The 72,089-nt window shown below is 53.1% G+C and overlaps 1 protein-coding gene across 1 annotated transcript; it reads left to right on the top strand.

The window, feature by feature from the left end:
• The first annotated feature begins 32,207 nt into the window (after positions 1-32,207).
• Positions 32,208-71,886, top strand: LOC144723121 (synaptotagmin-9-like). The gene is given in 13 exon segments (XM_078601710.1): positions 32,208-32,257; positions 32,259-32,559; positions 32,562-32,601; positions 32,604-32,671; positions 32,674-32,881; positions 60,567-60,809; positions 61,431-61,529; positions 62,951-63,176; positions 64,106-64,697; positions 65,534-65,654; positions 68,457-68,628; positions 69,476-69,605; positions 71,603-71,886. Coding segments are annotated over 13 exon segments (2,340 nt in total). The 3' UTR covers positions 71,693-71,886.
• Positions 71,887-72,089: the final 203 nt, after the last annotated feature.

Below are 72,089 nucleotides of genomic sequence, written 5' to 3'. Positions count from 1 at the left end.
ATGCATTCAACTCAACGAGACGCCACCCGAATTACATTGAAGGTGTTTAAGTTACCGGCTTCTGTCCGGGCACTGTGACTCGTGTGCATCTGATTTCAGTACGAACCAAAGTTGACTCGGAGTTTGAGGAATTTTACCCGATTCAAAACCGGTCACGTTGATCAAAGGGTCGCCCAAAACCATGGGAGGTACAATCCCGAGGACGGAGGTGCTAAGAATTTGCAAACGCGTTTTTGTTGTCCGTACGGGTGTGTGCACGTGTCGAACTTCTTTCGCGCCGTGCGTCGGCATCCGTGCGAATCGTTCTGGCGGGTGGCCCCATCGGCTTCCATAGCGCCGAGGACGCGTGCAGCAGCTGGAGGGTCTGACGGGGAGGGAGGGGGGGGTCCGTGCGTGCACGCGGTTTTTCTTCCTCGGCTTCGTTAAATTCTGAATGCATTCGCCGCTTTCAATTTGTCAGGCCGGAAATGAAATAAAAAAGCGGACATCGATTCGGCTCAGTGGATTCATCAACTCCCCTCCCCCACTACCCCCCCCGGTCAATCCAGACCTCGTCCCCCCCCTTCCACCCCCACCTCTTCACCCCACCACCTCTTCACCCCCCCCCACACCCAATTCCCTTCTCGCCTGCTACCCCTAACCCCCTCCACACACAATCCCCCACGGTGTTAAATCATTCTCTTTGTCGTTCCCGTGGAGCAGAGTGACGCGTCTTGTGAGCCTCATTTCCATGCTAACCCCTGCCGTGCGGTAATGGTCAGTCGGCAACACTGGACTTGCATTGTCGAGGTCACCGGTGACGATTCAGTCTCCGGGTGCGGTGCTTTATTATACAATGCGAAATTTCCTTCCACATCCCAGCCCCGCACCCCTCGCCGGCTCTGTGGTGTCCAAGCAGCAGTCCTGTAACGGGCTCACCGCCGTTCGCGACACGTGGTGGGGTAAAGTGTGGGTACTCCTACCTCGTCCAAGACGGAGCGGCTAGCGTGGGGAGTGTGGACCAACGCCTTTGTTCCGCCAGCAGTGGCGTGAGCAGGCATTGCAGGGCTGTACCTTTTACCTATCACACATAATGCGCCCGACCTGGTCATATCGCGCACGCTAAGCAGATGTTGAACCTGGTTGGTTGATACATGTGTAGTGACATTGAATGGGTCACGACGGCACCTAGCGCCAGTTACTGATGAGAGGGGCACTGGGAGTGTAGTAGCCCTCTCTGCCAGCAGGGCATGCAATGTCACGGAGCGGGTCCCTAGGGGGCGTAGTTCTGGTGGCTGGCAGAGAGGGGGCATCTGAGGACGTAGCAGCCCGGTTGGCTGGCAAGGGCACGTGATAGGCCAGGGTAAGGATGTGGGCCAACGGTGACATAAGCGACACGTGGGGTATGGCCCAGAACCTTCTGGTAGGTTCCAGAAGGGGGCGTGGCCGAGGGCGGAGCCAGGCCACGCTGGGGGCATAAAAGGTAGGACCCGAGGCTGGGTCGGGGCTGTCTGCTGGAATGGAGTTACTCCGTGCTGCGTCGTCCCCTGGGTCTTCGGTCTTCGTGCTCGGCAGAGTGGGCCAGGCAGTGCGCTGACTGTCCTGGCCCAGTTTGTGTCGTTATCCCGTTGTGGTTCATAGAATAAACGTGTTGCCCTCCTGAGTTAGTGTGTTCCTCTCAGTGAATCCACTGCACATGGATGAGACATTTGACTGTCTGGGAAGAGCGGTTGTTGTAGGATCGGGCTGGAATATGGCCAGAGGATTACAGCTATGGATTTTTAAGTCTATCTGCATTGATGTATATGTTACCTGCTGCATATGTTTGTGTTATAATCAACTCCACGTATTGTCAGTCAATGGGCTGTGTTTGGCCATACACCTTGTACATACAGAGATCCAGAGACTCTCACAGAGACCCGCAGACGCTCACAGATACCCGCAGACTTACATAGCGAACTAGATACTTACATCGAGACCCACAGACTGACATAAAGAACAATACACTATACTCGCACACGAATCCATAGACTCATAGAGACTCAGACTCGCGGAGAAACATACCAACGACTCATTTAGAGGCTGCGGTAAACAATCACGGAGCATTGTAACCCTCCCTCCCCCATGCACGTTCACCGGTCTCTGCAGTCGAACTGTGACTTTGACAGACGTCAAACGTGGCCTGCGGGAAACGTCACCTCGAGCCCTCGCCATCAACACTCTTGACACGTGGGTCCCCGCGTGTCGTAGCAAGTCCATGGGGGGTGAAAATGCCGGGGGCGGAGGGCGGAAGAGGGGGGGGGTTGAATTCAGGCCCTTTCACTGCTGCTCCAGGACGCGACACTCGAGATAGCAACCGCGGCATAAATGATCACAATCAGAGACTATCCGGATTAAAAGACGCACTGAAAATTAAGACTCACCCCAAAGGTATGCCCGGTGTCAATCACGTTGTAAGATATGGCGCCTTGCCATGTCTGACCGTCCAATAAATTTTTAAAGTATTTTTTTTTACACATCCCATCAGCCAGAAGGTCTTCTGGGAGTGCACAGTTTCAACCGCATCGGCTCAACACAAAGCAACACTGCACACCGGTTTCGACATCCAAGTTGATGAGACGTGTGACACAAATACTTGTGTTTATGGACCTAGTCTTTCACGACCAACGCGCGCTATATCATTCAAATTGGATCAGCTCGGCTCACCGCTGAACTTTTAGGGAGCACTCGGAGGCACGGAAAGGTCTCTAAGTGCCGTGAAGAAGGATCATTGCCCGAAATGTCGCCGATTATAGCCATTGTTAAGGTCACGGTGTCATTGAGGAATAAGGGTTTTAAGTAAATATATGATCAGCAGAATGCGGTCATTTGCTGGCCGAGCGCTCGACCCACCTCATCTCGCCACCTGGCTGTGAGTAACGTTTTGGACGCGCGCGGATAACTAAATCGTTAATTAAATAATGATTACACATTCACGCGTTAATCTGTAATTAGGAGCGTCGGGGCAAAGACGCGATGTCAGCGGTGCCCACGGGAACCGTCTCCCCCCAATTAGCTGGCTTCTATATCGGCGATTACAACTTTAATTAGCTATTGATATGAACAAACAGCAAGCTGGTCAAGGCAGTCTGTTAAGGGAGCCTCCGCGTTGTTCGTCAATTAGACCGCCTCGAGTATGGAACGCACGCGCGGAAATATTGACCGACTCAGAATTACACGGCGATCCAGAGACTAGCATAGCAGACCAGTAGACTTACAAGGCTATCAGACCTGCATACGGACCAATCGGTTTATAGAGAGATGCACCAAAATACGAACATACCCTTAGACTTGTATAATGCTACAATATCAGCCGTTTGGCCGGGTCACGATTAATACAGAGCTTCTAAGATCACTGGGTCTTACCTGAAATAAATGAGTGGTAGTGCCTTACGCCGATATTCCCTGCTTCAAGCCAGCCTCGGCAGCGTTCCGGAGAATATCGGCGAAATATATTACTGGACATGTGCGAAACCTCCTGAGTATTCGGCTGCTATAATTGTTCACGTGATAAGCCGCTCCGCTGAGCCATCGTTTGTGGCAATGTCGCTTCTGATAAAGCTCTACAGAGCTCGGCGTGCCTTAACTGGTAAAGTTCATAGTTCAGCGCTGCATATTAGTGAGAAAGATCTTAATAGCTCATGGTGTCCATCCAGTCTAAGTAAAGATTCTGATTCTGCAATATGGAGCGAGAAATGTAATGCCTCTCGTGTCTGGCGAGAGGGTGGCGAGGGGGTGGGGGGTGGGGGTGGCTTCATTCGCGGGGAGAAGAGGCAGCGTGAAGGGGCGCGGTGCCGCGTCGCGGCCAGCAGATGGCGAGTGGCTCATCGCGCTCGGCACCATCACCACCATCATCACCACCACTGCCGCAACACCATCGCGAGCGTCGTGGTGGGGACTGTCGCAAGCGACAACGTTGAGTTCAACACAAGCACAACCTTGGGACCGGTTTCGACAATCGAGTTGATGGGATGTAAAAAAAAAAACACTTGATGTGTGTTTCTTCATACGCAGGCTTTCGCGACCAATATTATGATTTAACGATTCGTTTATTTAACACGTAGGCTTTCGCTAACGATATAATTCATCATAAAGGTTTTTGGGTTAGATCGCGTAAATATATAAGTGTGTCGTTAAAACCCGCCACCACCCGACACAGCCAACTAGTAAGGGTTGTCACGTGAACAGAAGGTGCCAATTCGTCACTAGCACAGCACGCCGGTGTGTTGGAGAGCCAAGCCACAACATTTACAATCTGAGTACGACCTTTCGCCAGTAATTACAACCAGCTTCATCAGGCAACAGCCAGATTTGTGGAGAAGTCCACCTGGTGCGTTCCTTATGTAGAGACGTCGATGTGGTGACCACGCAGCCTTGAATCTCTGCATCTGTTGAACGCCAGTGACGACAACAGCTTCATCCGCAGACAAACCTCACAAATTGGCTGTGTCGGGTGGTAGCGGGTTTTAACGACACATTTATATATTTACGCGATCTAACCCAAACACCTCTCTTATGGATTAGTTTATTGTTAGATCGTCTCGGTATAATATCAATGATTTCGCCATAACCCTCCACCACCCGACAGAGCCAATCAAATCCAGTTGTGACGTGCTCAAATACGCCCCTATTTACTCGGTGTATCAGCAATACCGGAGGAACGTTGCAAATGCATCAACGTTGTATCATGTACACGGCGTTTCGTGTGTACTTAAACTACCCACGGCCACGGGTGTTATTGTTCCGTGTTGTGTAGCATAGAGATGTCGCGTCGAATTAGGATTCGGGCAAGGAAGGCTTCGTGACCAACCCTCCAATCTGGCTTTGCACCAGAGCCCTCTTTCCCAGCTCTCTCCGACAAATCGTTCTGCGAGTACAACCGATGTTGGGCACAAGCTGACAAGGAGTGGGTGATTTGGGCTGCATTACCACATTACGACACCGACACGGGATGGCCGTGGCATTACCCCCGAAGGCCAGACAACCCCGTTCAACTACGGGTCTATGCACGTGTCCGTCGGTCTCTATTGAAATCCATTGATCTCGGAGTAAGTCTCTGTGTAAGTCCATGGGGTCCCTATGTAAGTTGATGGGCCCGCCTCTATGTAGCAGCTCTATTGGTCTCTACGATAAAGCATTGCTCAACAAGCAGAGACCGTCAGCTCTCGACACTTGAGAATCGAGTTCAATCTCAGGCGGCGCGGGGGCTGATAACACAGATTTTGAGCCCAGCATCTCAGCGGTGACGGACTACTCTGAGTTTCTGACATGGCCATTACAAACCCAACCCCTGCCCCCCCCCCCCCACCTGCCCCCCCCCACCTGCCCCCCCCCACCGTACATCGTTACTCTCTGATCTGGGATGGATGAGACCAGGAGGTTTTGCAGCCGCACACACCTCAGCAGGAATGTGTTACCGTGGCAACCCGAACGCTTGGAACCCGTTGCCAAGGCTCTACATAAAACACACACACTCACACGTCTCTCGTGATGCATTCTACTTACGTATTTATTTATTTACTCCCATGGGTTAAAAAAAAACCCTCTTAAAACAGCCACCGCCACGTATGGGCGTTCTCGACAGAAGACACGCACGGTCTGAAGAGCACGGGATTTGGGCGGCACTCCCCACGGTGTTTAGCCGTTGTGTGTTGTCCGATGTTTCGCTCCACGTGCTGGGAGCTTCCTGAGCCCATGGCCCTCTGCGTGAGTCTATAGGTCTCGGCGTGAGTCTGTGGGTCTATGTGTGAGTCTGTGGACCTCGGTGTGAGTCTATGGGTCTCTGTGTGAGTCTATAGGTCTCGGTGTGAGTCTGTGGGCCTCGGTGTGAGTCTATGGGTCTCTGTGTGAGTCTATAGGTCTCTGTGTGAGTTTATAGGTATCGGCGTGTGTCTGTGGGCCTCGGTGTGGGTCTATGGATCTTTTTCATGAGTCTATGGGCCTCAATTAGGGCCTTTGGGAGCACATGGGTCCCGGTGTGAGTTTATGAATCTCTATGTGACGCTCTAAGCAATGATTAGAGCGGATTGAAATTAAGCTTGTGATCTCAGTGTGCGTGTGCATACACGTTTTCCACGTGCACACCAGTGTGTACACGTGGAACACTTGCGCGCACGAGTGTGTACACGTGGAACACGTGACACAGACTGCGTTCATTGCTTAGCGCGACACGTGGAACGTGTGTATCAACCATCGGGCGCGTGCAGCGTGGAACGAGTGGATGTGTTTGGTAGAAGAGGGATGAGTAACTTGGAAAGACGGAGCGGGTTGGTGGTGGAGCCGTGATAACTGAAGTGTGAGAACTCTGTACTAACCTCAACACCGTAATTCTGAACTCTAACCCTAAATCATGGACCCCAACCCCTGACCCCAACCCCTGACCCCAACCCCTGACCCCAACCCCTGACCCCAACCCCTGACCCCAACCCCTGACCCCAACCCCTGACCCCAACCCCTGACCCCAACCCCTGACCCCAACCCCTGACCTCTCCCGAACTCCTAAAACTAAACTCAATCCTGAACGCCGACCTCTACATCCTCACCTCAATCCCATACCCTAACCCATGAACCATAACCCAACATTCTATAATTGCTCTAACCCCTGGACCTAAAGTCCTGAACCCTAAAAGCAACCCAAAACTTTAACCTTTTATTATTATTACACATATATGCCTAGATAACCCTCGACTGATTAGCACAGTTGGCTATATACGGTGCAGAGGAAGTTCAACACACAAGACTCTTTTTCAGAAGCGTGCTGGAAATATGTTGCAGTTGGGGCGATGTTAGTACAGTGTGTATTTCCAGTTCAGTAACTTTCAGCCACAGTAATTTATTTTTAACTTTGGGATGTTTGGCCAATACTATGGACATTTTGTGTGTGTGTGTCAGGTATGTGAGGTAAAACCAGGGAATCCGGATGAAACCAATCCAGAACATGGGGAGAACATACAAATGTCTGCACACTCACACTCAGGAGCACACTCACACTCAGGCACACACTCACACTCAGACTCACACTCACACTCAGGAACACACTCACACTCAGACACACACTCACACTCAGGAGCACACTCAGGTACACACTCACATTCAGACACACACTCACACTCAGGAACACACTCACACTCAGACACACACTCACACTCAGGAACACACTCACACTCAGGAACACACACTTAGTAACCCACTCATACTCACACTCAGGTACACACTCACACTCAGACTCACACTCAGACACACACTCACACTCAGACTCACACTCACACTCAGGAGTACACTCACACTCAGGCACACACTCACACTCAGACACACACTCACACTCAGACTCACACTCACACTCAGGAGTACACTCACACTACAACGTCCGCAGAGAGAGGCGTCATAGTCGGGAATCGAACCCAGACCATTGTTGTTGTTGTCACCGCTGCACCAGCGAAGGGTGGCACCTTGCCCAGGGCGCCAACCTATCTTCCTCGGGCCCTGGTGTGGGAGTCAGTGGCGTAGCTATCAAGTGCGTAGGCGGTGAAACTGCGCCGCCCGCAGGGCCCATGACGCGGCCAGGCGCCCCATTCCGTTCACTGCGCCATGCGGGCCCTTGGCGACCACGCGGGGCCACTGGGGGGCTCCAGAAGAGAGGCAGACGGCCACTCTGTGGGCAGGAGGGGAGGGAGGTTGAGGGAGGAGGAGGTTGAGGGGTGGAAGGGAGGGGTTGGGGTGTGGAGGGAGGAGGAGGGGGGTGGAATGAGGGAAATGGAGGAGGAGGGCGATGGAGGGAGGAGGAGGAGGTTGGTGGGGGGAGGAATAAGGAACGAGGTGGAGGGAGAGAGGTGAGGGTGGTTGAGACGCAGACTTTAGACGTCAGCGCCGTGATTGGTTGGCAAGGCAGAGGCGCGGGATCGTGGAATAATCCCACGAGAGGGGCGAGCAAATCACGCCAGGGGCCACGATGTCCTGGCTTCACTTCCCGCGTGTCGACAGTGACGGATGGCACACGCTCCACGTGCCAGATGATTGGCAAACCACATGTAATTCGATAACAGCTCTTGTAGTATTGACATCACCACCACCACGTCGCTTCAGATCTTCCCGTGGTCACCGGCTCCTCTGAGTGCGACTCCGATGTCCATCTCGGTCACCGGCCCTCTTCCACCATGCACACCACGCGTCCCGCTCATCACTACCTCCTCCTGATGACATCTGCCGTACTTTCCTGCCACGTTACATTCACAACTCCCAGGCTGTTCACAGCACTCTTCGGTTGTGATTTAAACTTGACTTGGATGACATGTTTCGAGTAAAAACAATGAACCCTTGTGTGTGTCGGCGCGTGAACGCGCGGCGCTACGAACCCGGCGACTCGAGTTCGATGCCCGCTCACGGCCGCCAACACCGGTGACGATTATCTGAACCGATCCTGGTCCCTCCCCTAGGTCGACGCAGCCTCAAATGAGCACCTGGTGCGGTGTGTAAACATCGCCACCCCCTTGTGTCCGTTGCCGGCCTTAATAGGTGCTCGCTAACAGCACTTGTCCCCAACAGTCTGTGAAGGCGACACGGAGGGGTCTTTATTCGTCTTGAATGCCGCATTGATGGGAGTGGTGGCGCAGTAGTTAGCGCACTGCTCGACGAATCCGGCGACTTGAGGTCGATTCACGTCAACGGCGAATATCGAACTGGTCCACTCTGCCTTAAGTGAGTACCTGGCGCGGTGTGTAAACGTCTGTTCGGGGCGCAATAGGTGACGGCACTTTCCCCAACAGTCCATATATATAGTGTGCTCGGGTTTATTTAATGTTTAATTTGAGTGTGCATGTAAATGTGTGTATGTGAAAGTGAGTGCGTACGTAAGTGATTTCGTACTTGTGTGGGGGAGCGGTGGGGCTGTGGTTAGCGCACTGCGCTACGAACCCAGTTACCCCAGATCGATTCGGGCTCACGGCCAACATCAGTGACGACAACTACACGCTTCCGGGCAGCGTTGGCGTTCTTAATTAATGACGGCGCTTGCCCCAAACAGTATGTTAGAAGCTATAGGGGGATATTTGTCTTTGGTAGCTCGTTGTGCTTTGAACTCGGCTAAGCGAGTTGGATTCCCTCTCACGGCCAACACCAGTGGCAATGATATTATCAGAACCGGTCCTGGCACTCCTCTATGTCGACTCAACGTCAAACGAGTACCTGGTGCGATGTGTAAACATCATCACTGGGGAGACAAAGGTGGCCGGGCGTGGTGCCAGCCACCCACCGGCCCCCTCGTGTGCCGTGCCGACCTTCATTGGTGCTTACTCGCTAATAGCACTTGCCCGAAAACGTCCGTTCAGGCTACACGGGGGATCTTTGCCTTTGTGGACACACGGTTGATGCAGGAGCACGCGCGCAGGCTGCGTGGAGACGGAGCGAGCCAGGGGCTGAGGCGGAGAGGATTTATCTGTTTAATATCGCGACAGCCGCAGGCCGAACTTCGCCTGGTCACACGTCGCATCAATATTCGCTCTCCCGGCGCGCGTTCTCGCAGCGGCGGCGGCGGCTGGAAACAACGAGTGGAGCGCAGGAATTCGAATCGTAATTGCTCCCACGCCTTCCGCTCGGGGGTTTATTTCATTATATAAACACATCCGAGCGCACGTGCGGAATTAAGAGGAGGGGGAGGAGGAGGGGGAGGGGATCTCGTCGAATGGATCAGAGGTTAGAGGCGTTCCGAGCCGGCATCGCCGGAGGGCCCTGGGTTCGATTCCAAGTTTCAGTCGTCCCCGGCGTGGCCGAGTCAGGCGGTGGAGTGGCCTGCGTTCGTGGTCTCAGCTCGCTCACCAATGACTGCACATGAAATGAAAACAAACACCACACGCGTCAAGTTAAAATTGCTTCTGCACTTAATCGTTTTGAATCGTAGCTTGAACAATTAAAATACCGTTAGTATACCATGTGGCTCAGCGCGCGTTGAGGACACGGTCTAGCAGACTGACCGATTTGTCTCAACCACGATGCGTTCAACTTGCACCATACTGCGGGTCACAACAACACACTCACAAACTCACCTACCCACCCTCCCCTCTCATCCACTCACCCACTCACCTACCCACCCCCCTCTCATCCACTCACCTACCCACCCCCTCACTTACCCACTCAGCCACTCACCTACCCACCCCCTCTCTCTCTCACCCACTCACCTACCTACTAACCCACTCACCTACCCACCCCCTCTCTCTCACCCACTCACCTACCTACTAACCCACTCACCTACCCACCCCCTCTCTCTCACCCACTCACCTACCTACTAACCCACTCACCTACCCACCCCCCCTCTCTCACCCACTCACCTACCCACCCCCTCTCTCTCACCCACTCACCTACCTACTAACCCACTCACCTACCCACCCCCTCTCTCTCACCCACTCACCTACCTACTAACCCACTCACCTACCCACCCCCTCTCTCTCACCCACTCACCTACCTACTAACCCACTCACCTACCCACCCCCTCTCTCTCACCCACTCACCTACCTACTAACCCACTCACCTACCCACCCCCTCTCTCTCACCCACTCACCTACCTACTAACCCACTCACCTACCCACCCCCTCTCTCTCACCCACTCACCTACCCACCCCCTCTCTCTCACCCACTCACCTACCTACTAACCCACTCACCTACCCACCCCCTCTCTCTCACCCACTCACCTACCTACTAACCCACTCACCTAACCACCCCCTCTCTCTCACCCACTCACCTACCTACTAACCCACTCACCTACCCACCCCCTCTCTCTCACCCACTCACCTACCTACTAACCCACTCACCTACCCACCCCCTCTCTCTCACCCACTCACCTACCTACTAACCCACTCACCTACCCACCCCCTCTCTCTCACCCACTCACCTACCCACCCCCTCTCTCTCACCCACTCACCTACCTACTAACCCACTCACCTACCCACCCCCTCTCTCTCACCCACTCACCTACCTACTAACCCACTCACCTACCCACCCCCTCTCTCTCACCCACTCACCTACCTACTAACCCACTCACCTACCCACCCCCTCTCTCTCACCCACTCACCTACCCACCCCCTCACTCACCGAGCCACCCACTCTCTCACCCACTCACCTACCCACCCCCTCTCTCTCACCCACTCACTTACCTCCTCACCCACTCACCTACCCACCCCCTCACTCACCGAGCCACCCACTCTCTCACCCACTCACCTGCCCACCCCCTCTCTCTCACCCACTCACCTACCTCCTCACCCACTCACCTACCCACCCCCTCTCTCTCACCCACTCACCTACCTCCTCACCCACTCACCTACCCACCCCCTCACTCCCCACGCTGCAGGTCGCCATGCTTCTCGTCCCCCTTCTTCCCTCACTCTGCTCCAGCCATTTACAATTCCCTCCTCCTCCCATCGCTATCATTGTCTCTCATCCCCAACTTCTAACAACGCTGCTTATAGTCAACGAACATTCACTCTGTATTATTCGCAAAGACTTTAAGGGTGCTGTTGGTTGCTGCCCGCTTGGGCTTGTGCTCAGCAGCCGTGATATATTCAATTGTTAAAGAAGCGTCTCGTCTGTGTCCATGCGTGCGTGTGTGATCGTTGAAAGATCTGGATACAGTCCCATCAGTGAGTTAATCTGGCAGGCGAGACTACGTTGGCTGGGTCATGTAGCTCGCATGCTCAGCCACCGCATGCCCAAGCAGCTTCTGTTTGGCCGGATCGACGGGGCTAAACGGGCTAGAGAAGAGATGGAGTGATGCGGTACAGGAGGATGTGGAGCTGAGTGGACTTGTCGATGACCGGTTACCAGCGGTGTCATGATCGGCCTCTGTGGAGGAGGCTCGTGAAGGACGCTACTGGGCAGTTGGAGGCAGTCGCCCTCCAACAACAACGGAGGACGGAGGAGCGACGCTCACAACAAAAAGCAGAATTCCGGACGGCTAAAACGCAGAAAGTTGGTAGAGTGGGGATCACAGTTGATGTATCTGCCAGTCATCTGTGTCTATTCCTGTGTTTATTCCGTGACCTCTTAACAGCGGGCCTTCCACACTTCACGCTTCCTAAAAGTGTACCTAGTCTGGCACAAGCCACTTGTTGGCGAAGGGCGGTTGTTGTTGCTACTGTTGTTGCACGTGTGTGTGTGATCCACCACTAACACCACGACCACGATGACAAACGCGTGAATGTGCGAGCTGCAGACAACGTCCTTCCTCCGTTGTTCCTCGGCTCCCCTATTGCCAGCGCCTCCAGCGCCTCCAGCAGACGTTCTGCGACCTGATCGGCCGTCACGATCGCCCACCCCTAAATCCGCCACCTCCCTCCCCTGGTATGGGGGAGGGAGGGGAGAGCGGGGGGGGGTGTAATAAGCTGCTGCTGTTGCGGGTGGATGATTGTTATCAATATTTAAATGCTGCCCGGTTTGGTTGCGCGCGAGTAATTGAATCGGGGACGGTGGCATTTGACGCCACGACGAAGACGGCTTCGTGGTGGAGAGAAATGTCACCCCCCACCCCTTCACCCCCACCCCCTGCAGGTGGGGGCTGGGGGGGATGGAGGGTGGGGGCAAGATGTGGGGGGAGGAGGAGCGGAGGGAGGACGCAAGGAGAGAGGCAGCAGGAAGAGGAGAGGGCGATGATGAGCTGAAGAGGAGGTGGGGGAAAGGGGGTGGGATGTGTAACTGTCTTTGTGTACTGTGTATGTCTGTGTGTGCATGTACAGAGTGTGCGTGCTGTTGTATGTACGTGTGAATGTGTACGACTGTACGTGCGTGACAGTCCTGGACATCTGTGAAGAAGGGCTCGATGGCTCATTAAATCCCTCCAGTATCAGTGCACGTGTGTGTTCTGATAATGACGCGCACGCGTGTACGTGCGTATTGGGGGAGCGGTGGCGTAGTGGCTGGCGCACTGCCGGACGAGTTCGATTGCCTTCACTGACCACCGTGGTGAAGTATGGTCAAACAGTGATGGTAGTCGACGAAGATAATGGATGGATGAGAGGGGAGGACGCTGAGTGGGACTCGGAGCCGCGAGACATGGGGCGGTGGAGAGCGGCTGGCAGGCCGGGCAGGCCTCAACGACGTCGGTACTATTTCGATTTAAATCTTTCGTGACTGCAGGGATTCATCTTCTTGGTTCTTTCGGTAAAGTCACGTAGAAGGGAAATAATAAAAGAATACAAATAAAACATAATAAAATAATTCTCACGATGTTTCGGCCACAACGCAAGCAGCCGTCCTCAGGTGAAGAACAGGTCTGTCGGAAAGACAGCGTCTGACAGCCCTGTTCTTCACCTGAGGACGGCTGCTTGCGTTGTGGCCGAAACGTCGTGAGAATTGTATTTTATAATGTTTTATTTTATTATTTTATTATTTCCCTTCTACGTGACTTTACCGAAAGAACCAAGAAGACGTCGGTACTCTGATATTTTTAACGAGTTCTACCTGAGGTTCAAAGCGATCAGATATTATTATTTTAAGCTCTGTCTGTCCTTCCGTCCGTAACGGGGGAGGCATGATAGCCCTCGCACTCACGCACCATCAATTATGAGCGAAACGTTTACATATCGTTGCGTTGTTATGACACCATTGAGAAAGGGTCATTGCCCGAAACGTCGCCTATTATATATATTGTGTTCCTTCTCAGGCCACACGCGCGGCGCTGCTATTGACGAGAGCGCTGAATGATTCACGGTGCGTGACCCGCCACAGTTTGGCCCGGGGGCCCTCTCGTAGACGGAATATTTCAGACTCCGATCCGCGCGGAACCGCGAATATAAAATGGATGGATGCTGAGGACACCCGTCCTGAATTTCCACGCAAACAGAAGACGACTTCTCGTGTGAGTTGTTATTCTATAGAAATACGAACCCGCGTCTTGACTTGCGTTGGTCGTGGAGCGGTGGCGCAGCGGTTAGCACACTGCGCCGTGAACCCGGCCCACCGAGTTCGACTGCAGGCCACGGCCGCGTGTCGCAGCTGTAGAGCGAGCGGCTCGCAACCAGAAGGTCGCGGGTTCAAATTGTAGTCGGGGGTTGACTCAGCCCATCATCATCATCCGTCCCTCCGGGGTCAATAAAATAGTCACACATTTGTTGGGAGGTCAACAATTGTTGCTCATTTCAGAGATTCGCCCCCCCCACTCCACCATATGAACGTGGAATTTCCACCCGAGGCTCAGGGTTGTATGTGACAAGGCTGTGGTCCCGGCTCCTCGCCACCGCGTGGCTGATGCTGCTGCCTTCCCGCTCGTCTGGCTCCTCCTCCTGGCGTCTCTGAGTCGTTCCCTTTCTCCGAGTCGTCCTCTCCCTCTCTCTCTGTCGTCCTCCCTCTCCCTCTCTCTAAGTCGTCCTTCCGATCTCTCTGTCGTCTTCCCTCTCTCTCTCCATCCGAGTCGTCCTCTCCCTCTCTCTCTCTCTGAGTCGTCCTTCCTCTCTCTCTTAGAGTCGTCCTCTCTCTCTCCGAGTCGTCCTCTCTCTCTCTGAGTCGTCCTCCCTCTCTCTCTGAGTCGTCCTTCCTCTCTCTCTCTCTGAGTCGTCCTTCCTCTCTCTCTCTCTGAGTCGTCCTTCCTCTCTCTCTCTCAGAGTCGTCCTCTCTCTCTCCGAGTCGTCCTCCCTCTCTCCGAGTCGTCCTCTCCCTCTCTATAAGTCGTCCTTCCGATCTCTCTGTCGTCTTCCCTCTCTCTCTCTCCATCCGAGTCGTCCTCTCCCTCTCTCTCTGTCGTCCTCCCTCTCTCTCTCTCTGAGTCGTCCTTCCTCTCTCTCTCTCTCTCTGAGTCGTCCTTCCTCTCTCTCTCTCCGAGTCGTCCTCTCTCTCTCCGAGTCGTCCTCCCTCTCTCAGAGTCGTCCTCTCTCTCTCAGAGTCGTCCTCTCTCTCTGAGTCGTCCTCTTTCCCTCTCTCCGAGTCGTCCTCTCTCTCTCTCTCTACGAGAGCGAGCGGACAGTGTGCTGCGACGCGTTACGAGTTGTTAACATGATAATTATCACTCGTTATCAATCACACCGCATCGCCTGCCTTCTGTTCCCCGCCCATGCGACTCGCGTTGTTAAAGCGGTAACCGGTAAACCGGTTAACCGTTTCCAGAATCGATTAACCGGTTCGGGGAAAGTCGGCAAGCGGTTATCATTTCGAGTGGCAGTTGTTCGCAATGCGCCGACTGATTGCGAGTCATCGTACAAACGGCACGGCGGCACGAGTCACCGCGTGGTACATTCGCCGTCGCGTTACGTTCAGGGGCCGTCTATAAATGACGTCACGCGATTTTGGACAATTGTTGACCCCCCCTCTCGTCACACGGCGTCACAAAAAGTCAGACCTCCCCCCTCAAATATGACGTCACAAAGCTCTACCCCCCCCCAAAAAACATGCTTCAAATCGCTTTAAACTATTGTCATTATATTTAATGTGGCGCTGCATTCTGATGTTGTAGGAGAAACAATTTTTTATTAAAAGTCAATTTAATTAAGTAGAACGTGTTGTCTATATTTATTTATAGTTGCGCATTTTGATGTGACGTCACATTTCTCAAACCCCCCCCCCCCTCGCCACACATCGTCACAAATTTCTGACCCCCCTCCCTCCCCCTAGGTGCGTGACGTCATTTATGGGCGGCCCCTCACTTCTAGACATTTCTATACGTAGTAGTAGCAAAAAAACACGACGATATTAACTGCTTTTAAAATGCGGTTGCTGATAATGCGTAAAAAAAAACGTAATTTAACAACCACATTCATTAGCCCACATCCCTGACACATCCACAGCCGCTCATTACGGAGATGCACGGAACGCGTGGCACGCTCCGAATCTCATCCGAAGGAAATGTGGCGCCGAGAAATATGTTTTATTTTTTCCCGGAGCTTAGCCCCCTTGGAAGCTCCCAGCTGTAATTAATCCCCGGCTGGATTGTACGTGGCGAGGAATTAGGCCGCATAAGTCGGTGACAAATTGTGACAGCCCGCGACGCCTTTCACACGCGACGGCTGCCTCGGCGTTGAGATGGGATACTTTGCGCTCACGACGCCCGCGGACTGAGAGACTAATTACGGAGTAATGGGCACGCCGAAGCGGGGTGTGTTAGAGGCTTAATTGATGCGGCTCTGATCGGTATTTATGCCCCCCCCCCACCCCCACGGCGAAACAGGGGGGTGGTGTGATAGGGGGGCTCAGGTGGGGCCGAGAGGAGCGTTATTGGCCCTACGGAAATAGATTTATAACAATTATAATCGTGACTGGTGATGAGAATTTATGATTACTGCGGTTGATTTCGACTGTCGATGGCAATGGCATTAAACAATTACGATGACAAAATAATTGGTGACATTGATGATGATCAGCGAATTATATCATCAAGGTTGCGTGAGTGAACGCGTTCGTTGAAGTGAGTGAGCAAGGTGATTGTTGTACGAGCTTAGGGGAAAGAGGCGATGATGGGAGAGGATGGACGCAGCGTAAGAAGTGTGGTGAGTGAGTGGGTGATGGCGACAAAGTGTGATTAGAGACAGTGATGAAGATGCCTTCATCGTCAGACGCGTCCCCCCTCCCTTCTGCCGCGTCAGACCCTCCGCGCACCGCCATTACTCCACTCATCACTCCATCCATCCATCCCTCCATTACTGCATCCCTCCATAACTCCCTCCATCGCTCCATTGCCTCCCCACTCTTCCTACCTTCCATCCCATCTACCTCCCCTCTCTCAATCCCATCACCTCCCACTCTTCCCTCCACAGCCTCCCAACTTGTCCTCTCTCCCTCCCTCTCCTCCAATCACCTTGCATCCTTTCCTCCATCACCTCCCCGCTCCTCATTCTCCCATCACCTCCCCCTCCACTCCCTCCCTCCCCCTCCTCCTCCTCCTTCCCTAACCCCACCTGTCAGAGCCGCGCGAATTTCCAGAAAAAGATATCGGGAAACGCACGAGAGGTCGGACATGAAAGCGGGCGCTGATACCGACTGAATTAAATAAACACAGAGCTCTCGCTTCCTCGCGCCTTTTGTTCGGTCACGATTCCAGCAGCAGCAGCAGCAGGAGAATGCGTAGCAGCAATAGCATCAATAGTAGTAGCAGGAGAAGGCGTAGCACCAGCAGTAGCAGCAGCAATAGCAGAAGACGCAGCACCAGCAGTAGCAGCAGCAGTAGCAGCAGCAGCAGCAGTAGCAGCAGCAGCAGTAGCAGCAGCAGCAGCAGCAGTAGCAGCAGCAGTAGCAGCAGCAGCAGTAGCAGCAGCAGCAGTAGCAGCAGCAGTAGCAGCAGCAGGAGAAGAACGCGTCGCAACAGTAGCGGCAGCAGCAGTAGTGGTAACACCAGCAGGCGCAGCAGCTGCAGTATCAGCAGCACTAGCACCAGCAGTAGCAGCACTATCACCATCAGTAGCAGCACTAGCACCAGCAGTAGCAGCACTAGCACCAGCAGTAGCAGCACTAGCACCATCAGTAGCAGCACTAGCACCATCAGTAGCAGCACTATCACCAGCAGTAGGAGCACTAGCACCAGCAGTAGCAGCACTAGCACCATCAGTAGCAGCACTAGCACCAGCAGTAGGAGCACTATCACCAGCAGTAGGAGCACTAGCACCAGCAGTAGCAGCACTAGCACCATCAGTAGCAGCACTAGCACCATCAGTAGCAGCACTATCACCAGCAGTAGCAGCACTATCACCAGCAGTAGGAGCACTAGCACCAGCAGTAGCAGCACTAGCACCATCAGTAGCAGCACTAGCACCAGCAGTAGCAGCACTAGCACCAGCAGTAGCAGCACTAGCACCATCAGTAGCAGCACTAGCACCAGCAGTAGCAGCACTAGCACCATCAGTAGCAGCACTAGCACCAGCAGTAGGAGCACTAGCACCAACAGTAGCAGCACTATCACCAGCAGTAGCAGCACTAGCACCAGCAGTAGCAGCACTAGCACCAGCAGTAGCAGCACTAGCACCAGCAGTAGCAGCACTATCACCATCAGTAGCAGCACTAGCACCAGCAGTAGGAGCACTAGCACCAGCAGTAGCAGCACTAGCACCATCAGTAGCAGCACTAGCACCATCAGTAGCAGCACTAGCACCAGCAGTAGCAGCACTAGCACCATCAGTAGCAGCACTAGCACCAGCAGTAGGAGCACTAGCACCATCAGTAGCAGCACTAGCACCAGCAGTAGGAGCACTAGCACCAGCAGTAGCAGCACTAGCACCATCAGTAGCAGCACTATCACCATCAGTAGCAGCACTAGCACCAGCAGTAGCAGCACTAGCACCATCAGTAGCAGCACTAGCACCAGCAGTAGGAGCACTAGCACCATCAGTAGCAGCACTATCACCAGCAGTAGCAGCACTATCACCATCAGTAGCAGCACTAGCACCAGCAGTAGGAGCACTAGCACCAGCAGTAGCAGCACTAGCACCAGCAGTAGGAGCACTAGCACCATCAGCAGCAGCACTATCACCAGCAGTAGCAGCACTATCACCAGCAGTAGCAGCACTATCACCATCAGTAGCAGCACTATCACCAGCAGTAGCAGCACTATCACCATCAGTAGCAGCACTATCACCATCAGTAGCAGCACTAGCACCAGCAGTAGCAGCACTATCACCAGCAGTAGCAGCACTATCACCATCAGTAGCAGCACTAGCACCATCAGTAGCAGCACTAGCACCAGCAGTAGGAGCACTATCACCATCAGTAGCAGCACTAGCACCATCAGTAGCAGCACTATCACCAGCAGTAGCAGCACTAGCACCAGCAGTAGCAGCACTAGCACCAGCAGTAGCAGCACTATCACCAGCAGTAGCAGCACTAGCACCAGCAGTAGCAGCACTAGCACCAGCAGTAGCAGCACTAGCACCAGCAGTAGCAGCACCAGCAGTAGCAGCACTAGCACCATCAGTAGCAGCACTAGCACCAGCAGTAGCAGCACTAGCACCATCAGTAGCAGCACTAGCACCAGCAGTAGCAGCACTATCACCATCAGTAGCAGCACTATCACCATCAGTAGCAGCACTAGCACCATCAGTAGCAGCACTAGCACCAGCAGTAGCAGCACTAGCACCATCAGTAGCAGCACTAGCACCATCAGTAGCAGCACTAGCACCATCAGTAGCAGCACTAGCACCAGCAGTAGCAGCACTAGCACCAGCAGTAGCAGCACTAGCACCAGCAGTAGCAGCACTAGCACCATCAGTAGCAGCACTAGCACCATCAGTAGCAGCACTAGCACCAGCAGTAGCAGCACTAGCACCATCAGTAGCAGCACTAGCACCAGCAGTAGCAGCACTAGCACCAGCAGTAGCAGCACTATCACCATCAGTAGCAGCACTAGCACCAGCAGTAGGAGCACTAGCACCATCAGTAGCAGCACTAGCACCATCAGTAGCAGCACTAGCACCAGCAGTAGCAGCACTAGCACCAGCAGTAGCAGCACTAGCACCATCAGTAGCAGCACTAGCACCAGCAGTAGCAGCACTAGCACCAGCAGTAGCAGCACTATCACCATCAGTAGCAGCACTAGCACCAGCAGTAGCAGCACTAGCACCAGCAGTAGCAGCACTAGCACCATCAGTAGCAGCACTAGCACCAGCAGTAGCAGCACTAGCACCAGCAGTAGCAGCACTAGCACCATCAGTAGCAGCACTAGCACCAGCAGTAGCAGCACTAGCACCAGCAGTAGCAGCACTATCACCATCAGTAGCAGCACTAGCACCAGCAGTAGCAGCACTAGCACCAGCAGTAGCAGCACTAGCACCATCAGTAGCAGCACTAGCACCAGCAGTAGCAGCACTAGCACCAGCAGTAGCAGCACTATCACCATCAGTAGCAGCACTAGCACCAGCAGTAGCAGCACTAGCACCAGCAGTAGCAGCACTAGCACCATCAGTAGCAGCACTAGCACCATCAGTAGCAGCACTAGCACCAGCAGTAGCAGCACTAGCACCATCAGTAGCAGCACTAGCACTAGCACCAGCAGCACTAGCACCAGCAGTAGCAGCACCAGCAGTAGCAGCACTATCACCATCAGTAGCAGCACTAGCACCAGCAGTAGCAGCACTAGCACCAGCAGTAGCAGCACTAGCACCAGCAGTAGCAGCACTAGCACCAGCAGTAGCAGCACTAGCACCAGCAGTAGCAGCACTAGCACCAGCAGTAGCAGCACCAGCAGTAGCAGCACTAGCACCAGCAGTAGAAGCAGCCTTGGCTGCCTCTGAGACAAATGCTTTAAATTATCCACTCAAGCAACTTGAGCAATCGCGAATGAGTTTCGTGCGGCGCCGCTCGTAATTGTGTCTGCGTGCTTGTGTTGTTATTAATATTCTGCACGACGAAGCGATTGGCGATTCCGTGCTACGGAGTTTTGCGTCCAACTAGGACCCACATCCATAATAATCCTGCGTGTTAAACTCGGACCCACATCGAACACGGAGTTGAGAGAGGGCCCTTGTCTGTAAACATCTGGCAGTTTGTGTGCGAATGCGTAGGTAGAGAGTTCCACTGATATGTTTTCATTCATTGCATTTCATAATTAAATAATTCCGAGTGACACCTGGAACCCGAGTTCACGAGATCTGCCCGTGGCTCAGTCCGTCCTTCTGAGCTGCCGCCCGGGATCGATCGCGCATTCTCCCCCTTCCCTCCTGTTCCTCCCCCCTCTCTGGGCTGTTTCGTGCTCTCGGCACAATCTCTTCTCCTCCTCCTCCTCCCCCTGCGGGGGCGAGCGCGGGGAGCAGAGTCGTGAGCTCGCGCCAGAGCGGAGGGGGTGGGTGGAGTTGGGAGGAGGATGGAGGGGGGGATGTGGGTGGTGAATAATTAGGATTGCAGTGTCGGCTCGTTCCCGTAGGACGATGCTTCGCTCCATCTCTGTACTTCCATTTAGTCTGCCCAGCCGTCCCTCGCTCCCCTCTCTCGCCCACGCCTCGCGGTTCCCCCCCCCCCCCCCATCGTCGCTGATAAACTCCTGCGATTCCAGTCGTGTCAAGAGTCGCTCAGCAAGCAATCGGTGCGTATGATGGGCGACGCACAGATTTTACGGCTGAGTCGACCTAGGGGGGAGGTGAGGGGGGCAGGAACCCGGTTCAGATATTCGTCACTGGTGTTGGCCGTGGGCGTTAATCGAACTCCCTTGGTCGGTGCGAGCTCGTAATGCAGTGCGCTAACCACTGCGCTACCGCTCCCCACACAACAATTGCTCCTCGCTCAAAATCCATCTCGCTGCCAAAAACAAAGATCCCCCGTGTAGCCTTAACAGCCTGTTGGGACAAGTGCTGATAGCGAGTAGCACACATGAAGACCGTCACGGCACGCGAGGGGGTTGGTCGCCATCACCACGCCCGGCCGCCTTTGTCTCCCCAGGGGCGATGTTTACCGCACACCGCACCAGATACTCATTTGAGGCTGAGATGACCTAGGCGAGATTCCGGGCCGTGGTTGTTGATCGTGAGCGAGAATCGAACTCAGGTGGTCGGGGTTCTATGGCACCGTGCGCAAAACCACTGTCTCGTTTGTATTGTATTTCACATTCCGTCTCTGGAGCGGTTTCAATATCCATTGTCTCACCAGCAGAGTCAGGCTCGCTTTGGGCAATGCCGGTGCATTGCCAGATGTGTATCCGCAATGGCCCTTTCTGTTAGAGATGGGCCCTGGATCGACGCAACCATCTTCAACAATTACCCTGAGATTTCAGAGTCCGTTTGACAACGTCCCTACCCCTCTAACCCCCCCACCGCCCCCCCCCTCCCCCCCACAGGCCTAGACACCCCCTAGCAGCACCCCTCCATTGAGTGAGCCAAACGAACGCGCTCGGAGATTGGGATTAGAGAGATCAGTTTGATTGATGGAACAGGAGAGAGGGCGAATTCTACAAATCCCCTGGATTATTGTGCCACCCACGACTGATATCCATTCACTCTCAGAGGGGGTTCAATAATAGGTTCGCTATTCACTTTCATAGGGGTCGATTAAGACTTTTTTCGATTTAAACTTTTCGGGCCTCTTGCTGGACTTGTGATTGAGGGCAAAGGAACGGAGGCTTGCGATCAGTGGGCGGGGCATTGTGATCAGTGGGCGGGGCATTGTGGTCAGTAGAATGGGCTTTGCGATCAATGTGCGTGTCACACGCACATTCTGAGATCTCGTACTTAAATTGAATCAGCTCGATTACTGCTTAACGCGTCACGTGGGACACTGCTTAACAATTATCGGGCGCGCGCAGCGTGCAACGAGTTAATTTGTTTCATGGAATGGGGAGGAGTACATTGGTAATCGCGGAAAGACGAAGAGTGGTGATGGTGGTGGTGGAAGGGGCCCGCGAGAACTGGAGTTTGGGAAGCCCTGGACTAAAGTGAGTGTCACGGCTATGCAGCAGTGAGGAGCGGTGAGGTCAATGGCTGCGGAGGCACTGGCTCGTGTCAGAGCCAGATTCACACACTGAGGGGGGCGTGGCCTCACGGAGGGGGGCGTGTTAGACACGTCCCCCTCAGTGAGGCAGATGTGACAGCTGCCTCCCCTGGTGCGTTTTCATTGCAGTTTCATGACGAGACCAGCGAGCACTAATATCTTTATACAAATACGTGAAGTAAGTTAGCTGGAGTATGGATGGCGAGGCCATGAAATGAAGGGGTCTACAAACATTACATTGGTGATATTACTGAGACAGTAACAGGCACGCGCTTATTTCCCGCGCTCCATCCAGTTACTGAGGGGTTGCGCAATCAGAGGGGAGGCTGAGCTTGTCGCTGCCTCACCTCTCGTCTCTGCCTCACCTCTCGTCTCTGCCTGTATTTGGAGCGGAGCTCCGCAAATTTGGCGATTTTGACTATAAAAATGATTGAAATCGTACAGAAATGACATAACACAGATCAGTGGAAAATCTTAATATTTATTTTATTTGATAGATTCTTTTTTACTTTTCGTAACAGCTATTTTCATTGGAGTATGACAGGCGAGGCTCTGCCTCCCCTGCCTCTCCTGACCGCACGTCCCTGGTATGCAGTGTATCTGCACAATTAGGGGAAGTTTCCGTCACGCGGTTGTACACTGCTCACTGCGGGCGACGTTTGTGAAAATGACGCAGACGGAGAGGACGATCTGCAAGAAAACCAAGAGGCATGACAAAAAAATAAAACGCCAATAAAATGTTAAGAAGAAATCTATAATAATCGCTATTTTTGTTTGAGTATCGCTAGTCCATTGCGCCACTCGAGGTCTCTTCCCATGGGATCTTATTAAAATGTCATGGACGAGGGGGAGGGGAGCAGGTGGGCGTGTGGGGCGGAGGGGAGGGTACAGACAGCCTTTCAAATAATGATTTAGGAACAATCGGGGTTATCCTCTAAACCAAGCTCCATTCGAAGAGCGCGAGTTCGAATCTCGGCTACCGCTAACATCGGCGACAAATTTTCCTGAACCCGGTGCTGGACCACTCACAGATCCACTCAGCATTAAATGACTACCTGGTGTGCGGTGTGTTTGTCAACGTCATGACTGGGGATAAAAAGGTGGCCGGGTATGGTGGCGTCTACTACACCGCCGTTGTGCGTGGCATGCTGGCCTTAATAGGCGCTCGCTAACGCTGCTTGCCACAACAGCTTGTCACAAGCCATACGGGGGGATCTTTGTGATTGCCTCCGCATCTCCGCACGCGTCTCTGCATCTCTCTCTCTGCGTCTCTGGCGCGTCTGTCTTCAGCGTGTTCCCCTCTGCGTTGCGTTTTGCCTTTTCCGTCGAAGCGGACCCGAACCGGCCCACGACCTGTCGCACAGCCGCGTCGGCGTCCCAGTGGGGAGTCGTGGCAGTGCCGCGCCGTGGCCGGAGGCGCTGTTTGTCGGAGACAGCTGTTGCCAGCCCCGGCAATTTAAGAGCGCTCGTAAACACATGAGCCATTCACAATCACTCAATTGGCTCCACGCGTGGCGGACATGGGGGGGGAGTGGGGTGGATGCAGGAGCGATTTTAAAAGTCAATTCGCCGGCGAGAGCCCACGAGGGTGGGGGATAAGGATGTACCGCATTGATCAATCGATTATTGTTGGTGAGATCGGCTCGCGACACGCGCACGCTTTGTCGTTGGTAATCATGGCAATGAAAGGCAATGCGTGTGCACGTGTCTTACTTTTGTCGGCTTCATTCAGCAGTGGAGTGGCAACGGGAGCTGTAATTTATTGAAAAAAATGTGTATCTTGTATTGCTACCTTAAAATCCAGATGTAACCTTTTGCATTGTTATAATGCGACGAAGCAACGCATCGTTTCACCCCGTGTTAGTCTTCCATTCGCCCTGCCTAATCCATCCTCATCCCCCAAAACCTCCATCTCCCCCTCCCCCCTCACCACGAGGTCCCCACCTGCTGCGCTTTAATCACCACCACTGCCATCAGCAACGTCCTTTGCTTTAAATTGGTTTAATTCTCTCGCTCAGGACAGTTTGACTGATCGCACAGGTGTCTGTCTTTAATTATGTATACCCCCCCCCCACTATACAATACAACATAAATAGAGAGCTGTCGTGGTTGCAGCGGTCAGCACAACGGACAGCACACAAGCCGGTTCGATCTCCCTGGCGCGGCAGTTGAGACAATGGGCACGATTCGTAGATTCCCTCACCAGCCCCCCTCCCCAACTCCCACGCCTCTCCACTGAACGTGCGCTGGGGTCAAATCTGGGTATTCTCCAGCACTTTCTCTCTACCTGCCACTGGAGAGGGCTCTCTCAGGGCGCCGCCTCTAGCGCCAGCAGTGGCTCGGACGAGAATTGCGGGGCATTTAACTTAAAACAAAACAAAATCTTAAATTGCCACGATTTGGGGGTCACGGTTGTAAAACCCATTTTTTTGGGGGGGGGGGGGGGGTTCTTTCCGACTGTTTCGTTTCATCGGCTGAAGGTCAAAGCGTACACACACACGCTCATAATTTACATGATTCCTGCTTTATCTACTGCTGGATGAAGGCCCTATCACGCCGTATTCGTTAGGGTTCGGTATGCGGGCGGGGGGTGGAGGTGGTTAATGCATCGCGATTCGGCGCGGGCTTGCTGGTGGCGATGAGAGGTGGGACTGCTGCCCACGGCCACCACCGGTTCTGACATCACTCGCCAATGACGTCGGCCGTGTTCCGGGCATCGGCCTCGGGTAGCCAGGCTCACGGCGTGACGCGCTAACCACTGAGCCACCGCTCCACTACCAACACCACCACGTGGCTTCCGTCCCTGCGTAAATCGTGCAGAGTTGCGCTGCTACCATCGAACGATCACTGCTTATCGTGGGAAATCGGAAACAGATGACGATTAGTCCGCCTTGATATCCCGCTTTCTCCTGGCGAGCCAGGGAAGGGAGTTTCCCAACATCTTTGTGTGATCCACTAACCCCTCGCTGCTGCCTCCATGGCCCTTGCTTACAGGCAGCCGCGTGCAGCGTAGCCACCACCGCCGCCACCACCACCCGAGAGAGAGCGAGCGAGAGCTGAGAGCGCAAACTCATTCAAGATTCCTCGCACTCGGCTCCATTCACGAACTTTCTTCCCAGCGAGGGAGAGAGACGCAGAGCGAAAGCGAGAGAGTAGAAGAATGTGAGACTGCCTTCCGAGTTATCGCTACGAGTAGTGCAACTATTCATATCCCTAAATCAAAAACAAAGCTGGTCACCAGAAAAAAATAAAATAATCGGAAGACTTTTTATGGAATGTTCATCAGCCCCCCCCACTACTCATCGTCTCTTCGGCCTCTGTATGTGTGCTATGCGGAAGGAAGGGCCATTGCCCGAAACGTCGCCGATTATACTTGTTCTCTCTCAAGGCCACACAGCGGTGTTTATCCACCCGGCTTTCCGCGTGCACCAGTTCGTTCGTTGACAGACGGTCGCCAATCCACTGCTGGATGAAAACGTCCCCACGCGCGTCGCTCGCTGGGGGGGAGGGGGGGTTGTTTGACCATATTTCACCACGCTGGTCGGTGTGAGCGATAAAGAGGGAGGATGGGGAGGGAGGGCAGAACAAAGGAAAGTTAAAACAATATCCCTCGCCACTGATGTGAGCCGTGGCTGGGAATCGATGGTGGATGATTGATATTGGTGGATTGGGGCGAGTTGTGAGACGCTTGGGAGTGAGCTGGACCACAAGTCGACTTGGGGAGTGTGAGCCTCTACATCCTCTCTCTACCAAGAGGACAACCACCTTTGACTTCCCCCACAAATTGGTATTTTTGACATGTATCGACCCCGCAGGGAGGGGTGATGGGCTGAGGCACCCCGCCCCCTCGCCTCCCCGCTGCCCCCCAAAGGGTTCTAGCTAATAAATGAAACTGAAAAATGAAACGTAAAACCGGGACATGAACCAGCAGCCATCCGCTGGGAGCCACCTGGCAACACGAGTCTATGGGCAATGCTACAGGCAATGGGCAATGCTAGTCGATGGGCAATATTAGCCAATAGACAATGATAGTATATGGGCAATGTTAGTCTATGTGCAATGCTTGTCAATAGGCAATGCCAGTCTATGAGCAATGTTAGTATGTGGGCAATGCTAGTGGATGGGCAATGTTAGTCTATGGGCAATGTAAGGCAGCAAACCCGACCATAAAACGAAAGCGAAATAAATCAACAACAGATGAAGAAACGAGCGAGCAGCAGCATCGAGCGTGCAGCATCAGCAGCAGCGAACGTGCAGCAGCAGCGAGCGTGCAGCATCAGCAGCAGCGAGCGTGCAGCATCGAGCGAGCAGCAGCAGCGAGCTTGCAGCAGTAGCAGCGAGCGTGCAGCAGCAGCAGCAGCAGCAACAGCGAGCGTGCAGCAGCAGCAGCGAGCGTGCAGCACACGAGCTCTAACACGTGTCGGTGAGGCGGGATCGATGGCACGGGGTAATGAATGGAAATTATGAAGCGGCGTGTGGAGCGCACGCCCCCCCCCAGCCCCCCCCAGCCCCCCCCCAGCCCCCCACCTGAGTGATGAGTGCCAGCCCAGCGGAGGGGAAGAGGGGATTTTTCACAATTAGCGGAGCCGCCCGGGACACGCGGAAGGAGCGCGACTCGAGGCGGAGGAGGCGCACGCGGGAGGCGTTTGCAGCTGGGAGCCACGTGGACGTTGTTGCGAGCTTGCACGCGACCCGGACTCGATTCCATTGTTGAACGCATTAACACCACGGCTTCAATCAAAACACACAACGATATACACTACAATTAAAATATTACACATTTTTATACGTATAATGAGCGATGTAGCGTTATTTCAGCAGCGACCTGGCAATCGCAAACGAGAGCTCAACGGAGTGGCTCGTAACGTGGAAATGTATTGCAGCCAAATGTTCTGAACGCGTGAAGTTGATTCTAAATGTGGAGGGGAAACCCAGAGGTCCTGGAGAAAAATCCACGCGACCATTGGGAGAGAGAGCGACAGCAGGCGTCAGGGTCGGGATCGAACCCACGACCTGCTGCATACCAGGCGAGGTAGTGAACATCTCCTAGCCACCGTGGCGCCCACTTCGTCCCGTCCTCGATATTTTTTTCGGAACCATATTGATGGCTTACAGTGGCTTGGAGTTCTCGGCGTACGGCACTATCACTGGAGTACAACATCACTCCGATCCATTCTAATCCTGTATCATTGCACCCTGTGCTCCTGTAATCCACCACACCGCCGCTGTATCACGAACACTGACTCCCATCTCTAACACTGACCCCCATCTCTAACACTGACCCCCATCTCTATCACCGACCCCCATCTCTAACACTGACCCCATCTCTAACACTGACCCCCATCTCTAACACTGACCCCCATCTCTAACACAGACCCCCATCTCTAACACTGACTCCCATCTCTAACACTGACTCCCAACTCTAACACTGACTCCCCATCTCTAACACTGACTCCCATCTCTAACACTGACTCCCATCTCTAACACTGACTCCCATCTCTAACACTGACTCCCATCTCTAACACTGACTCCCATCTCTAACACTGACTCCCATCTCTAACACTGACTCCCATCTCTAACACTGACCCCCATCTCTATCACTGACTCCCATCTCTAACACGACCCCCATCTCCAACAACTGGTCTTATGATTAATTTATTGTTTGTATTAATTGTCTTAATTATAGGACCCTTGACACACGACGACGGATGCGGGGAGGGGAGATGGGGGAGGGGGGCCGGGTGATTTGTCCGGCACCCCCACGCTCGGCCGCCTTTGTATCCCGAGTGCTGCTTGGCGTTCACACCCCGAGGCGACGTGAGCAGCAGCACGCAGACACGAGGCACGCGCCGCGAGCTGTTTGCACAATTGTCGGTCACTCGAAAGCCGCCCAGAGACAGAGGCAGCAGCCGCGCGTAAATGTCAGAACGAGACGCGACATCGCGGCCCCCGTTGTCATAACAGTGCCCCCTCCCCTCCTCACCCCCCCCCCCCCCCCCTCATGCCACCACCAGCAAAAGACAAAGATCCCCCGAATAGCCTTACCTGGCTGCTTTGGGGGCAAGTGCTCTTAGTGAGCGGCACCTATGAAAGCTAGCACGGCACACGAGGGTGTGGGTTGTGAGCACCACGACCGGCCGCCTTTGTCTCTCCTGTGGCGATGTTTACAGATCCACCATCACCACCGCAACAACGACAGCAACCCTATGCCTCATCATCCTCTTCCTCCGCTATCGCTACCTGCTCCTCACGTTTCCTCCATCAATCATCATCATTATCATTATCCTCATCTCCCCCGTCATCACTTCATTCTCCCCCCCCCTCCTCCTCAACCACCAACACTGCCACACATCCCTCCTCCCTCCCTCACCACCACATTCCACCGTCACCACCTCTGGCTATTGTCAATGTGGCGGTGAGCAAATTCCCCCTGCGCATCCTGACATCGCAGTGGTGACGAAGCTGCTTAGCGCTCTACCCCCCTCCCCCACCATTCCTCCCCTCTCTCTCTCTCTGCCACAGCAGCATCAGGTTATATAAGAGGCAACAAGTCGGAGATGTCTGCACACGTGGGCACGAATGCATCATGACGTGTGCTCCTTCATCCGCCTAATTGAGTTTGTTCGGTCTTGTTCTATGCGTTGAACGGAGTCCCGTAGTTTGTGCGGAGTTATCCTGCCAATAACAATGGGTCAAGACAACAGCGGGCGTTTCACGATTAAATAACAAACCTCGTTTTTAAAGGAAACGTTTAACGCGCCAATGTGCCACGAAGAAGGGCCAGTTCCTAAAACTTCGTCTACTACATGTTTGTCATTTCAAGGCCACACGCGGCGCTGTTGCTGGATGTGTTGTGGGGTGTTGTTGTTCGTTGTGCTTGTGCACCGCTGATGAGACCCAGAAGGTCAAATCCGCCGCGGCGGCGGCGACATTATGAGCTCAGGGGGTGCGGCAATCGGTCAGGTGGGAGCGCCCCTCAAAGTTGTTGAAGACAAATCTGATGGTGGTTGTCAAGGGGCTCCAACTCGTAGCTTTGTCCACCAGGAGGGAGGGAGGAGGGGGAGGGGCAAGGCACCCCCTGTCCCTACTGCGCCCCTGAGATGTTTTACTCGCTTAAAACGAATGCTTCTGCTGGACCTTAATGGTGTGGAAAGCCGGAAGGCTGATGGATTTAAATGCTTTTCACGTGGAGACACGGGACGGATGGAGTTCCGCTCAGATTCGCTTTTCGTGATCTGTTCTCAGTTCTCCGCTGTTCACAGACCACGTGGTGCAATGGTTACCTGCACACCGGACTCGCCACCCTCGAGGTCGCCGCTTCGATGCTGTCTACCGGTGCCGCGGTGTAAACTATGGGGGCGAGTTTCTCAAATCTACCCCCCCCCCACGCCTATACAACCAGCCACGTCTTTGTTGTTGTTGCTGCTGTGTTCACGCACCACGGATCTCCCTTGTAAAAGAGCCGGGTAACTGCATACGCGGGTCCATCATGCGTGCGACAATTCGAATGAACTAAAACTCTGTCCATCCAGCAGCAGCAGCAGCAGCGTAAATGGGCACGCCACGGTGTGGCGATCGGCCGGTCGCGTGCGGTGTGTCGGAGTGGGGGGGGGGGTACTCGCACCCCTCTTCCAACACGTCATCAGTGGCGTGCAGCAAGCAATTGCAGGGCTGCGCCTTTAACTCCAATCACCGATGCCTCCCGTCCGTTCTCGTGCGTGCGCACAGCGAGCGCGCTGCGCATCGCGACTCGCTGCAATTGGCGAGGCGTCTCGCAGCCGCCCAATGGCATCTGCCACGTGTGCCGGAGGAGATGTGACCTACTCTATCGCTTTTAAGTTGTTCTCTGGCTGGCTGGCTGCAGGATGAATGGAGTGACTGAGGAACACGCCCAGAGAACGTGTGGGCTGCTAGACAAACACGATATGAATATAATCATCAATGTAGACCCTCCTCCTTCTCTTCATCTGCTCTCGTCCGAGAGGGGAGCGCGACGCTATGTTGACGCAGGCGGTGCGTGGGTGTCGCGCGTGGCGAGAGGGAGATATTTTGAGGATGAACACTTCCTTCGGAACTCATTGAGGCGATGTGAGGACCTCGGAGAGATGATTGGGCTACGAAGGGGCAAGGGGAGGGGGGGGAAGAGGGGGATGGAGAGGAAAGAGGTGGTGGCAGAGTAAGGAAGTGCTGAGAGAGGAGGAGGAGGAGAGGGGAGAGGAGGCGGATGAGCGAAGCGAAGAGATGATTCTGGGTTGGCTGGATGTTGTTGTTGGCATCGCAGGGATGCTTGCGTTAGGAATTTCGTAGCGATGGAGGGGGTGGAAGGGGAGGGAGGGTTATTTGCAGAGTTCGATCACGTGTGAGCTAGCCTCCAGGTCTCCAGAGACATCGCAACAGACGAGGTTGCAGTCGCTCACGCGTGCGAGAACGCGCTCACGCCAGCCTCTGAATCGCTACGCAACTGTGTCGTGGTTCATTCGGTTGCGCGTTCATTCATCAGCTGCGTTCATTCATTCATTCATGCGCGAGCGCGGCGCCGAGAGAGAGCGGCCCTCAACTTTGTGTGAATGAGTGAGCTTCAGTGTGTGTGTGTGAATCGCGGTGTGTGTGCGTGCATTGCTGTGTGTGTGTGTAGGGGGGAGCGGTGGGGTAATGGCTAGCGCACTGCGCCGCAAATTCTTCATCCAAGTTCGATTCCCGGCCACGACGAACATCAGCAGCGGGTGTTACCTTAGCCGGTCTCGGCCTTCCCCTAGGTCGACTGAGCCATAACGGGGATTGCAAAGACGGCCGCGCGTCGTTACTGACCAGCCCTCGTTCGCCGTGCGCGCCCGATTCGATGCACGCTAACGGCACTTGCCCCCCCCCCCACACAGTCTGTAGAGGCTGCACGGGGGATCCTTTTCTTTGTGTGCGTGCGTGCGCTGGGCAACGATCATTGCCCGGTCACGGATCATATCAGTAGCGAGTGGGGTCCGAACCTGATCTGGGCCTCCCCTCGGGTTGACTCGATCTTGACTGCTTGCCATGCAAACAACGCCACACGCGCCAGTCCCGTGTGACCCATCGGCCGTAATAGGTTGCTCGTTAAGGTAACCTGCACTCAGGCTTATCAGGCTAAACGCCCCGGAGATATTTCTCTGAGTGCGCAACGCGCGCGCACTCACTGCAACACGTGTGTGTGTGTGTGTAACACACACACACACACGTGTGTAACAGAAATACGAAACGCGTGTGTAACACAGCAACACGTGTGTGTGTGTGTAACACAGCAACACATGTGTGTGTAACACAGCAACACATGTGTGTGTAACACAGCAACACATGTGTGTGTAACACAGCAACACATGTGTGTGTAACACAGCAACACATGTGTGTGTAACATAGCAACAGATGTGTGTGTGTAACATAGCAACACGTGTGCGCGTGTGTGTAACACAGCGGGGAACAACGAACTCCGGGCTTGACTCACGCACAAAGACACACTCACTGACACACTCACTGACTCACACACACTGACACACACACTGACACTCACACTGACACTCGCACACACTGACACACACACACTGACACACACACACTGACACACACACACACAGTGACACTCACACACACTGATACACACAGTAACACTCATACACACTGACACACACACACTGACACACTGACACACACACACTGACACACACACTGACACACACACACTGACACACACACAGTAACACGCACACACACACTGACACACACACAGTAACACGCACACACACACACTGACACACACACTGACACTGACACACACACAGAGGCACGATAACTCGATGATGAATCGATCTCTGAGCCGTGGTGCGTCTGCGAGCTCCTCGGCAGACGCGAAGCCTTCTCGCCCTTCCCATTGACCAGCAGCGCGCACTCGCACGCGGCTCGCATGCGGCTCGCCTCTGGCTCCGGGTGACGCTCAGCCACATTTGTCTCCCTCCCCCGTCTAGCCGTCCCTATCCCGCAGCCAGGGGCAACACGACGCGTTCCATCTCCCCGTTCGGTCGCGCTCCCATCCATCACATCCGTCCATCCCTACCGCTGTCTCTGCCTCGAGCGCGCTCTCCGTCCGTGCATCTGCCGTGCCCCCACCTCCCCCACTCCATCGCCTCCCTCCCTCCCTCCCCCTCCTCCCTCTCTCGCGCGTCTCCCTCCCGTCCCTACCCCGACATCCACGCGCCGCTATTCTCAATCCCTGTCCGCCTCGCACGCCCACGCGCCGTCGACGAGTCGTGCGGAGCCGCGAGGCGAAGGGGTGGAGGAGGAGAGGGAGGCGAGGAGTCCGATCGCTGGGCAGGGGCGATGCCGGGTTTGCCGCACGCTGAAGAGGAGGAGAGGTGCAGCAAGGCCATTAGCATCATCTCCGAGCTCTGCATCAAAGAATTTGTCGTCAAGGACCGCTGCCTCGACTTCCTGTCGCTCCTGCCTGAACGCTCTCGGCAGAGCAACCACACCGGTAAAGCAAAAATAATAATAATAATAACCTCAGTGCCCATTCATTCATTGCTTTCGTTCGTTCATTCATCCAGCAAGTATCCGTTGAGGACGGCCCGGCAATGATCTGTGTATGTGTCTTGTCGGTCCACCGGTTTGGGGGGTCCGAGCAATCGTGGCTTACTCTGCGCTGCCGATGAGAGACTGGGTGTCAAAGCCGGTCCAGAGTTTTGACTCGTGCTGTTGAACGAATAACGCTGCTGAAACGATGCGCCCCCAGAGAAAGAGCGTCTGCTGGCTGATGGGATGTGTCGAGAAGACTTTTGTTTTTAAGATATATATGTGCGGAGGGACAGAGATGGTTATGATTCGTATTGCCCGGTGATGTTTGATTGTTGTATGCCTGTTGCATCCCTCCCCGACTCGCTCCCTGCCACATTCAGCTCTTCCACTGCCACTCCACTACACACGCACGCGTGAACACACGTCTGTGTGTGTGTCTGTGTGTGTGTGTCTGTGTGTGTGTCTGTGTGTGTCTGTGTGTGTGTCTGTGCTCGTGCATGCGTACAGGTGCGCGCGCGCAAACACGCGTGCAACCGGCGCTCGTACACACGATTATGTATGTGCCATGAAGGAGAATCATTGTCCAAAACGTTGCCAGTTTATTTTTTTCTAAACCACACACGGTGTTATTCACGAAAGTGTTTATTGTGCTTGCGCACCACTGCCAACGCAACAGCAGCAGCATCACCAGATCCTGCGTTCATACACACAGGCGATGCCGTATGTTCATAGACACGCACACACGCACACACGCACAATACACACGTGCGTACAAAAGACAAAGATCCCCCGTATAGCCTTTAACAGACTCGTTGGTGCAAGTGCTGTTTGCGAGCATCTATGAAGGCTTGGCGCGGTAGAGAGTGGGTGGCCAGTACCACACCCGGCCGTCTTTGTCTCGCCAGTGGCGATTTTTGCACATCGAACCAGGTACTGATTTGAGGCTGAGTCGACCTAGGGGAGGCCCACACACAGGACAAGGATAGCCTCAACAGACACCACCACCTGTGAAGGTGGTTAGAGTACGCAGGCGAGTCGGTGGCATGGCTGCTGCTGCGCCCGGTCGTATTTGTCTTCCCGGTAATCCGTGCTGATGTTGACACACAACACACTCGGCACGTGATCCAGGCAGAGTGTGCGTCAATCTCGCGGAGACCCAGGAGTGTTGCTGCTACCGCGTGTGCCAATGGTGTCCATCATGGGCAGGAATTGAACTGATGTGGCCTCAATTGGTAGGTGGAGTGCGTGAACGGTTGGAGCCACACATTCATACACAGGACACACAGAACACACACATCACACACATCACACAGAACACACACACATAGAACACACACAACACACACACCACACAAACACACATCACACACAACACATACATCACACAGAACACACACACATCACACATCCAGAACACACACACACATCACACACACCACACACAGTACACACACACAATACACATAGTACACACAAAATACACACACACAGTCCACACACACAATACACTTAGTACACACACACTACACACACACAGTAGACACACATAATACACATAGTACACACACACACTACACATAGTACACACACACACAGTCCACACACACAATACACACACTACACAGACACAGTACACACACACAATACACATAGTACACACACACTACACACACACAGTCCACACACTACACACACAGTCCACACACACACACTACACACACACTACACACACACAGTCCACACACTACACACACACAGTCCACACACAGTCCACACACACACAGTCCACACACACACAGTCCACACACACACAGTCCACACACACACAATACACAGTACACACACACAGTCCACACAGTCCACACACACACAGTCCACACACACACACTACACACACACACTACACACACACAATACACATAGTACACACACAGTACACACACACAATACACACACTACACACACACACTACACACACACAGTACACACACACACTACACACGCACAGTACACACACACACAATACACAAAGTATACACACACAGTACACACACACAATACACACACTACACACACACAGTACACACACACACATACTACACACACAGTACACACACACAGTACACACACAGAATACAGAGAGAAGACGCAGATTAGAACCACGCGGTACGATGGTAGCACGCACATCCCCCCATACATAACACACAGACACACTCACCAACAAAGGGAACACACACACTCATACACGTATTCTCCCGTACACAACAAGCATGGATACTAAAAGCACACACTCCCATTAACCAACACATAACAACAGCAACACTTAATACACTCATGCTCACGAACACACACACAACACTCACATACACATTCTGCCTTACAGAAAACCCAACACACTCATTCCACACACACACACCACACACACCACACACACACGCACATCACACACCGAACACACACACACCACACACACAACACACACACACACCACACACACAACACACACCACACACACAACACACACCGAACACACACACACGCACATCACACACCGAACACACACACACGCACATCACACACCGAACACACACACACACACTGCCGTCATTGCCTTTAATCATATAACAGTTCACCAGAATTGGTTCAAGCGAGCCTAACGCTGCTGATGAGACACTGCATGTCAAAACCGGTCCAGAGTTTTACCTGTGAACAGACACTGCTGAATTTATAGCTGATAAGATATATAAAACATTGTTTTTTTTACGTGCAAGGACATCTACAGGAACGAGGCATATCGTCTGCTTATTTGCTGGGCAGTGGTGGCATTGCACGTGGCCTGTCATCAACACCGTGGAGAAGAGCAATGTGTGGACTCCGTCTGTCACAACAGTATGGGACATAGTATTGCCCCCTCGCACGCGTGAGTCTTCTCTGCGTGAGCCAGTTTCCTCCCACGTGTACACACTCATCGATTGACTGATAACAACATCAGAGCATACAGAGGGGCTCGCAGAGCTTGGGCGATTGTTGGTAGCGCCGGCTCGTCACCGTGTGGCTGATGCTGCCTTCCCTGCTCGTCCGTGGTTCCACCTCGTGGTTCCTCTGAGTGGTTAGTTGGGGAGTCACGATAAATCTCGTAAATATAATGCAATATTAATTAAATAAAAAATCTCAACGAATTTGTCAACCACACCGTGGCATTTAACGACAGCAAATATGACCGGCGACGTTTCGGGCAATGGCTCTCCATCACGTGCTATGAATTAAGGATCATACTCTTGGTTCTTTCGTTAAAGTCACGTAGGTTTTAAATAAAATATATACAGTGAGGGAAAAAAGTATTTGATCCCCTGCCGATGCTGTACGTTTTCCCACTGAAAAATAAATGATCAGTCTATAATTTTGACCCCAAGAACACCATCCCCACCGTCAAACATGGAGGTGGAAACATTATGCTTTGGGGGTGTTTTTTTGCTAAGGGGACAGGACAACTTCACCCCATCAAAGGGACGATGGACGGGGCCATTTACCGTCAAATATTGGGTGAGAACCTCCTTCCCTCAGCCAGGGCATTGAAAATGGATCGTGGATGGGTATTCCAGCATGACAATGACCCAAAAAACACGGCCAAGGCAACAAAGGAGTGGCTCAAGAAGAAGCACATTAAGGTCCTGGAGTGGCCTAGCCAGTCTCCAGACCTTAATCCCATAGACAATCTGTGGAGGGAGCTGAAGGTTCGAGTTGCCAAACATCAGCCTCGAAACCTTAATGATTTGGAGAAGATCTGCAAAGAGGAGTGGGACAAAATCCCTCCTGAGATGTGTGCAAACCTGGTGGCCAACTACAAGAAACGTCTGACCTCTGTGATTGCCAACAAGGGTTTTACCACCAAGTACTAAGTCATGTTTTGCAGAGGGGTCAAATACTTATTTCACTCATTAAAATGCAAATCAATTTATAACATTTTTGACATGCGTTTCTCTGCATTTTGTTGTTGTTATTCTGTCTCTCACTGTTCAAATGAACCTACCATTAAAATTATAGACTGATCATTTCTTTGTCAGTGGGCAAACGTACAACATCAGCAGGGGATCAAATACTTTTTTCCCTCACTGTATATACCTACGTGATGTTACCGAAAGATCCAAGAGTATGGATTCCTGCAGTCACGAAAGCTTCAAATCAAGAATTAAGGGTCAATTGACCAACACGAATGACACTTTTGTACAGAGCTGTTGTTGCCATTCGGGACTCGGTCGAGTGAAAACTGTCCACATTTATGAACGGGTTTGCCCAAATACTCGCAGAGTCGAGCAAGGCTTGTTTGCCAACGTGTCCATGCATTTAGCCCTGGAAGCAGCCTTCGCAACTGCTAATTCATTTCGTCCGAAGGCCATTGCATGTTGGAACACGTTACGCAACACACGCGTGGGTGTGAGAGATATGAATAACTTGGCGTTTAAAAAAAAAATTGGAGCAGGGGATCGTGGGCAGAAATACACAGTCCAATAATGTGGGGGTGGGGGGGTGGCATGTGTGGCAGCATTTTGATAGAAGTGAGGATGGAGACACTCGAGCGAGAGAGAGAGAGCCGCAGGGAGGAAAGAAATGCAACGTCTTGAGACTGAACTTGAGAGGCAGAGGAAAGAGATATCTTCACGCACTTACATCTGAATTGAAAACGCATTCCTTTCGAACTGCTTTGTGTGTGTGTGTTTAGTTCGTTGTCCTTCTCGCGCTTCCGATTAGCACGGTTGGCGACGTACGGTGCGAAAGAAGTGCAACTCACATACGTCCGTACGAATGCAGAAGACAAAAAGAAGCACCCGCTCCTTTCGAGCAGTGACCTTTCTTCAGGGGCACGCAAACGACGACTCCGTCCACAACGACTCCCTCCTGGGCGCCTCTGTTTATGTGCCGTGAAGAAGGGACGTCACCCGTAATATATTTGTTGTTATTATTTTTTTAAAGGCCACACGTTGTTGTTGTTTTTTGACGGATGTCTTGATTTGTTGTTGTTTGTGCGCCAATTACAACGCAGCGACGTCAACAGATCATCGTCTTCATTCAGCGTCTTGAGATGCAGTGGTCAGTCGTACATTGAATGACTCCACAACGGCTACTGCGTGTCGCGTGCCGGTCTCAGCCCCCCCCCCCCCCACCCGGTAGGAGGACAGAAGGTCGGGGTGGACGAGGACTGGGTGTGCTGAGGCAGTGATGTCCGTAATGCCGGGGGGGGGGACGAGGGGCGGGGTAGGGTCTCGTAAGAGGAGGTCAAGAGCGGGCCCTGCTTTAGCCCGTTAAGATGTCGATGGGCTGTGGAAACCACTGTGGAACAGAAGGGGGAGGTCGGCGTGAGTACGACGCGGAGGGGTTTGGAGGCTGAGAGAGAGAGCCACTGCTCTCTCACTGTGCGTGTCGGAGAGAGCTGGGCCCTAACCCGAACAGCTCGAAGTGGCATTTGAGCTCGGGTGTCGGTGGCGAGTCGGGGGAAGCCATGCAGGAGTCCGCAGGGGAACGTGGGGGCAGGTTAGTGTTGTAGGCAAAAACTGCGGAGCTGGGTGGGACGGGTGCGGGGTGCGGGAAGATGGGGAATAAGCAACTTGGAGGGTGGGAAGGGAACGTGGCAGGCGGGTGGTGGAGATGAGGTCGGGCAGGATGGGAGAGGGCCGGTTGACGATACCGCCACTGGCGTGGTCTCAACGAGTCCGGCGACCAGAGGGAGGAACAAGTAAACCCGTAAAAACAACGTTTTTCACTTTAAATCCTTTATATGCGCGGCGGCTAGAGTCCTCTCATCCTCTGGCTTGAGATGGCTGCCACCTATGGGTCAGATGATTGCATGGTAGCATTAAGCAATTGGTAAAAAAGTGTAAAATTTTGGAAAAAAAATTTCACGAACATTAATTGTCACGGACAACGAGTCTGTGTGGAAAATGTCAGCTCGATTGGATCACGGGGAGTGGGTTAAAAAACGACCGAAAGATTTGCACGGTCCTAAGCAAGCAAGCAAGTGAACTTAATATAAAGGATTTAAAAATATATTCGCCTGTGGAGGACGCGGGGATCGATCCCGCGACCTTTGGCACGGGAAGCGAGGACGCTACCAACTGCGCTACTCCGCCACGGCCTGTGGAGGTGTCACGCTCTGGGCTCCTACACTGTGACGTTCAGCCAAAGCCATGAATGAGTTCTATTTGAATAAATGTAAAATACATTTTTTTTGCCTAAAAAGTGTAAAATTTTGGAAAAACATTTTCACGAACATTAATTGTCTCGCACAACGAGTCTGTGTGCTAAATGTCAGCTCTATTGGATCACGGGAAGTGGGTTAAAAAACGACCGAAAGATTTGCACGGTCCTAAGCAAGCAAGCGAACTTAACATAAAGGATTTAAAAATTAACCCGTGAAAACAAAGTTTTTCACTCTAAATCCTTTATATGCGTGGCGGCTAGAGTCCTCTCGTCCTCTGGCTTGAGATGGCTGCCACCTATGGGTCAGATGATTGTCTGCCAGCATTAAGGAGTTGGTAATTACATATTTAATATTTTTCCCTAAACAGTGTAAAATTTTGAAAAAAAAATTTCACGAAAATTAATTGTCACGCACAACGAGTCTGTGTGGAAAATGTCAGCTCGATTGGATCACGGGAAGTGGGTTAAAAAACGATCGAAAGATTTGCACGGTCGTAAGCAAGCAAGCAAGCACGCAAGCACGCAAGCAAGCAAGCGAACTTAATATAAAGGATTTTAAAATAGCTCAGAGCAGCCGGTTGTGGTGGTGCTGGTGGTGGTGCCGGTGGTGGTGCCGGTGGTGGTGGTGGTGATGGTGGTGCCGGTGGTGGTGGTGCCGATGGTGGTGCCGGTGGTGGTGGTGCCGGTGGTGGTGCCGGTGATGGTGGTGCCGGTGGTGGTGGTGCCGGTGGTGGTGCCGGTGATGGTGGTGGTGATGATGGTGCCGGTGGTGGTGCCGGTGGTGGTGCCGGTGGTGGTGCCGGTGGTGATGGTGGTGCCGGTGGTGGTGGTGCCGGTGGTGGTGCCGGTGATGGTGGTGGTGATGGTGGTGCCGGTGGTGGTGCCGGTGGTGGTGCCGGTGGTGATGGTGGTGGTGATGGTGGTGCCGGTGGTGGTGGTGCCGGTGGTGGTGCCGGTGGTGGTGCCGGTGGTGGTGGTGATGGTGGTGCCGGTGGTGGTGCCGGTGGTGGTGCCGGTGGTGGTGCCGGTGGTGGTGCCGGTGGTGGTGCCGGTGGTGGTGGTGGTGGTGATGGTGGTGCCGGTGGTGGTGCCGGTGGTGGTGCCGGTGGTGGTGGTGGTGATGGTGGTGCCGGTGGTGGTGATGGTGGTGCCGGTGGTGGTGCCGGTGGTGGTGCCGGTGGTGGTGGTGGTGATGGTGGTGCCGGTGGTGGTCAGGGCCGATTGTGGCTGTGGGATCTGGTGGAGGGGAGAAGGCGGTAGTAGCGGGGAGGTGCAGTGACGAGGTGTGGAGGCATCAGCGACTTTGGCCACTATGATGTCTGGACCCTGATATACACAATATATACACGATACAAATACACCATATATACACAATATAAAAACACACGCCCGTAAATAAGTTCAGCAATGTGTCAATCCACTGCTGGATGAGAGCCTCCCCACGCGGTGTCGGTCATGATTGTTGTTGTTGTTGTTGTTTGACCATACCTCACCTTGCTGCACTTATGTCCTTTTGTGTTTACCACGTGTTGACTTTCGCAACCAATATTTTGATTCGCGTATATTATTTTGTGTCAGATTGCACGTGTGTCGTACACCCTCCTCCACCCGACACCGCCAGATCACGTGACCTATTCTCACCGCACCAGGCACTCGAACCGAGTCGACACGGGGGAGGCTCCAGGACCGGTTCTGACAATCGTCACCGGTGTTGGTGGCCGTGAGTGGAACTCGGGTCGCTGGGTTCGTAGCGAAGCGGGCTAGCCACTACGCCACCGCCGCACACGCACAGACACACAGACGCACAGACGCATGCATAATGAGTGTCAGTCAAGCAGACAGAAACATTCAAGCATTAACTAAGATTTCAGATGGGATTTCACAGATGACTTTACGATCGATACATACCACGATGTTAGAATGTTTTGCCTTTAATCATCGGATGGACCTTGTCGACTTGATCAATTATTCTGGGAATGATGAGTGCACACGCACACACACACACGTGCGCGTGTATGTAGTAGGTAAGTATGGTATATGTGGTATGGGGAGCGGTAGTGTAGCGATTAGCGCGCTGAGCTACGAACCTGGTGACCCGGGCTCGATACTAGCTCACGACGGACACCGGTGACGATTATCTGAACCGGTTCTGGGCCTCCCCTCGGTCGAATCAGCCTCAAAGAGTACCTAGTGCGGTGAGTAAACATCGTCACCGGGGAGACAAAGGCGGCCGGGCGTGGTGCTGGCCACCCACCCCCTCGTGTGCCGTTCTGGCCTTCATAGGTGCTCGCTAACAGCACTTTCCCCAACAGTCTGTTAAGGCTATACGGGGGACCTTTGTCTTTGGTTTTTGGCAAGTGCGGTATATGTGGAGTGGGGTGTGGTGGCGCAGTGGTCAGCGCACTGCGCTACGTTACCCGGCCGACACGAGATCGATTACCACTCACGACCAATAACAGTGGCGAACATTATTTGAACCAGTCATGCGGCATTCCCCTAGGGCGACTCGGCCTTAACTGGTTGTGTAAGACGTCAGCAACAGGGAGACAAAGGCGGCCAGCACCCACCTCCTCCTGCACTTTCATAGGTTCTCGCGAACAGCATTTGCCCAGCAGTCTATGAGAGTGTGTGTGTGCGGTACTGGGAAGACAAAGGCGGCCAAGCGTGGTGCCCCCCCACCCCCAAAATATACTAGGCGGCCACCTATCCCCTAGTGTGCTGCGTCTGCTAAAATAAGTTACTCACGAACAGCACTTGCCCCAACAGTCTGTTGAAGGTTCATACGGCAGGGGGAGCTTTGCCTTTGCGCTGTACCGTGTTCTCCTATCGGTGCTCTCAACACGAAGACAGCCTCTCGGTGCCTCTCGCCGCACTTGCCCAGATCATTGCAGTGGTGACGAAGCGGGCGCTCTGCATGTCATGAATAGGGCGCTCACGTTACGAAACGCGAGTTTCATTTTTTACTGGGCTCCTAGCACAGGCTCCGGCGCTTAATTGGCTCGTCTAAGAATTCAAATGATGGGCGGTTTGAATGGAAGGCCGGCAACCCTTCATCTCTGCCAGTTCAGATTTTCTTAGTCATTAAAATTAGATGTTGGCCGGAACAGACAATATTCTATCGCTTAATAGTAATACTCGTAAAATAATCCCGAATCGCGGTTGTACTTGGACAGTTTGGTGATGGTTCGCCGCTTAATTGTGATGATCTGCGTGCCCTGTGGCTCCGAAATTCCCTCGTCACCCTCACCTCCAGTCTCCAGGTGATCCACAATGACGCTGGCAGACTCCTCACCTGCGCCAGTACTCCGATCCCTCCGATGGCTCCAAATCCAGTCCCAGATCAATCTCAAGGTCCTCAATGGACTTATCCCTTCCTGCTTCGTCCTCTCATCTCACTCTACTCCCCTCCACGCACTCTCCTACCTCTCCCCTCTCATCTCACTCCACTCCCCTCCACACACTCTCCTACCTCTCCCCTCTCATCTCACTCCACTCCCCTCCACGCACTCTCCTACCTCTCCCCTTTCATCTCACTCCACTCCCCTCCACGCACTCTCCTACCTCTCCCTCTCATCTCACTCCACTCGCCTCCACGCACTCTCCTACCTCTCATCTCACTCCACTCCCCTCTACGCACTCTCCAACCTCTCCCCTCTCATCTCACTCTACTCCCCTCCACTCACTCTCCTACCTCTCCCCTCTCATCTCACTCTACTCCCCTCCACGCACTCTCCGACCTCTCCCCTCTCATCTCACTCTACTCCCCTCCACGCACTCTCCTGCCTCTCCCCTCTCATCTCACTCTACTCTCCGTCTTTAGCTCCTCATTTTCTGGATCCCCGGGATAATTTAGAGCAAAAGTTGAGGGTGCGTCTTATAATCCGAACAATATATCGTTTTTACTGAAGACGTGTTTGAATCTTTGAGTTCAGAAGCATCTTGTGGGTGACGTCTTTACTCATCACCGCATTCTCCGCGGTATAGATAGAACTCCACTTCTTTTTCTTAAACGACCCCGCAGTTTTGGGGATACCTTTAATTTGTATTTTCCTGAACGTCTCATAATCAGGAGATCAGTCGCACGCCTTACCTCCTCTCGCCTCCCCCCCCACCCACTCCCGGACTGCACTGCCCCCCCCCCCCGTAATGTAAAGTCTTTCAATCGACAGCTAATGGATCTCTACAGCTGTCGATGCCCCCCCCCCTCCACCATGCCACAGGCCAACAGATGCGCGTCTCTGCTTTGTCCCCCGTCTACTCCACCCGCGCCCCCACGTGCTCGCGGTGATTCTCTCTTGAGGGGGGCGGGGGGGGCTCGAGATCTTGAATGGCGGGGGGCACCACGCCGCACCACGGCGGTCGAGAACCGACGTAAGAGCGTTTCCACGTCAAGACAACACAGTGGCGATGATGTTATTTAGACACAGCTTCCAAGGGGCCCAGCACGTCAAGCGGCCAGCAACAAGCAGCAGGAGCGGATTGCGAAGCTGCTTGGGAGCCCAACCCCTGGGTTGAGTGGCTCCCACGCCAGAATCCGCACTAATCAGTGCGGCGGCTGCTGCTGCTGCTGGGAGACGGGAGGATGAGTTTCTAATTTGCTCATTCGTGGCTAACGTCATCATCCTTCGATTCTCACGGAGTTCAGCGCCCCCGCCTCCACCCCTTCTCCTCCACCCCTTATCCACCCCTTATCCACTCCTCCTCCTCCTCCACTCCGCCTCCACCCTCCTCCACCCCTCCTCCTCCACCCCTTATGCACCCCTCCTCCACCCCTTCTCCTCCACTCCACCCTTTCTCCACCCCTCCTTCTCCACCCCTTATCCACCCCTCCTCCACCCCTTATCCACCCCTCCTCCTCCTCCACTCCGCCTCCACTTCGCGTCTCCTCCCCCCCCGCCGACTCGACCGCGCCGGCCACTCGGCACGCGAGCCCACGGCCTCCGCGTGCATGGCGACAACAACACAACAGCGGCTCCTTGAACACATCATGGCGATTGTAGCAGTGCAGCAGCGTTAGTGGTTGGTGGTGGTGGTGGTCACGACGCGATTCGTGAGGACGCACAGTGCAGTACTTCACAGAACACCCGTGGCACTTAAGCGTGGAGCCGTGCGTGGTGCTTCTCGCTCAGAAGCCGGACGAAAGAGGCGATGGGGGCCTTCAAGAAAGAGACGAGGGCCTTCAAGAAATAGGTGATGGGGGCCTTCAAGGAAGAGGCGTTGGGGCCTTAAAAATGTCCTTCTTTCGAATGGCTTTTTTGTGTTGAGTTTGTTGTCCTTCCGACCGCACCTCCGATTAGCATACGTACGGTGCGAAAGAAGTTCAATATACGTATGTGTCTCTTTAAAGTTGGTGTAGACTGAACTCTGTTGCTGCTGTGGAATAGACACACGAAGGGTGGACGGGCTTTGTCCTTATCAGGACTCGTCTGCACCGATGTTGCGCTGCGCTGTTATGTGTGTGTGTTCATAATGGGTGTTGTCGTTGCATCTCACAGATTGCTCCACGGTCAAGAAGCGCTCGTTTGGGTGGAGCTTGCGTTGTAGGGTTAGGTTGACACAAGGTAAGATTGCAGCAGCCCCCCTTGATCGCCATGACAACACGTGTCGGAGAAGAGAGAGGGGAGAGAGGAGAGAGCTGTCAACAGCGAGAGGTGACACCTGGCACCGCCCAATAGCGGGTGAGTGGGTGGGTGTGCGAGGAGGTCCACTCGGCACTAAATGAGTGCTTGCTGGTGCCGTGTGTTATCAACATCAGTGGCTGGGCGGAGACGAAGGTGGCCGGGCGTTGTGCTGGCTTCACAACTAGGGAGTGCTGTAATGGCCGAACAGGAGTTGTTTGTGTGTAGGGAGACAGAGAGAGAGACAAAGAGACAGATAGAGAGACAGAGAGAAAGAGAGAGAGAGACAGTGGTGTCGTTGTGGTTGTTGCGCTGCAGTCTGAAGCTAGCAACCGGAGTTCGATTCCAGGCTGTGGCTAACACCCGTCGCGAGTGACATCTCAATCGGTCTCGAGCCTCCCCTAGGTCGACTCAGTTGTTAATAAGTAGCTGGTGGTGTGGTATGTTTTCAACGAAGTTACTGGGAAGACAAAGGTGGCGCTGCTGTCTGCACCACCGCTTTGTAAGGCACGCAAGCCTTCATAGGCGACCGCCAACAGCACTTGACCCACTCATCTGCATCGCCTCTTTGGGACGGTCTTTATCGTATCTGGCTAAAACTAAATTATCATAAACTACTTTTATTTTGCCAGGTAAGGGCCCACCGAGCTTTGTAGCTGTTTTTCAGACGCCACCTCGCCATATGATAGCTCAACGAAGTGGCTTATCATGTATAGCAGCCAAATACTCTTAACACGTGATGTTGATTATAAATATGGAGGAAATATCGGAGGACCCGGAAGAAAAAAAACTCACGCGACTATGGGGAGAGAGAGAGAGATGCAAACTCCAAATAAACAGCAGGCGTCAGGGGATCGAACCGACGGCATCCTGCGTACCAGGCGAGAGAGATAACATTTTGCCACCGTCATGGGATTAAACAAACGCTTCTGAACCCCATCACACAATGGGTGGTGACCCACAAGATTGTCACTCTGCGTGGCCTTCCGAGTGCACCGAGCCTGGCACGGCCAACTCGCAGCGCCGAAGTGGCCGCTGCGAGTTTGCCAAGGGGACGGCTCGGAGAGAGCACGGGCAGGGGTTGAGGCCCCTGGGCGCCTCGTGAGCGCCTTCCGTGGGTGCAGTCCGCAGGGGTCGGTGTGTCGAGGAGGTTACTGGGAAGGAGGTTGCGGATTGTTGCCACGTCGATGGCGATGTCAGAAGCGCGTCGCATTGTTTCCTGGGTTTCCTGCGAGGAACTCCCACACACCGCTCGGGAACAGTGGACAAAGAAACCGATTACGTGAACGATTAACAATTTATGTGTTTCTTAAAGTTCAAAACGATTTCCTGCTCAAGTCAACATTCAGGCCATCCATCGAAGCTCGTCTCTTGCTTACAAACCCTGGAGAGTCATTGATGGAAATTCCACGTTCCCATTGGTGTGGGGAGGGGGTGGGGCAATCTACCTTGGTGTTGACTTTTCCAGAAAAATAGTACGAATTGTATCGGCTCCGGAGGGATGATGGGCTGGGTCAACCCACATCCCTTGTGCCTAACTGGGATTTGCTTCATTTCTGTACTTTGTTGTGTGTTATTGGATATTGCTAATGGTCATGTAATTGACCGAAATCACTCCTGCAAACGAGCTTATCCTGGTCTCTTTGTCTTTCTGTGAGGCCGTTTTGGGGATGAACGCGATGAGGTGGCCTTAATTGAGCTCCACAATCGATGCCTAAACATCGTCCATTTCTGCAACGTGTCAAGTGGAAAGGGAATGGAGCCTGTTAGCAGATACAGCTTTTGATTTAACTTTTTTTTCTTTTTAAAGCTGGAAAGTGCTCGGAGAAGCACAACAAATTTCAGTTTTGAATTGCACGGAAAGACACACGGCGCGTGGGCCAGGTCACAAACGCAAGTTGGTGGCATCACTTTGGACCATGAAGGAAAACAAGGGGGCCTTGAACAGAGCACGCCACAGCTAAACTAAACAATTTTTAAAATTTTATTTTACCAGGGAAGACCCACTGAGCTATTACGTAGCTCTTAAGCGACCTGGCCATAAATAATATCTCAACGAAGTGGCTTATCATGTGGAAATGTATAGCAGCCAAATACTCTAAACGCGTGTTCCTAAATGTGGAGGGGGAAACCGGAGGACCCGGAAAAAAACCGACACGGCCGCGGAGAGAGAGACACGCAAACTCCAAGTATACAGCAGGCGTCAGGGTCGGGATCGAAACCACAACCTCCTGTATACCAGGCAAGGGAGTTAACATCTCGCCACCGCAGCACCCTGCAAGGGTCGAAGGCACTACTGTGGCTTGTGTCTTTAATTTTACACTTGTGCAGGAGATGCGCCCATCGGCCTGCTGTCGATGATGTTCTAATGCGGTTGATGATGGTCCTAGCAATGCCTTCGATGTGGAGGAAGAGGAATGTCAAAGTCAGAAGGAGGTGCGATTATGATGTTTGGGTCTCGAATGACAGGGTGGTTATTCCGGTCGTTAGCGTTGTGTACAACTGCTTGTTGTGTTTTATTTTGTTGTCCTTCCCTCCGCGTCTCCGATTAGCACTGGTTGGCTACGTACGGTGCTAAAGAAGTTCAATTTAGTACATGCGTTCCACTCTGCTACGGTGTTGTTCGCCTCGCGGTAAACTGAGAAAATCTGTCCGGTGTTTTGTCGGCGGTGGAAGAGGTGGCAACCCCCAGCAAAATGGGGTGGCAGGGTTTAAAATAGAATTCAAACCGAATTAGGCGGCGCTTTAATAGAACCGCTGACCCGTGTTATTAATCACGGGGCTGTCCTCCGCCGCTAGGAAATGAGCCGCAGGCCTCTTCCAACCCAGGGCTGGCAGCGAGAACGTTGCTGCACGCAGCGTTCGACGCGACCGCACGCATCGCGTGAACCCTCACGCGTGGAATGATGAACACCGACAGGGGATGAGCGAAACGCTGCCCAGGTCATGGAATCTCCAGTGATCTCAATGAAATATTGAATCCATCCATCCGGGTGTTTAGTTATTTATTTAAATCTACTCATTTGTCTCGAAACAAAAAAATATATGATCGCGATCGGCGTTGTGGAGAATATCATTTCTACATTAAATACGTATTTAAGAGCTCGTCTCTTGGAATTTTGCCTCACTGGATACAGTAAATTTAGCTGTGACGGTCCCACCTGATGACGGAGACTTGTGTTGCCTCCGAAACGTCGTGATTTATTATTTTATTTCTATTATTATTTATATTATTTTTATTATTTATTTTTACCTACGTGACTTTACCGAAAAAACCTACGAGTATGTTACTCATTCTTCATAACACGTAAATGATGTATTTGCGGTTAATAAGGGTCATTGCCAGAAACGTTGTCTAACATGTGTTTTTTTGCCCGTGTGTATGTTTAACTTCTTTCGCACCGTACGCAACCAACCGTGCTGATGGGATAAGTGTGTTCAGTTGTGTTGCTAGTTATGCTTGTGCACCGCTGCCAACGCGGCATCGCCAAATAACGACTGTGATGTCTTAGCGTCGAGTTCAACTCGGACGCATATCTAGCACTGATGGAGCATCCATGCCGAAAGAGCAGGGCTCTTCGTGGCAAGGCGCGTGGGCCACTGGAGGCCCCTGACATTCGGCCCACGAAAATACACAACTTGTGAAAACACCATCTCATCATCATCATCATCATCGTGCTGCTGTCAAACACCAGTAGTTTCGAATGTGTGGCGGCCCTCGCACCGATGATGTCTTGTCGGTGAAAGTGGCCCGCACTTTCTTGGCCCTCACACTACCACAAGCAGTTGGCAATTGACCGGCACTCGTGGAAGGACAGCCCGACTCTGCTGATGAGAGGATGCATGTCGAAACCCCCAGCAGAGTGTTTGCTTGTGCTGTTGAACCAATGCTGCTGAGATGATGCACTCCCAGAAGGAAAGCCGTGTGGTCTGATGGGAATTTGTAACCAGAATATTTGTATTGTGTTTGTGTGGAGGGAAAGATATGAGTATTTTTTTATCATCGCGTACTTATTTTGTATTTTTGTACGTATTCACTTGCTGCCTGTATACTTCGACATGTGTTGCTTGTCGCCTCCTGGTGCTCACTGTGCAGGTAATCCCCATGCACATGTGGCTGGCCTGCCTCCGTCTCTCACGCCTTCCCGTTCCCTTCGGCTCTCTCAAGACGCGGTCGCTTTGGATTCGGAATATTGAATGTGTGCGCAGGCTGCTCGCGACTAACAGGGATGCGTGGTGCGGGACACAGCCGGGGTGCCAACTGCTGCGCCACCGCTCTGTACCGCATAAAACGGGGCGAATTCCTGAATCCCCCCCCCCCCCCCAAAAAAAAAACCCCAATAGACCCAGTGGTCAACTGGACATCTGTAAAAAAATTGCTTTATAGCTCCTCGGATTCCTCCAGATTGATTATTCTCATAATTTCAACCGTGATGATGGTTACAAACTGAGTAATCATTTGAAAGATGTGATTAACCATGCAAAAAAGATTTAACTACACTTATTTGGCCAATCTTATTTGACAGACAACTATTACAGGTTTACAATGTTCAGTTGTTTTCTCCTTTTCACAGGTTGAGTCACAAACCGTACCTCTCCATAACAAAGGCTCACCCTCTTAAGCCTCACCTTACCATATGAATAAAAAGTGTGCTGTACTTGGCCCTTCCCCCCTCTCCAACCATTATATAAACGGAGTGGTAGCTCCTGCAATATCTCATTTACTTGATACAGCTGTCGTGGCTGTGACGGTTCCACCTGAAGACGGAAGCTTGTGTTGCCTCCGAAACGTCGTGATTTTTATTTTATTTTACTTTTATTAATTTTTATGTTTTACCTACGTGACTTTACCGAAAAAACCCAAGAATATGGGTAAGCCACAGCTAAGCTACGATTGGATGGCTGCATGTGGTGAGATCAAGTGCGGCTACTCCCACTTTTTCCTAAGACCTCTGACCAGCTTGTAAAAGTAGGCCAAATACTATCTATAGGGCAGTTCTCTAGAGCTCCTTCTATCGGAGGCCATTCTGTCAACAGGGGCACGAGCAGGCAATTGCAGGGCTGAGCCTTTACCTTTTCTTGAAACCAGGAATTGAACCGAGGTGTTAGGCCGTGTGGCTGGTGAGTGAGAGTCCGTGGGAGATTGGCAGAAGCGCTGTGTGGTTTCCAGCTCAAATGAACATCGAGGCATTGGTGCTCACCCTTCGTTTGCAGGGCAGCAGAGCCACTGGTGGATATTCCACATTCCCGTGGCAAGGGCAAGTATATCCAATGGACAGCCACCGATAACTTCAGCACAACGTGCTACTCATTTCATTATTTCATTGCCCTCGCAGTCAGAGGGATGATGGGCTGAGTCAGCCCCAGAGGTCGCAAACGGGTTTTGATTCCTTACCGTACCCGTACCCGGCCGCACCAGGGTCGCAAACGGCTACCCGTACCCGGCCGGGTACGGGTAGCCGGGTATCGGGTAGGGTACGGGTATCGGGTACCCGGTTGCGACCTCTGGTCAGCCCCCACCTACCCCCCTCTCCCCCCAACTTCCGCCTCCAGGGGTGGAGTTCGCTTCATGGGCATAGCGAGGAGCCGCTCGGCCGCTGGCGCCGTGATGAATTCGTGGTTGCAGGAGAGGCCGGGTGCTGCACTGACGACAGTGACAGCGCCCCTCGACAGATGACGACACGGCAGGTGCCCTGTCTGGAGTCAGGGGTGAGCCGTCGCCGTTGTGCTGGGGACTACCCAGGGTGCAGAGACATCTCTGCACTAAGTCGGGGCCTGTGGGGATACCGGGGAGCAGCAAGGAGATCCAGAGAGACAGAGAGAGAGACAGAGTGATGAGAAGGACACGGGGAGATGGACAGATAGATACCAACATCAAGAGACATTTGAACACACAGAGATACATAGAGACACAGACACAAAGAGGCAGAGAGCCATTGGCCCAGAGACACTGGACTCTTGGACAGACGATCTATATATAATGTAACAATGTTCTGCTTCATAAACTACAAAATTTATGAAGCCAGAACTTTAGAATGTAGGCCACCAACGAATGTTGGGACGAAAATGAGATTTTTTTATTGACTTATTTTTGATCGAAGCCAATGGAACGACGACTGAGGATAAGAGGTACAATCCAAATAGGAAGTCAGCTTTGCAATAACTCAATTTTCCAACAATTTTTTCCCTTTTCTTTAAAATATAGCACACTTTTTGAAACAAATGTATTAAACTTTTTGATTTTTGAAGCAGGGCCACTTATACGAATCTTCCGTGAATTTTGGGAGGCAGATGAAGCCAGAAAGTGAAATCGGATTTTCAATAACTCAATTTGTTTTGTTCGGTGCTCTGAACCAAGTGAGAATATTAGTAATACTAATATAATACTGCTACTACGACTCTGCTTCCAGTCGACTGTGATGCACAGGTCCATGAGTAGCAAGCGAGAAATGCGCACTGTCATTTACTGATATAATTCATAATAAATTAATTGATCTCAATGTTGAAAAAAAATAACCAGTGTAAATGTTTCAATTTGGATTACAGAGTACATTAACATGCCCTCCCCCCATGTGAACACGTGACCAGTATTACACTGCTCGCCATTCGCTTCACAACAGTAGACATGAGAGATCCAGAGACGTCATTCTCAAGAGGTATGCCATTGTGTGCCAGCGTCGTCATCAACATTTGCCAAATCCAAATCCAAATAAATAAACATCGTAAATGTACTTAGTTTGGATTACACATAGCAGCGACAGAGCCCCTGTAACGTGAACACTTGGTGAGACCTCTTGTTGAGGAGTCTTGAGACTCGGTGAGACTTGGTGAGGAGTCTTGGTGAGGAGTGTTGGTGAGACCTCTTGGTGAGACCTCTTGGTGAGGAGTCTTGGTGAGGAGTCTTGGTGAGGAGTCTTGAGACTTTTCTGCGTAAAAAAGCATCATAATAAATAGAATAACATCGGCTGTGAAATCTTACTTGCTAAACATAGCTGCTTGCGTGCATATATATTCATTCCCGTATTGCCATATTTACATGCAGAGCCGTCGTGTTATGGCGTGTGTGTGAGTGTGTGTGAGTGAGTGTGTGTGAGAGTGTGTGTGTGAGTGTGTGTGAGCGAGTGCGCCACACCTATTACCATCATTAGAGGAAAAAACGGTGATCCAATCTCCGACCCCCAGGAACAGGTTTGCAGATTTGCTGAGCATTTCTGTGAAGTCCTGGGGGAGGGAAAATCTCTCAGCCAGGAAAACATCATGGCACAAAGTGGGGATAACCCTGCTGAGGCTGCGGTGCCTCAAATATTGGAAGAGGTCACCCCCTGTGAGTGGCTGGCTGAGGTACCGGCTGTTGAGGAAGTACTGAGGGCGATCCGGAGTCTGAGACCAGGGAAGGCACCGGGCAGAGATGATCTCCCAGGCGAAATGCTGAGGGAGGGTGGCGTTTGTGCACAGACTGCCCTATATGACATCATAACAACAGTCTGGACCACTGGACGGGTTCCGCAGGACTGGAAGGATGCCCTGGTGGTCCCCCTCTTTAAGAAGGGGGACCGTACCGACTGTAACAACTACAGGGGCATCTCACTCCTCAGTGTGCCGGGTAAGGTCCTGGCAAGGATTATTCAACATCGCCTTGCTAGGCATGCTGAGGAGAGGCTTGCGGAGCCCCAATGTGGTTTCAGGAAAGGGCGGTCCTGCACAGATGCCATATTTTCTGTCCGTCTGCTACAGCAGAGGTGTAGGGAATTCCAAAAAGACCTACATCTCTGCTTTATTGACCTGGTCAAGGCCTATGATACCATCAGTAGGACTGGGCTCTGGGTTGTTCTTCGTGCTTTCGGAGTCCCTGACCCTCTGCTCACGATCATTAAGGACCTTCATGATGGTGAGCGGGCCCGGGTAAAACTACGTGGCCGGGAGTCGGAACCTTTCCCTGTACACCTTGGGGTGCGACAGGGATGTCCTCTGGCTCCCACATTATTTAACATCTATTTCGACTGCGTAGTTCGTGAAGCCTTCAATAGCTGTACCGGGGGAATTACCATTTGGTACAGATATAATGGGAGGCTGATCGACGCCCGGGTGCGATCAAGGGATGGCTCCCTATTGGTCAACCACGTTATGTATGCCGATGATTTGGTAATAGCTGCTCATTCATAAGAGGAGTTGGAGACGCTGCTGCTGAGACTGGAGTGTGCTACTAAGAGGTGGGGCCTTACCATCAGCCCCACCAAAACTAAGCACCTGCCTGGGTATTTTGTACCATCGGGCACTCCGCCCCCACAACTCCCAATCGGTGATGGGGCAGTTGTGGAGAGAGTAGAGAGTTTCCCATACCTGGGCAGTGTGCTCATGACCGGCTCCAGTTTATCAGCAGAGGTCTCACTCCGAATCAGTCGAGCGGCAATATCTTTTCATCGGTTGCGTAACGCTGTGTGGAAGCTACCTGGTCTGTCGCTCCGCACGAAGCTTCAGGTCTTCTCGGCCACGGTCATTCCCTCCCTTCTCTATGCTTGCGAAACGTGGACCCCCCTAGTGGAGCATCTTCGCCGGTTGGAAACATTTAGGCTGGCCTGCCTACGATCCATCCTGGGTTTAACCAGGCTGGATTGTGTGAGGAGCTCACAAGTCCTTGAAAGATCTGGGCAAAGTCCCATCAGTGAGCTCCTCCGGCAGGCAAGGCTGCGTTGGCTGGGTCATGTAGCCCGCATGCCCAGCCACCGCATGCCTAAACAGCTTTTGTTCGGCCGGATCGAGGGGGCTAAACGGGCGCGGCACGGGCTAGAGAAGAGATGGAGTGATGTGGTACAGGAGGACGTGGAGCTGAGTGGACTTGCCGATGACTGGTACCAGCGGTGTCAAGATCGGCCTCAGTGGAGGAGGCTCGTGAAGGACGCTACTGGGCAGTTGGAGGCAGTCGCCCTCCAACAACAACGGAGGGCGGAGGAGCGACGCTCACAACAACGAGCGGAGCGCCGGGTGGCTAAAGCACAGCAAGTTGGCACAGTAGGGGGCACAGGTGGTGCATCAGCCAGTCATCTCGGTCATCTCGGTCAGTCGACCCGTGGCACCTGGGTCTGCCCCGTGACCTCCTGCCAGCGGGCGTTCGACACTTCACGTGGCCTCAAGGTGCACATGGCCTGGCACAAGCGTCGTGGTGACGTCACCGCCACTTAGTGGCGAATGGCGGTTGTTGTTGTTGTTGTTGTGAGCGAGTGTGCGTGGGAGTGTGCGAGTGTGTGAGTGAGTGTGTGAGTTTGCGAGTGTGCGATTGTATGAGCAAGTTAGTGAGTGTGCGAGTGTGTGTGTGAGTGTGCGAGTGTGTGTGTGAGTGTGCGAGTGTGTGAGTGAGTGTGTGTACGAGTGAGTGTGTGAGTGTGCGAGTGTGCGAGTGAGTGTGCGAGGTGGGAGTGTGCGAGTGTGCGAGTGAATGTGTGAGTGTGGGAGTGTGTGTGCGAGTGTGGGAGTGAGTGTGCGTGCGTGCGAGCGAGTGTGGGAGTGTGCGAGTGTGTGAGTGTGTGTGTGAGTGTGCGAGTGTGTGAGTGTGTGTGAGGGTGCGAGTGTGTGAGTGTGCGAGTGAGTGTACGAGGTGGGAGTGTGCGAGTGTGAGAGTGTGAGAGTGTGTGAGTGTGCGAGTGTGTGAGTGTGCGAGGGAGTGTGCGAGTGTGCAAGTGAATGTGTGTGCGAGTGAGTGTGCGAGGTGGGAGTGTGCGAGTGTGCGAGTAAGTGTGTGAGTGTGGGAGTGTGTGCGAGTGTGGGAGTGAGTGTGCGTGCGTGCGAGCGAGTGTGGGAGTGTGCGAGTGTGCGAGTAAGTGTGTGAGTGTGGGAGTGTGTGTGCGAGTGTGGGAGTGAGTGTGCGAGTGTGTGAGTGTGTGAGTGCGAGCGAGTGTGTGAGTGTGCGAGGTGGGAGTGTGCGAGCGTGCGAGTGTGTGAGTGAGTGTGTGTACGAGTGAGTGTGTGAGTGTGCGAGTGTGTGAGTGCGAGTGAGTGTGTGAGTGTGCGTGTGCAAGTCGTGATTTCTAAAAGGCAATAATTCCCAGAACGCCCTGCACGAACCCTCACCCCTCGCTGTGCTTAAATTGTCTCGACAATTAACAGCGACGGTTAGCGGATCAATCGACCCACCCCCCACCACGCTAACCAGTATATCATCACAATCAGCCATGGGCGATCCACTCGTGGATGAAAGCCCCCCCCTCCGACTACCACCCCCCCCCCTTCCAAAGCCGTCGCCATCTCTCTCCTGCGATGCGAGAAATCCTCCGAGCACCTTTGCCTGGACTCGCGAACTCATTCCATAGCTCCGTCTCCTCGGCGGACGTGCTCTCAAATTGCCTCTCATTCCTCTACCGCCGTCGTGTTTGACCACCGGGGGCCTCTCACCCCCTACGAGGCGAGCGGCTGTCCACGCTTCGTCGCCACGCGCCCCCCGTGTATGCAGCTCCCCCCCCCCCCCCCCGTCAATACCATCAAACGCACGTCGAGTGTTCTCTATCGCTATCGCCGATCTGTGAATGCTTTTGTCAGACAAAAAATGAGAACAAGACAGTAGCTATTGGGGAAGAGCCGCATGACATTCGGACGGATATCTTCTTTTTCTTAGACCCATCGATCCAGACGGAGAGAGATTCTGACCCCGACCCGAGAGGCAACATCATCGCGCCTCTTCCTTCACCACCCTCCCCTCCCAGGATTCACATTAAACCCCCCCCCCCACCAGCCGGCTCGCCACCCCCTCTCTCTGTAGGACTTGAGAAGTTGGGTTGGGGGGGACACACACGTGCCTCTGCTGTGTGTGATGCGGCGAGTGGGGGGAGCGGTGGCGCAGTGGTTAGCGCACCGCGCTACAAACCCGGCGAGGAGAGGCAACGGAAACATTTTTGTTGTCGAGATGCGTGGAGAACGACGACCCCATCGCCCACGCGCACGGCCCTCGCTGCGAGCGAGTGCGATACTTCAGGGGCATCGACTCGCGCAAAGTAGACGCGATCGACGACGCCAGATCGACTGTGTCGTGACCGCCGCCCCTCTCCCACCAGTGTGTCCCCCACTAGGGGATGCGAAATGCCGCATCGAAATCGTTTGAGCCGAGAGCTTGCGAAGAAGAAGAAAGCGGAGTTCAATGTGGGAGATGTTTTGGGGAATGTGTGTAACATGTGCCAGTTGTTTACACGCCTACACAGGTTCCGTTGTGTGGAGTTGTTCCCACAACGTTTGAAAAACGTGAAGTGTCCATTGGAACTGCTCCGCGTTGCGCGCACGAGTTCGATGCAAGTTGGATTTGCGGTGCGTCTCTGCACGCAACCTGCCGGTGTTGTGGTTTGTATTCTCTCCCCGTGTTCTGAGTGGGGTTTCCTCCGGGGTCTCTGGGTTCCTCCCATAGCAAACCCCCCACCGCCACTTAAAGATCGCAACGCTGAAGAATTGCTTGCAAATGACTCAATTGGAGTGTTGCGCATCGCAGCAACGTCGCCTAACTACTGCGACAAAACGTGGCAGGACCCAAATGACAAAAAAAAACCAGCGTGATGATAATGATATTCGTGATAATGATAATAATAGTGAAAATACCGAAAATGATAACAGTGATAATGATGATAACAGTGATAATGATGATAATGGTAACGACATCTGAAGACGCTGGACCAGACACGGGAACCGCTCGAGTGGCTCGCAGTCGGAGTGTTGCGAGTCCGACTCCAGGTTGGGGGGGGGGGTTCAGCCCATCATCATCATCATCCCACTGGGGTCGACAAAATGCGAACTGCTTTGTTGAGAAGTTAGCAGTTTTTGTCCGATGGACCGTCTCGCCCCCGCCATGGGAATGTGGAATATCCACCATTGCCCGAAACATCGCCAATCACATGTATATATTTTTTTCAATTAAAGACTGGTGTGTTTAGGTTTTTTTCTGGTGTTTGCACAACACCACTGCCAACGCAACAGCAGCAGCAGCATCACAGAGTGATTCGGAATCCTCCTCTGCGCCGTGTGGGGGAAGGGAGGGGAGACGGGTGGGGGGTGGGGGCAAGTAATGGGGGGTGGGGCGGAGAAAAGTTTGCTTTGATGGCCAAATTGTTCTCTGCAGGCTCCCCCCCCCCCCGGGCATTTCACGTCTCGGTGTGGATTGACCGTGGCCAGAACACGCGTGACTGATTTCGTGAAGTGGCTTTCCAAATCCGTCCCGTGACAATTACCGAATACCCCCCCGCGTCCTACCCAGGCCGCCAGGGCGCTTCCGCAAACAAAAGCGGGCGATCAACCTTCCCCCCCCCCCCGCCCCCCCGTCATTCCACTGCCTCTTGTCGGTTCAACGACGACGGGGCTTATCACCGTCAATTGTCTCGCGTCAATCATCACGTCCCGGCATCAGTCGTCGAGCGCCTGCCCACCACCATCATCATCAACAACAACAACAATCATCAGACGTCGTTACCCATCATGCCGGGACTGTCACCCGCTGTTCTCATTCGCGTGTGCGTGAGGGATTGGCGCGTTTCATGCGGTTAAATTGTTTTTTTTTACTACCACCAGAAGATAAAAATAAAACTGTCAACAACGGAGGGGGGTGAATTGTAAACGTACCCCGATTAGAATGACTGATAAATGGCCGCTTGTATGAAATGGATTAATCTCATGATTAACTGGAATTTGAAATGAATAACTACGTACAGAGACTGCCTGTCTCCCACCTTTAATTAGAATAAACTCCATTCGCTCGGTGTCAACAGCACTGCGTGACCAAGCTTCAGGCCATGGCCCTTATTCGGAGCGCATCAAATGAAGAAGCACATAAAATTTGCCATGAATAAGGACCATTTTCCCGAAACGTCGCGAATCAAAGGTGTTGTTTTAAAGACCACAGGCAGCGTAATTCACGAATGTGAATTTTATTATTCCCCACAAACTTTGCTTTTGTGACCAGGACAGTGATATTTTTAAATGTACCTATTTTCCAGAACATTCCAGATAGATTCAGTGCTGAGTAAACTTGAAGTAACTTCTAGAACATTATATAACTTTCCAGTAATATAAATAGTGGTATAAATACAGGGGCCTTAAGCCCACCAGTTCAGTTTAGTTCCAGCTGCCTAAGTGGATACACATCTGCATTTTACTGAGATGGCATCAAGACGCTGCAAGCATCCGGCAGACGCATTTTGCTCTGTCTGCGGTCAATTTATCAAGACAAGAGTGAAAAGTAGTCTGTGGAAGCATCTGCTAAGATGTGGGAGGCCTACAAGTCATATTTCGGCATGCCTGTCGGCCAGTAAGGAGAAAGCGGCTTGGAACAGCTTTGTCGCAGTGGTTCGTGGCTTCCTGGGCGATCACAAGGTCGAAAACTACGTGGAGCTAGTTGAGACTCTGGTGAAAAACTACGGCACAATGGGCTGGAGGATGTCCCTCAAAGTCTATATTCTTGATGCTCATCTTGATAAATTCAAGGAGAACATGGGAGCGTATTCGAAGGAGCAAGGCGAGGCCTTCCACCAGGATATACTGGACTTTGAACGCCGCTACCAAGGACACTATAACGAGAACATGATGGGAGACTACATTTGGGGGCTGATTCGTTAAAGTGATTTACAGCATAATCGTAAATCTCGAAAAACTACTAACTTCTAAATATTTTGTAGCAATTTTTGTATTAATTTAGTATGAATACATGTTAATTTTGATTCATATGTTGTTTTTTCTGACTTTATATGAACGAAAATATACAAATTCGCCCGTTTTCTCATAGAATATAGGCAAATGTCAAAAAATCACTGTCCTGGTCACAAAAGCAAAGTTTGTGGGGAATAATAATAGCCATTTTCTGTACTTTTTAGGCGTAAGCAATTAGGAAATAACACTACCCAGGAACAAAAATTGTGTTACATCGTGTAATTGGTGGTAAGGGAGGCACAGGTGCAGCCCTGCAGTTTCTCGCTCACGCCACTGCTGTCAGAGGAGGCCTCCACTCGAGGGAGCTCTGGACAGCCCCCTGTGGAGGGGATCTTGGCCTACTCTTCTACGCTGGCCCGACGTCTGTTTAAGAAGTGGGAATAGAGCCACACGGTACCCCACCGCGAGGCGAACTGCCCCATCGAATGACGGTGGTGTAGACATGGCTGAAGAGGCTGAGTGGGAATTTAACAACATCGGCAACCATTGCATTCAGCTGCCGCGCCGGGAAATTGAGTCTGGATGGCAAGTCCAGTGCGCCAACCATTACAACCACTGTGGCATAAATAATACAACAATAACAACAACGATGATGATGATAATCATCATCATTGTTGTAATATTCTCCACATCTGAACTAAATCTTTGGCCGCGTTAATTAATGACAGTTAATTAAAAAAATAATGCTTAACTTCAAGTGGACTTCTAAACTTCCCACGATGTCATTTTCAAGTGAGGGCCACTGTGTAGGTCACCGTGTAGGCCACTGTGTAGGCCACTGTGTAGACCACCGTGTAGGCCACTGTGTAGGCCACCGTGTAGGCCACTGTATAGGCCACTGTGTAGACCACCGTGTAGGTCACTGTGAAGGCCATTGCGCTGGCGTCACGGTCAACATTTGCCAAATTTTAAAAAGATTACACCGCACAAATTATGACTTTGGAATCTACATCGTGATCGTCGCCACCCCCACGCCCCCCATCCCACCATCCCTCCTGTGAAAACTAGGCAGGTTCCTCCTGAAAAGGAGTCGCGAGACTTGGTGTTGAAGGCTGTCCTGGTCAAACGAGGAAGTGGAATTCTTAACAAAATTCCAGAGTGGAAAAAATGCGTGGGATGATTCATCCTCTCCCGCCTTCCCCACCTCCCCTCCTCCCCCTCTCCCAGCCCCTCCACCCCCTCCCCTCCTCCCCCTCTCCCAGCCCCTCCACCCCCTCCCCTCCTCCCCCACCGGAATTAATTTGTCGCAATACAGCAGGGGAGTGATTTGATTCAAAGTTTCATTCTCCTCGTCTCATTCTTTGCCATCCTCTTCATATCATCACGCATACAACACGCATTGTATCCTGCATCTAATTTGCTCTGACCATGTTCTGGTTTGCTCATCAACCAGCGTGTACCACCGTCATCGTCGACATCGGCGGCCACGCTCTATCCACTGCTGCAGAGATAGAGGATCCTTGCCTACAAAAACAGCAAGCCGGTCACCAGCATTTGGTTTGGGCCAACCCGACTCTGCTGATGAGAAACTGAATGTCGGAACCGGCCCATAGTGTTGAACCAATGCCGCTGAAACGATGGGACGTGTCATTATTATTATTTTAATCATGTGTAGTTCTAGGTGTGTGGAGGAGGCGTATTGTTTATTTAATCCACCGATGGATGAAGGCTGCCCTATGACGTCGCCAAGCCTCTCAGCAGCCCGGGGTAGCTCTCTCCTCTGCAGCCACTTCCCATTCGCTTTGGTAAACACGAATTCTCGATGTCTCTATAAATATAAATGAGTTTATTTTTGGGGGGGGGGGGGGGGGTCAATTGCCCACATCCACTCCTCACGATCTGCCACTGGTTCATATAACATCTGAAATCTATTTGCTATGGAAAAGTGCTATTGCCCGAAACGTCACTTATTCTACTCATAATATTTTTCTCTCTCCTTTCAAAACGTGGTGTTATTGACACGGAACGCAAATCATTTTCTTATCAATTGTGATTGTGCCCCACTGCTCACACAGCAGCAGCAACACCAAATAATCTGCTGTGAAGAAGGAGCATTGCCGAAAGATTGCCTAGCGTCTTGTAAGTTATAGCGTTCTTAACAAAGCTCCACTCTCCTGCCTCTCTCCCGTTCAACTCCCGCCCCCCATCCCCACCGAGCAGTGGATGTAGACGTGTCGGTGAGCCTCCTGGTTGTGATCGTCAGCTTCTGCGCCATCGCTCTGCTGCTCGTGTCGCTCTTCGTCTCGTGGAAGCTCTGCTGGCTGCCCTGGCGGCACAAGCTCAAGGCGGCGGCGGCGCCGGCGGCGGCGGCGCACGCCAAGCAGCGCGAGCACGCGGCGAGCCGAGAGAACGGCCGGGCCAGGGACGCGCTCTCCTGCAGGGACAACAACCCCGGCGGCAGAGGTGCGTTCGTCATGTCTCTCTCGCGTCCACGTCGGTTCAGTTGGCGTCACGCGCCGGGGCGGCTTCTTCCTCGGCACGTGCGGCGAAACGTCGGCACACCGCCACGACCCCGGGGTCATCGTGGCGAGCCGCAGCGCAACCCTCGAGAAAGCACGTGGTGGGAATTAATCGAGTGATCTGGTGACGGTGATGCTGCTGCTGCTGCTGCTGCGTTGGCAGTGTTGCACAAGCACTGTCAACGCATGAGTCAATAACAATAATGTAGACTTAAAATGAATATATACACACGTATTTTAATGATGGACGTTTCGGGCAATGGCCCTTTTACATAGCAGTTCAGAATATTTATCCGAGAAGAATTTGATAAGCTATGAAGCTCTTTTTCACAGATGTCCAGCAGTTCAGGAGAGACTCCAGATAGATCGAGTGGATGATAACAGTTGCACTCTCTCTCTCTGTGCTATATTTATTCAACAGTTTAACTTGTGAGGCCACCCAGCGTTGTTAAGTTTCCCGTGAGAGTGTAGATGCGAGCGTGTTGACTGTGGGGGTTGACTGTGGGGTTTGACTATGGGGGTTGTCACACGATGGTGGCCGTGGTGGTGGTGGTGGTGGGGGTAGATGGGGCTGGCAAGGATGCGGTGGGAGCGGTGGCATCGACTCCTCGGCTCCAGCACGCGGCCTCGTCCGTGCCCTCGCCAGCCACCTCCACCTCCATCGGTACTCACCCCTCATCACCCACTCGGCATTACAAAGACAAAGGTCCCCCACCCCTCCCACCCTGTAGCCTTAACCGACTCTTGGGGCAAGAGCTGTTAGCGAGTCGCAGCGCCCACAAAGGCTGGCACGGCACACGACGAAGTGGGTGGGCACCACCACGCCCAGCCGCCTTTGTCTCCCCTGTGGCGCTGTTTGCCACATCGCACCAGGTCATCAATTGAGGCTGAGTCGACCAAGGGCAGGCCCAGAACCGGTTCAGATAATCGTCACTTGTGTTGACGGTGGGCAGGAATTGAACTCGGCTAACCAGGTTGGTAGTGCAGAGCGCGAACCGCTACACTACCGCTCACCACAACGCTCACCCTCACCACGCTGGAGCCAGGACCACCCATCAACCCTCTGGCACTCCTTCGTATGGAGAGAGAGAGACCTCCTCTTCCGCCAACAGTGACGTGAAGGAGTAATTGCGGGGCTGCGCCTATACATGTTTTGTTTTTAATAAACGGAGTGCAGCACTGAACTGTGACTGATGCCACTGGGACGATCGGTGTGGATTGAGAGAGCGTAGCGAGCGTGGGGGCAGGCAGGGGGTGCATTGCCCCCTCCCCCCGTGGCCAAAGCTACGAGTTGGGGCCCCCTTGACAGCTACCACGAGATATGTTTTCAACAAAAAAACAAAAACTTATTTTGCGAAGACGGAGCGCCCCTACGGTGTTAAATGTTCGAGACAGTGAACTTAACGACGACGTGGTTAGGCAAGGGGAGCCGCGATAAATAATAGCCGAGGTGCGACCGCGCAAGTCAAATCAAATACAGGGGCCCCATCTGACCGATTGTCGCATCCCCTGAGCCGACGATGTAGTTAATACACCACTGGCGTGAAGTCTGTAGTCGCATTTGTCCCGTCCCACACGATGCCAATGAATCCACCGGCCCCAGCTCCCTTCACGATCCACGCGTTAGGCTGAAACTGCATTGCCCATGCATTGTGCACCGATGATTATGATGTCAGTGAAAGATCATGGCCATGATGATAGTCATAATGCTAGTGATAACTCATCATTAGCCATGATCTGTCAACTTCTGGATGAAGCCCTTCTCAAACTCTCACCATTAATCATGATGTGACATGATGATGGACATTGATGACATACCAATAATTGTAACAATCACCATCAACGCCATCAACCTCATCAACACCATTATCACCACGATCACTACCATAATCATAACCACCAAACATTATCACCACTACTATACACCCCTACCGACACCAACACTACCACCATCACCACCAACTCACCCATGCCACCACCACCATCACTACCACTACCATCACCACCACGACCATATCCACCCCTACCGACACCATCACTGCGAATCACCACCTACCACCACTACCACTCATCACCATCACCAAGGTGCAGGCGAGCAGCCCTCGGCGCGGAACAAGCGGGTGGAGATCCTCAGCGGGAGTGGTGGCGGTGGTGGAACCGTGACGCGCATTGGTGAGCAGCAGGCAATCAAGATCAGCCACACGTCGCCCGACATCCCCGCCGACGTGCAGCGTGCCGGGCACGGCGCCGACAGTCGCTCTGACAGCGCCCGCATCCAGCGCCAGGTCACCGAGCCCACGTCCTCCTCCCGGTGAGCCACCACACCAGGCCACAGAGCCCACGTGCTCCTCCCAGTGAGCCACCGTGTCAGGTCACAGAGCCCACGTGCTCCTCCCGGTGAGCCACCACACCAGGCCACAGAGCCCACGTCCTCCTCCCGGTGAGCCACCACACCAGGCCACAGAGCCCACGTGCTCCTCCCAGTGAGCCACCACACCAGGTCACAGAGCCCACGTGCTCCTCCCAGTGAGCCACCACACCAGGTCACAGAGCCCACGTGCTCCTCCCAGTGAGCCATCACACCAGGCCACAGAGCCCACGTCCTCCTCCCGGTGAGCCACCACACCAGGCCACCGAGCCCACGTCCTCCTCCCAGTGAGCCACCACGCCAGGTCACAGAGCCCACGCACTCCTCCCAGTGAGCCACCGTGTCAGGTCACAGAGCCCACGTGCTCCTCCCAGTGAGCCACCACACCAGGTCACAGAGCCCACGTGCTCCTCCCAGTGAGCCACCACACCAGGCCACAGAGCCCACGTGCTCCTCCCAGTGAGCCACCACACCAGGTCACAGAGCCCACGTGCTCCTCCCAGTGAGCCACCACACCAGGCCACAGAGCCCACGTGCTCCTCCCAGTGAGCCACCACACCAGGCCACAGAGCCCACGTGCTCCTCCCAGTGAGCCACCACACCAGGCCACAGAGCCCACGTGCTCCTCCAAGTGAGCCACCACACCAGGCCACAGAGCCCACGCGCTCCTCCCAGTGAGCCACCGTGTCAGGCCACAGAGCCCAAGTGCTCCTCCCAGTGAGCCATCACACCAGGTCACAGAGCCCACGTGCTCTTCCCAGTGAGCCACCATGCCAGGTCACAGAGAGGACAATGTCGCGGATGCCAAGCGTGTCAAGGTGAGGTTCACTCTCCTTCTCACTCTCCCTCTCTCTCCTGCTGTCTCCCCGCAGCCACACGTCGTTCCGGCGGCAGCTGCCACGGCAGCTCAACCTGTCCCATCTGGAGGTGGTGGGCGCGCCGCCGAGCCCGGCGACGCGGCGGCCGTCCCCGCTGGACATCGGGCGCATCAAGCCCGAGCTCTACAAGCAGCGCTCCGTCGAGGGCGACGACGCCGACGGCGGCCGCGGGACGACGGCCGCCGACGACGGGCGAACGCTGGCGGGGAAGCTGAACTTCGCGCTGCAGTACGACTACGAGACGGAGCAGCTGCTCGTGAGGGTGTGCCGTGCCGCCGAGCTGCCCGCCAAGGACTTCTCGGGCACGTCGGATCCCTACGTGAAGATCTACCTGCTGCCCGACCGCAAGCGCAAGTACCAGACCAAGGTGCACCGCAAGACGCTCAACCCCGTGTTCGAAGAGACCTTCCAGTTCTTCGTGCCGTACGCGGAGCTGCCGGCGCGGCGCCTGCACTTCAGCGTCTACGACTTCGACCGCTTCTCGCGCCATGACACCATCGGCCAAGTGGTGGTGGACAACTTGTTCGAGGAGTCGGACCTGTCGCGAGAGACCTCGCTCTGGAGAGACATTGAGTGCGTCGCATCGGTAGGAGGCCCGCGGCGGCGCACGCGGCCGAGGAGGTGGTGATGGAGGACGCTCGCTCGCTCGCTCGCTGAGTTTGTGGTGGAGTTGAACGGAGGACGAGTGGTGGTGGTTTTGGTGATGGTGGAGAGGGGGTTGAGTGGGTGGTGGGGAGGGGGTGGCGTGTCGTTAATGTGTGTGTCTGTTCGTGTGTCTAAACTAAACTAATTCTTTTTTTACTTTTTAAACTAAACTCTGTATTTTACGATGTAAAGCCCACTGAGCTATATAGCTATTTTTGCAGAAGCGACCTGGCCACAAATCAGAGCTCAACGAGGTGGTTTATCATGTAGAAATGTATAACAGCCCCAAATACTCTAAATACATGTTTATAAATGTGGAGGGGTAAACCGGAGGACCCGGAAAAAAAATCCACGCAACCACAGGAAGAGCATGCAAACTCCAACAGAGTCGTGATTGAACCCACAACCTCCTGAATATCAGGCGAGGTAGTTACTATCTCGCCACCGTGGTGCCCTCTGCGTAGAGGGAGCCATCGACCTCAGTTCGATTCCTGCTCACAGGCGACCTCAATAACGGATCATCCGAACCGGTCCTGTACATCTCGTAGGTCAAATCGGCCTTAAAATAAGTACCTGGTGCGGTGTGTATACATGAGCACTGGGGAGACAAAGACGGCCGGCCGTGCGGGCGTGATCTTTGCCACCAACCACCTCGTGCGCTGTTCCGGCCTTCTCAGTTGCTGCTGTTGCTGCTCGCTGTCTGCACTTGCCCCAACAGTCCATTGAAGGCTACGCGGCGGGGGATCTTTGTGTCTGTGTGCTCGTGTGTGGTACTAGGAGAAGGATGACCTGGGGGAGTTGATGTTCTCGCTCTGCTACCTCCCCACCGCCGGGCGCCTCACGCTCACCGTCATCAAGGCTCGCAACCTCAAAGCCATGGACATCACGGGGGCCTCGGGTGAGCTCCCGCGCAGCGTCTGTTCCCCGGGGGAATGCTCTTTTTGCCACAAGGTGGTGGTGCGCTGCTCGCTGTCGGAGTTCCAAAAGGAATCTAAATATATATGTCTGCATTTAAAAAAAAAATATCTCGAAAAGACCTTCATCTGTATGTCTCAAAAACCTTCAAGGTACTTCCCGACAAGGTAGAAAGCTGAAATTTAGTACATAAATCTGAGATTTTTAATTTGAAGGCCCCCAAATCTCGATTTTCAGTGCCCCATAAACATGTTTGTGCCTGGTGTCATTCAAAAACCGTTCAAAATATAACATTGTGTTTTTTTAATATAGTGTTCAACAGCAAATACAATTAAATCGAGAACCATTGGTTCTATCTTTTATTGTTTTGAGATATTTCAGATTCAAGCGGTTTTGACGAAAAAAATACGCACTTGATAATGTTCATATCTGAATCATTTGAAAACGGTTAAAGATAGGAACTCCTATTATAGAGTACTACATACATTCCTGTTTGTTCTTTCTAATAAAAGAAAGAGCGTAATATTTAAATGAAGCAGTTTCAGATGGGGGTACGTCTTTAAAGATAAGAAGTTAAATAAAGTCGATAACAATTCGTTTTTTTGCGGAAAAATACAAATGTTTGGAGTAGTTGCTAGTGTCTGATCGTAGATACAAATTGTAAAAACTCATATCAGGTTAATAATTGTATTTATTGAAAACTTTTGCCCAGCAAAGAAAGGCTTTATGAACTAGTACACAATAAATGTCCTCAAATTCCATTACAAGTGTGCTCCAGGCAGAACTTAGACCCTCACTGACAGTCTTCCGGGTGGCTGGGGGGAGGGGGGGGGGGTGACCCGGAGTAGCCGTCACGTGGCTAGTGGAAGCCGGCACGCTGCTAGCGGTAGCCGTCACGTGGCTAGTGGTAGCCGTCACGTGGCTAGCGGTAGCCGTCACGTGGCTAGCGGTAGCCGTCACGTGGCTAGTGGTAGCCGTCACGCGGCTAGTGGTAGCCGGCACGCTGCTAGTGGTAGCCGTCACGTGGCTAGTGGTAGCCGGCACGCTGCTAGCGGTAGCCGCAGCCATAGCAAGAGATACACTTGCATGCGGTGTGCCGAGTGCAGAAATCTCTTCTGAGTTGCCGACGCGGAGAGACCCGGCTGATAATAATCCCCGGCTATGGATGCACTGTCACAAGACAGATAGCTGTTCATTAGGGGGCCTCGTAGAGTGGTCCATTGGGAATGGCCTGTGGAAGTAGATATCACAGATCTACTATGGGTTGTGTATTCGGGCTGTGGGTGGTCTGTAAGGGCTATACGTGATTTGTTCTGGCTATGCGTGTTGCATTAGTACTACGCGTGCAGCGTTCGTACTACGGGCGGTGTGTTCATGAATGACCCGACTTGTGGATGCAGCGCGCGCTACGCGAGGCGATGTGCGCGTGCAGTCCGTCTCACGCGTGGCTCATTACGATTGACACATCACGTTCCCGCCGCGCGTCGTTGCACACGCCACGTCGCTGTGGGCAGGCCCACGCACACACACGCCGGACTATTAGCGTACAGGGCTTTCTTCATTTTCTCTCTTCCTACCCAAAGGGGCGTTCTATCTCTCTGGCTCCGTCACCCACGTGTATCAACAATTCTTCTCGGGGGGGAGGGGGGAACGTGGGCTTGCGTACACGCACGCTCGCTTGCTCTCCCAATCGCTCGCTCCCCCACTCCCTCCACGCGCTGCGGCTTGCTGCTCACAATGAAAACCATTTGCGGCTCGGTCAAATGTCCCTCCTTGCAGGAAGAGGGGTAATTCACGTCGCCAATTTAATATTTATCGGTCAGAGTCCTTGTCCAAAGAGCGCGGGGAGGAGGGTCGCGGAGGTCGGCCGCTAGCGGAATGATTGTCATCACGCACAATGCCGCGACGCACCTCCATGTCACCGTCACCGCCGCCGATACCGCCCTGGCTATCGTCGTCGACGTCACGCGATGGCCACAGCTACGATAGAGCGACGTCAACACCATCAGCAACATCGCCACCAGCGCTGTCATCACGACCACCACCAACATCGGCACCAGCAGCACCACTCACTACCAGCACCACTACCATCATGATAACCATCACCAATGCAGTGATAACCACCATTATCACTGGAACCACTATCCCAAGATCTGCCATAACTACCACCACTGTCACCACACCACCAACAAAATGACTGCCATCACCACCTCCATCACCACAGTCACTCCTATCTCTATCACTACTCTGACCAAAAGCATTCACCACCACCACCACTGATTTCACCAATACCAAGGAAAAAGATCCCCTGTATAGCCTTAACAGACTGTTGGGGCAAGAGCCCCGGTGTGTAACATGAGTGGGTGGGTGGTGAGCACTACGCCCGGCCACCTTTGTCTCCCCGGTGCTGATATTTACACACTGTACCAGGTAAACATTTAAGGCTGAGTCGACCTAGTGGAGACTAGGTCGATATTCGTCACAGATGTTGGTGGCCGTCCGTGAGCGGGAAATCGAACTTGGGTCGCCAGTTTCGTGCAGCGCAGCGTGCTAACCGCTAAGCCACCGTGACCACCACCACCACCACTACCACCACTGCCACCACCACCGCTACCACCGCCACCACCACCACCGCTACCACCGCCACCACCGCCACAGTGCAATACTACCAGAAGCACTGTGCCAGCACCACCATCACAACGGCCACCACAACCACCGCCGCCACCACCACCGCCGCCACCACCTTGGTCGCTCTCTCACGGCCTCCGCCGCTGCCGCCGCTCAGACCCGTACGTGAAGGTGTCGCTGATGTGCGACGGGCGGAGGCTGAAGAAACGCAAGACGTCCACCAAGAAGAGCACCCTGAACCCCGTGTACAACGAGGCCATCGTGTTCGACGTTCCGCCCGAGAGCGTCGACCAAGTGTGCCTCCTCATCGCCGTGGTCGACTACGACCGGTGAGCTCGGGGTCCGCGCCGCCGCCGAGGCGATGGGACGCGGGGGCGGCTGCGTTTAGCTCGGGGGGGGGTGGGGGGTCGGCTACCTGCGGGTCCGGAGCCGCGAGCGACTCTTTGAGGACTGGCTTCGTGACGTCATTAATTGAGGAGCACCGTCTCGTAATTCACCACCGCAGTGCATCGCGGCTTTTGAATTGTTCGGTGTTTTTGTCGTTTTGTTTTACCGAATTTGAAACGAAATGTCCGCTCTTCTTATTGTGGTTGCCGACCCCTGGATTAGCTGCTGGGCTCTGCCGAGGAGCTGTAGCCGAGATGTTGGGACACGAGTTTCAGGGTGGGACACGAGATCCAGGGTGGGACACGAGTCGGCTGAGTATGAGAGACCGTTCAAGTAGATTTTGTGTCACCAGCTGAGACCGCGAGTGACCAGGATGAGTCTCGTTCGCGAGCGTCACTCCGGGTCACCGAATTGACTAAAGTCCAATCAAACGAATGTTAAGTTAAAACCAACCCTAACTGTGTCGCTTGGGAAATGGGCCATATTGCACGCATTGTAAATCGACGTGAGATATTGAATTCCCTGCAGCGCCAGTCGGCTCCTGGCAGGTTGTGCTTTTCACTTTAGACCGATCGCAGCCACAACCACAGCTCACCACCCACACTGGCACGAGCGCTGTCCAGGTGCCGGCGTTGTAGGAGCGGTTCGTAACCTGATCGTCGAAGTCCCGTGGTTAAAGTTCAGTTGCGGTGCGGATTGTCTTGTGAGCCCATTGTGTGTGGACTGATCGTGCCCCCCCCGCCCACTCCCACCCCCCACACTTCACCCCCTTCCCACGCGTGCCATTAGCGTGGGACACAACGAGGTGATCGGCGTGTGTCGCGTGGGTAACGACTCCCAGGGACTCGGCAGGGACCATTGGAACGAGATGCTGGCCTACCCGCGCAAACCCATCGCCCACTGGCACCTGCTGCAGGAGGTCAGGACACACGCACACGCATGCACGCGCACGTGTTCACACGGGCGCACGTGTACCAATGCACGCGAACACACACACACCCGCGCACGTGTTCCAATGCAGGTGTACACACACACACGCGCACGTGTAAACACGCACACTTACATTCACACGTGTACGTGCACACACTCGGGGTCATGATCAGGCAGTTCGCCAGCATTCATTCGAGCGAGCCTGATTGCTGCTGCTGCTGATGATGAGACGATGTGGTTCAAAGCTGGTTCGCGGGGGTGTTGCTTTTATTGAACCAATACTCCAGAAATTACGCGCACCCAAAAGGCCGCGCGGCTGATGGAATGCGCGAGGAATTTCTCGTGGAGAGACGGAGACGTGACAGAGACATTGTCCCCGCTTGTTTGTTTCGTGACCAACAGCCCATGGGTCGATCGGCGTGCATGGCAACACAAACAAGGCTCTACGCCGTGCCCGCGAATGGCGCGGCGGCTCTAAATGGGACGAATCTAAATGGGACGAATCGGAAAGTGGTGGTGTTTTTTTTTTAGATCAGCTTTGTCAATACTGCGAACGAATTATAACACAGCAACAATAATAATGATCTCAAACGCATCAGCTGACGTCTCACGCAGAGCGCGGCTCAGTGCCAAGGTGGGTCGGACGCAGGGTCAGGAGCTGTGACATCCGACTTTGCAGTCGGCGCTCACGTGACGCAGAAACAAAGTGACGCACTCATTAATTCGATGACTTGTGCACGCGCACGCCGAAACTTGTACACGCTGACACGTGTACTCGAGTACACACGTGTATGCACACACATATACGTCTGTACGCTCGCACACGTGTATGCACATGCACACACGTGTACGCACGTACGTGTACACGTGTACCAATAGACATGCACGCTGGAGGCGAAATGATGCCCAATTAATCGATTTCACGTTGATTATCGAGCTCACGATTCACGAATCAATTCAGCGAGAGAGGGCGTTCGTTGCTGTATACAAACGTGTCGTTTAACACCATTCCCTTGCAGCCAGTGTGGTTGGGAGGGGGGACTGGTGGGACCTGATGGTTTAATGGCACCTCCTACAAATTCTAGATGTGAAGTTTTCGTGACTGCAAGGATTCATACTCTTAGTTCTTTCGGTAAAGTCACGTAGGTAAAAAATGAAATTAAAATTAATAAAAAAAAATCACGACGTTTCGGAGGCAACGTCGTGATTTTATTGTTTTTATTTTTTCATTAATTTTAATTTCATTTTTTACCTACGTGACTTTACCGAAAGAACTAAGAGTTTGACCTCCTACAAAGACAGATGATATCCCCCCTGTAACCTTGGCATACTGTTGGGGTTATTAGCTGTCAGCGAGAACCTATGAAGGCCGGCACTCACTAGAGAGAGGTGGGTGGCCAGCACCACGACCGATCGCTTTTGTCTCCACAATAGCGATGTTTACTACGCACCGCACCAGGTGCACATTTGAGGCTGAGTAGACCTAGAGGAGGACCAGGCCCTGTTCTGATAATCGACGCTGGTGCTGGCCGTGAGCGGGAATCGAACTGGGGTCTCCAGGTTCGTAACGCAGCGCCCTAACCAGTGCACTACCGTACAGACATAGACAAATACAATGATCCCCCGTGTAGCCTTAACAGACTGTTGGGGCAAGTCCTGTTAGCGAGCACCCATGAAGGCTGGCACGGCACACTAGGGGGTTAATGGCCAGCACCACACCCGGCCCCCTTTGTCTGTGCAGTGGCGATGTTTACACACCGCACCAGGTTCTCATCGACATAGACACACAGACACAAAGACACACACACACACACACGTGCGCGCACATCAACCACACGACTGACCCCAAACACACACAAAAAGTTCGAAAAACATGAAACAAGAGCGGACAGCAGTGAGTGACTATTCTTTGAGGTTGTTCGCATGTCAACGTAGATTCGCGTGCAGGTGCCAATCATATCTCTCGCTGTGCTTCTAATGTTTCAGTGCGCAAGTCGGTTCTGCCACTGGGATATTTTGAAAGACTTTGGCTCAAATATTGGTGTGTATTCCGATAATACACTACTGTCTATATAAACCTTTCCCCTGCAGCAGACAGTTTTGGTTTCGGTGTGACTTTCCTCTATCCCTCTGTTTTAATGATAACAACGCAACAGTTTTTAATACAAAGTGTATTTCGCGTATATTTATTTTTTTATAAAGAGAGACAAAAAAGCAATTGTTGTTCGCCGTCTTAAGCCAGGGACAAGTGGTGCTCGTCCTGTGTGGAGTATTAACACGTGTCTCTGTGTCCCCTCCCTCCCTCCCCTCCCTCCTCTATGATTTATGTACTTTCATCTCACTCATTCTCCGTCTCGATTTGTCCAACCGATTGACGACGGGCCGGGTCCCGTTCAATGCCCCGGCCCCCACCGCTCTCATCCCCACTGCACCCCGCTCTTTTAATTTCATTGCGCGCGTGTGCGTGTGTGCA

Source organism: Lampetra planeri, chromosome 16 (assembly GCF_965212315.1).
Source record: "Lampetra planeri chromosome 16, kcLamPlan1.2.h2, whole genome shotgun sequence".
In the NCBI taxonomy this organism is placed as follows: domain Eukaryota; kingdom Metazoa; phylum Chordata; class Hyperoartia; order Petromyzontiformes; family Petromyzontidae; genus Lampetra; species Lampetra planeri.
Note: the sequence above shows the minus strand (reverse complement) of the source record. Positions and strands in the feature narration are given on the sequence as shown.